The 72,089-nt window shown below is 45.9% G+C and overlaps 3 protein-coding genes across 5 annotated transcripts; 2 read left to right on the top strand and 1 right to left on the bottom strand.

Annotated features, from left to right (window-relative positions):
• Nucleotides 1-22,733: 22,733 nt before the first annotated feature.
• On the bottom strand, nucleotides 22,734-27,076 carry LOC118473209 (serine/threonine-protein phosphatase 7 long form homolog). The gene is made up of 4 exons (XM_035961978.1): nucleotides 26,976-27,076; nucleotides 26,676-26,884; nucleotides 26,462-26,593; nucleotides 22,734-22,752 (listed from the first exon to the last, which is right to left on the bottom strand). Exons 1-4 carry the CDS (start codon nucleotides 26,976-26,978, stop codon nucleotides 22,734-22,736), a joined length of 363 nt encoding a protein of 120 aa, XP_035817871.1. The 5' UTR covers nucleotides 26,979-27,076.
• A 5,052-nt stretch (nucleotides 27,077-32,128) lies between these two features.
• LOC103635604 (cell division protein FtsZ homolog 2-1, chloroplastic) lies at nucleotides 32,129-38,669 on the top strand. Of its 3 annotated transcripts, none has more exons than XM_008658017.3 (8): nucleotides 32,129-32,736; nucleotides 34,501-35,198; nucleotides 35,412-35,711; nucleotides 36,209-36,299; nucleotides 36,544-36,668; nucleotides 36,977-37,069; nucleotides 37,201-37,266; nucleotides 38,260-38,669. In XM_008658017.3, exons 2-8 carry the CDS (start codon nucleotides 34,578-34,580, stop codon nucleotides 38,383-38,385), a joined length of 1,422 nt encoding a protein of 473 aa, XP_008656239.1. In that variant the 5' UTR covers nucleotides 32,129-32,736; nucleotides 34,501-34,577; the 3' UTR covers nucleotides 38,386-38,669. The 3 variants fall into 3 exon arrangements, with proteins under 3 accessions (XP_008656239.1, XP_020398041.1, XP_035817633.1); XM_020542452.2 differs by having other exon boundaries at nucleotides 38,222-38,660; XM_035961740.1 differs by having other exon boundaries at nucleotides 32,401-32,736; nucleotides 33,902-35,198.
• Nucleotides 38,670-41,392: 2,723 nt separating this feature from the next.
• On the top strand, nucleotides 41,393-42,118 carry LOC100281226 (ferredoxin-6). Its single transcript, NM_001367190.1, has one exon. It carries the CDS (start codon nucleotides 41,546-41,548, stop codon nucleotides 42,008-42,010), a length of 465 nt encoding a protein of 154 aa, NP_001354119.1. The 5' UTR covers nucleotides 41,393-41,545; the 3' UTR covers nucleotides 42,011-42,118.
• Nucleotides 42,119-72,089: the final 29,971 nt, after the last annotated feature.

Consider the following 72,089-nt stretch of genomic DNA (forward strand, 5'->3'; position numbering starts at 1 on the left):
TACATGTGTTTGATACAAGATTAATTAAGAGATAAATTTTAATACTATTTTTATGTCAAAACAGAGAAACTATGTGATGAACAACATTATTACAAAATTATAGGAACTGGAATGGACCAATTTGGACTTAATATGAATTTTCTAGGGATTAAACAATTTCTGAATTTATTTTTGCATAAGAAAAGCCTTTTCTACTTTAATTTCCATGGTTTCTAATTTCCTCGGTATGCGTGCATGAATAATCGAAAGCACATGGGCTCCTGCGCAAAATTCCCCAGACTCAGAACCCATCTATGTGGATCGCGGGTTGTTTTCAAGATTTTAGAGGGGCTCTTTTGTTATTTTGCACCGACCGAAGGGGTACAAGCAGTCACTGGCCGACCGATCAGGATTCGGTCGTCCAGATTAGACTGGCAATGCGCTTGGACTGGTACCGAGCCCCAGCCGTGTGATCGTCGGTGAACGCACGAGATTTAAAACCCCTAGATCTAAACTCGCCTGTCCATAATCTGATCAACGCCCAGGATCAACCCCCCAGCTAACTGGTATGAAGTTCTAATCTGGGCCGTCCAATACCGAATCCACTGTCCGAAGACCCTCTTTCCCCCTCGAGGTCGACACGGAGGTCGGCACGGCGGCGACTTTGCCACGGTCGCGCACATCACCGGAGATAGTAAATCCGACGACCCGAGCTTAAAACTGTTGTCCGTCTAGTGCCGCGTGAACGGGAAAACGATGTGAATTGAACTGGGTTCCCCATACCGTGGATCGACGCGTGGTTGGTGTCGGTCGCAATGGCGCACAAGCCTGGCGGAAATCATGGCTCCGACGAGAAATTCCATGAGCACTGTGGGCCCCCGATATCCCCGACGTTGCAACTACTTCCGCCGCGCACTGGTGATGCCTCCCAACCGATACTATTGGCTCGAGCGGCGTTGGAGACAAGATCCGACCAACGGCACCACAATCCTCCCCTCCACTTCACACCGCGGAAAAGGTATGGCTTCGGGACGAGGGTTCTTCGCGCCAGAGGGCTAGGGACGCTACTTATGTGCCGAAGTGATGGCGTTCGAGGGGTTCGAGGTCTGTTGTACTGGCCAGCTGAGCCGGTCAAAATGTTGCAGAGGTTGCGCACGCGGAGAAAAAGGAGGAAGAGGAACAGGACTTCATGCCCGAGGTGACCGGTCGGTGGGTCCAGCGGGTCAGTGCCTGTGGCGATGGCACAAGCGGTTGCAGCGCGCGGAGTTCGGTCCCACGCGCCAGCGACGTATGTTGCGCACATGCGGTTAAGAAGCCAATTGCCATGGCCCACCCGTCAGCGTCGGATTACATAGATGGGTCGCGTGGGAGAGTAAGCGGAGTTGGGATGGAAGTGGTACAGCGAGCCCAGTTGGGTTCTTTTCATTTTCTTTTGCATTTTTATTTCTTTTCTTTTTTTCAAATTTAGGTTTCACATTGAATTCATAATTTTTGTGAAATTCAAATACCAGTATGAATAGGTTATATTTACTTGTATATTTTTTCTTTATTTTGTTTAGCATTTCTTTTCTTCTTTCCTCCAAACTCTAGATTGCAAATCAGGTTTTAATCCCCAAATATGGACATTAATATATGTTTTTATTGATATTGTCATTACCATTATTTATAAATTCACAATCAAATAAACTCCGTCATGATGCATAATTTATTTGTGGATTATGGGTTAATTAATCATTTAAATGTGGTTATTCCCATGCTCAATTAAATAAAGACAAGACATATAAGTAATTTTGAAAGGGAATTAGGCTTACACCTATTTCCTAATTGATTTTGGTGGTTGAATTGCCCAACACAAATATTTGGACGAACTAGTTTGCTCTAGTCTATAAGTTCTACAGGTGCCAAAGGTTCACAAAAAGCCAATGAAAAAGACCAAGAAAAGGGTTCAACAAAGAGAGCAAGGGATAACCGAAGTGTGCCCTGGTCTGGCGCACCGGACAGTGTCCGGTGCACCAGGGGACTTCAAGCAAAACTCATCACCTTTGGGAAAACTCAGAGGCGCTCCGCTATAATTCACCGAACTGTCCGGTGCTCCAGGGAGAAGCGACTCTGAACTCGCCAACTTCGGGAATCCGCTCCGCTATAATTCACCGGACCGTCCGGTGAGTCACCGGACAGTGTCTGGTGCACACCAGACTGTCCGGTGTGACAGCGGAGCAACGGCTACTTCGCGCGCAACGGTCGACTGCAACGCATTAAATGCGCGCCAGCGCGCGCAGAGGAGCAGAGCACGCGCGGGTGGCACACCGGACAGCCTACTGGGCCTGTCCGGTGCACCACCGGACAGCCAGGCGGGCCCACAAGACAGAGCTCCAACGGTCGGAACCCTTCGGCCTGGTGACGTGGCTAGCGCACCGGACAGTGTCCGGTGGCGCACCGGACTGTCTGGTGCGCCTGTCGACTGCAGCCTCCACCAACGGCTAGTTTGGTGGTTGGGGTTATAAATACCCCCAACCACCCCTCATTCAAGTCATCCAAGTTTTCCACTCTTCTACACCTTACAAGAGCTAGCATTCAATACAAGACACACCAAAGAGATCAAATCCTCTCCCAACTCCACACAAAGCTTTAGTGATTAGAGAGAGTGATTTGTCGTGTTCATTTGAGCTCTTGCGCTTGGATCGCTTCTTTTCTTTCTTCATTCTTGTGATCAATCTCAATTGTAATCAAGGCAAGAGACACCAATTGTGTGGTGGTCCTTGCGGGGAAGTTTGGTTCCCGGTTGATTGAGAAGAGAAGCTCACTCGGTCCGAGGGACCGTTTGAGAGAGGGAAAGGGTTGAAAAAGACCCGGTCTTTGTGACCACCTCAATGGGGAGTAGGTTTGCAAGAACCGAACCTCGGTAAAACAAATGATCGTGTCTCACTCTTTATTCGCTCACGATTTGTTTTGCACCCTCTCTCTCGGACTCGTTTCTATTTCTAATGCTAACCCGGCTTGTAGTTGTGATTAACTTTGTAAATTTCAGGTTCGCCCTATTCACCCCCCTCTAGGCGACTTTCAATTGGTATCAGAGCCCGGTGCTTCATTAGAGCCTAACCGCTCGAAGTGATGTCGGGAGATCACGCCAAGAGGGAGATGGAGACCGGCGACAAGCCCACTACAAGCCACAGGAAGACTTCATCGGAAGAGTCCCGCAACAAGGGGAAGGGGAAGGAGAAGAAATCTTCTTCCCACAAGTCACATCGGAGAGGCGACAAGCACAAGAAGATGAGGAAAGTGGTCTACTACGAGACCGACTCTTCATCACCATCGACCTCCGGCTCCGATGCGCCGTCCGTAACTTCTAAGCGCCATGAGCGCAAGAAGTTTAGTAAGATCCCCCTACGCTAACCTTGCATTCCTAAACATACGCCATTACTTTCCGTCCCATTAGGCAAACCACCAACTTTTGATGGTGAAGATTATGCTAGGTGGAGTGATTTGATGGAATTTCACCTAACCTCACTCCACCAAAGTTTATGGGATGTTGTTAAGTTTGGAGTGCAGGTACCATCAGTAGGGGATGAAGATTACGATGAGGACGAGGTGGCCCAAATCGAGCACTTCAACTCGCAAGCCTCCACTATACTCCTCCAAGCTCTAAGTCGAGAGGAGTATAACAAAGTACAAGGATTGAAGAACGCCAAGGAGATTTGGGACGTACTCAAGACGGCGCACGAGGGAGATGAGGTGACCAAGATCACCAAGAGGGAGACGATCGAGGGGGAACTCGGTCGCTTCATGCTTCACCAAGGGGAGGATCCTCAAGCTATGTACAACCACTTGAAGACCTTGGTGAACCAAGTGTGCAACCTCGGGAGCACAAAGTGGGATGATCATGAAATGGTCAAGGTTATTCTTAGATCCCTCGTTTTTTAATCCTACGCAAGTTCAATTAATTCGAGGTGATCCTACATATAAGCTAATGTCTCCCGAGGAGGTTATAGGAAAATTTGTGAGCTTTGAGCTAATGATTAAAGGCTCAAAGAAAATCATCGAGCAAGGCACCTCCTCCACGCCCAACGCACAACCCGTCGCATTCAAGGCAACGGAGGAAAAGAAGGAAGAGTCTATATCAAGTAGACAACCAATCGACGCCTCTAAGCTCGACAATGAGGAGATGGCGCACATCATTAAGAGCTTCCGTCAAATCCTCAAGCAAAGGAGGGGGAAGGACTACAAGCCCCGCTCCAAGAAAGTGTGCTACAAATATGGTAAGCCCGGTCATTTTATAGAAAAATGTCCACTATCTAGTGACAGTGACAGGGGCGACGACAAGAAGGGCAAGAGAAAAGACAAGAAGAGGTACCACAAGAAGAGGGGCGGCGATGCCCATGTGTGCCGCGAGTGGGACTCCGAGGAGAGTTCCTCCGACTCCTCCTCTGACGAGGATGCCGCCAACATCGCTGTCACCAAGGGACTTCTCTTCCCCAACGTTGGCCACAAGTGCCTCATGGCAAAGGACGGCAAAAAGAAGAAGGTTAAATCCAAATCCTCCACTAGATATGAGTCCTCTAGTGATGATAATGCTAGTGATAAGGAAGATAATTTACGTACCCTTTTTGCCAACCTCAACATGCAACAAAAGGAAAAACTAAATAAACTAATTAGTGTCATTCATGAAAAGGATGATCTCTTGGACTCCTAAGAGGACTTCCTAATTAAGGAGAATAAGAAGCATGTTAAGGTTAAAAATGCTTACGCTCTACAAGTAGAAAAATGTGAAAAACTATCTAGTGAGCTAAGCACATGCCATGATTTAATTGCCAACCTTAGAAATAAAAATGCTAGTTTAAATGCTAAGGTTGATTCAAATGTTTGTAATGTTTCAATTCCCAATCTTAGAAATGATAATGTTGATTTACTTGCTAAGATTGAAGAATTGAATATCTCTCTTGCTAGCCTTAAGATTGAAAATGAAAAATTGCTTGCTAAGGCTAAAGATCTTGATGTTTGCAATATTACTATTTCTAACCTTAGAAGTGAAAATGATATATTACATGCTAAGGTTGTAGAATTAAAATCTTGCAAACCCTCTACATCTACCATTGAGCATGTGTCTATTTGTACTAGATGTAGAGATGTTGATATTGATGCTATTCATGATCATATGACTTTAATTAAACAACAAAATGATCATATAGCAAAATTAGATGCTAAAATTGCCGAGTATGACTTAGAAAACGAAAAATTTAAATTTGCTAGAAGCATGCTCTATAGTGGGAGATGCCCTGGCATTAAGGATGGCATTGGCTTCCAAAAGGGGGACAATGTCAAACTTAATGCCCCTCCTAAGAAATTGTCCAACTTTGTTAAGGGCAAGGCTCCCATGCCTCAGGATAACGAGGGCTACATTTTGTACCCTGCCGGTTATTGAAAGAGAATTAGGCTTACACCTATTTCCTAAATTGATTTTGGTGGTTGAATTGCCCAACACAAATAATTGGACTAACTAGTTTGCTCTAGTATATAAAGTTCTATAGGTGCAAAAGGTTCATAATAAGCCAATAAAAAGACCAAGAAAAGGGTTCAAACAAAAGAGCAAAGGGACAACCGAAGGCACCCTAGTCTGGCACACCGGACTGTCCGGTGTGCCACCAGACAGTGTCCGGTGCACCAGGGGACTCCAAGCTAAACTTCGCACCTTCGGGAAAACTCAGAGCCACCGCGCTATAATTCACCGGACTGTCCGGTGTACACCGGACAGTGTCCGGTGCTCCAAGGAGAAGCGGCTCTAAACTCGCCAGCTTCGGGAATCCGCTCCGCTATAATTCACCGGACATGTCCAGTGCACATCGGACTGTCCGGTGTGACAGCGGAGCAACGGCTAGTCCGTGCCAACGGTCACCTGCTACAGCATTTAATGCGTGCCAGCGCGCGCAGAGGAGCAGTGCACGAGTGGGTGGCACACCGGACAGCCTACAGGACCTGCCCGGTGCACCACCGGACATCCTGGCAGGCCCACAAGACAGAGCTCAACGGTCGAACCCCAACGGTCTGCTGACGTGGCTAGCGCACCGAACAGTGTCCGGTGCGCCATGCGACTGCAGCCTTCCAACGACCATTTTTGGTGGTTAGGGCTATAAATACCCCAACCACCCCACATTCAATGGCATCCAAGTTTTCCACTCTTCCACACCTTACAAGAGCTAGCATTCAATACAAGACACACCAAAGAGATCAAATCCTCTCCCAACTCCACACAAAGCTTTAGTGATTAGAGAGAGTGATTTGTCATGTTCATTTGAGCTCTTGCGCTTGGATCGCTTCTTTTCTTTCTCATTCGTTCTTGTGTCCAAAACTCATTTGTAACCGAGGCAAGAGACACCAATTGTGTGGTGGTCCTTGCGGGGAAGTTTTGTTCCTGGTTGATTTGAGAAGAGAAGCTCACTCGGTCCGAGGGACCGTTTGAGAGAGGGAAAGGGTTGAAATAGACCCGGCCTTTGTGGCCTCCTCAACGGGGAGTAGGTTTGCAAGAACCGAACCTCGGTAAAACAAATCATCGTGTCCCACTCTTTATTTGCTCACGATTTGTTTTGCGCCCTCTCTCTCGGACTCATTTCTATTTCTAACGCTAACCCGGCTTGTAGTTGTGATTAACTTTGTAAATTTCAGATTCGCCCTATTCACCCCCCCCCCTCTAGGCGACTTTCAGTTATCCCGAGAGCAAAATTAGGAGAATTCATTCTAGAAAGTCTCACTCTAGCCCTAATCATGCTTTCATGTATAAGGGTGAGACATCTAGCTCTAGGCAACCAACCCGTGCTAAGTTGCCTAAGAAGAAAACTCCTAGTGCATCAAATGATCATAGTATTTCATTTAAAACTTTTGATGCATCATATGTTTTAACTAACAAATCCGGCAAGGTAGTTGCCAAGTTTGTTGGGGGCAGACACAAGGGATCCAAGACTTGTGTTTGGGTACCCAAAGTTCTTGTGTCTAATGCCAAAGGACCCAAAACCGTTTGGGTACCTGAGAGCACCTAGAGGGGGGGTGAATAGGTGATCCTGTAAACTTGAAACTTAAGCCAAAAAACTTGATTAAGCGTTAGCACAATAAGCGCCAAGTGGCTAGAGAGGAGTCTCAACAAAACACAATAACCACAAGAGATCAATCACAGAGTTGGCACGGTGGTTATCCTGTGGTTCGGCCAAGACCAATGCTTGCCTACTCCACGTTGTGGCGTCCCAACGGACGAGGGTTGCAATCAACCCCTCTCAAGCGGTCCAAAGACCCACTTGAATACCATGGTGTTTTGCTTGCTTTTCTTAATCTCGTTTGCGAGGAATCTCCACAACTTGGAGCCTCTCGCCCTTACACTTGAAGTTCACAAAGAAGCACGGAGCAAGGGAGGGATTAGCAACGCACATAAGACACAAAAATCAGAGTGTCAATACGCACACAAGTCGCAAAAAGAGCTCGCAACGCAACCCAATGAGTTCACAACTCCACTAGAGCTCTATATGCTATCACAAAGAAACAAATGCGCGGAATCGAGGTCTTGGTGCTTAGGAATGTTGTAAGAATACTTGGTATTCTCCTCCATGCGCCTAGGGGTCCCTTTTATAGCCCCAAGGCAGCTAGGAGCCGTTGAGAGCAATCCTGGAAGGCAGATCTTGCCTTCTGTCGACTGGCGCACCGGACAGTCCGGTGCACCACCGGACACTGTCCGGTGCAGATCTCCTTCCTTATTTGGCGAAGCCGACCGTTGGAGTCTGAGAGCCGTTGGCGCACCGGACACTGTCCGGTGCACACCGAACAGTCCGGTGCACCAATGTGACCGTTGGCTCGGCCACGCGTCACGCGCGAAATCCTCGGCCGACCGTTACCCCGGCTGACTGTTGACTCACCGGACAGTCCGGTGCACCACCGGACAGACCGGTGAATTTTAGCCGTACGCCGTTAATCATCTCCCGAGAGCGACGAGTTCGCCTGTGAACGGCTCACCGGACAGTCCGGTGCACCACCGGACAGACCAGTGAATTATAGCCGTACACCGCCGTCGAAGTCCCGAGAGCAGCCTGTTCGCCAGAGCCAGCCTAGCGCACCGGACACTGTCCGGTGCACCACCGGACAGTCCGGTGAACCCAGATTGAGCAGACTTTGGCTGAACAAAGCCATCTCATTTCCAATTCATTTTTTCCTGTTTCCAGCACTTAGACACAATACATTAGTCCATAAAACAATGTACTAAGTCTAGAAACATACCTTTTGACATGATTTGCACTTTGTCCACCACTTTGCATAGATTAGCACCAAAGCACTTGTGTTGGCACTCAATCACCAAAATACTTAGAAATGGCCCAAGGGCACATTTCCCTTTCAATCTCCCCCTTTTTGGTGATTTATGCCAACACAATATAAAGCAACTCGAACAAGTGCAATATCAATGCAAATGAAAACTCAAAGTTGTTTTGAATCAAATTTGACATATATGGATCACTCTTTGCCACCACTTGGTTTGTTTTTGCAAATCAAACTCAATTTCCTATCTCTAAGTCAAATCTACTTGTAGAGACATAAAGAGAGGTAATCCAAAGAAATTGATCAAGGATTTCAAAAACTCCCCCTTTTTCCCATAATCAACACTTCTCCCCACAAGAGGCCAACTTTTGACAAAAGAGACAATAAAGAGTTTTGACAAACCAAAAGCTCTAATCTACCATTTTCAAAATTTCTCAAGTGGTAGCTGATCCATTTATTGCTTTGGCCTTTATTTTCTCCCCCTTTGGCATCAAGCACCAAAACGGGATCAATCTTGGCCCTTTAACCCCATAGCCTCACCAAAATCTTCAAATAGGAATACAAAGGCAATAAGAGTACATGAGATGAACTTGGAATAAGTTACCCTCTCATCGGAGTGCAGTGGAAGTCTTTCATGGTCCAAGTCCATCTTTTCCCTTTCAAACCTCCTTTGAGACTAAATCAAGCAAACTCAAGCAAACAGTTAGTCTCAAAGGGTCAAGTTGTAGCACAACTCCCCCTAAATATGTGCATCACTTGCACAAGGACTTGTGAGGTCCGGGGAGTGATTGTACAACTTGAGCACCACGGTAAGCAGCAAAATGCATAAGGAATATGATCAAAGGCATAAACACATGTATGCTATAAATCAATCCAGGTTCCGCGAATCTAGGACATTTAGCTCACTACGTAGCCTGCAAAAGGTCTTCTCATCTAGAGGCTTGGTAAAGATATCGGCTAGCTGGTTCTCGGTGCTAACATGAAACACTTCGATATCTCCCTTTTGCTGGTGGTCTCTCAAAAAGTGATGCTGGATGTCAATGTGCTTTATGCGGCTGTGCTCAATAGGATTTTCCGCTATTCGGATAGCACTCCCATTGTCACATAGAAGTGGGACTTTGCTCAGATTGTAGCCAAAGTCCGGGAGGGTTTGCCTCATCCAAAGTAGTTGCGCGCAACACTGTCCTACGGCAATGTACTCAGCCTCAGCGGTGGATAGGGCAACGGAAGTTTGTTTCTTAGAATTCCACGACACCAGGGACCTTCCTAAGAATTGGCACGTCCCCGATGTACTCTTCCTATCGACCTTACATCCAGCATAGTTGGAATCTGAATAACCAATCAAGTCAAAGTTAGACCCCTTTGGATACCAGATCTCGAAGCAAGGCGTAGCGACTAAATATCAAAGAATTCGCTTCACAGCCACTAAGTGACACTCCTTAGGATCGGATTGAAATCTAGCACACATGCATACGCTAAGCATAATATCCGGTCTACTAGCACACAAATAAAGTAAAGACCCTATCATAGACCGATATGCCTTTTGATCAACGGACTTACCTCCTTTGTTGAGGTCGGTGTGTCCGTCGGTTCCCATCGGAGTCTTTGCGGGCTTGGCGTCCTTCATCCCAACCCGCTTTAGCAAGTCTTGTGTGTACTTCGTTTGGGAGATGAAGGTGCCATCCTTGAGTTGCTTCACTTGGAACCCAAGGAAGTAGTTCAACTCACCCATCATCGACATCTCGAATTTCTGCGTCATCACCCTGCTAAACTCTTCACAAGACTTTTGGTTAGTAGAACCAAATATTATGTCATCGACATAAATTTGGCACACAAAAAGATCACCATCGCAAGTCTTAGTGAAAAGAGTTGGATCGGCTTTCCCAACCTTGAAAGCATTAGCAATTAAAAAGTCTCTAAGGCATTCATACCATGCTCTTGGGGCTTGCTTAAGTCCATAGAGCGCCTTAGAGAGCTTACACACGTGGTCGGGGTACCGTTCATCCTCGAAGCCAGGGGGTTGCTCCACGTACACCTCCTCCTTGATCGGCCCGTTGAGGAAAGCACTCTTCACATCCATTTGGTACAACCTGAAAGAATGGTGAGCGGCATATGCTAGCAATATACGAATTGATTCTAGCCTAGCCACAGGAGCAAACGTCTCCTCAAAGTCCAAATCTGCGACTTGGGCATAACCTTTTGCCACAAGTCGAGCCTTGTTCCTTGTCACCACCCCGTGCTCGTCCTGTTTGTTGCGGAACACCCATTTGGTTCCCACAACATTTTGCTTGGGATGAGGCACCAGTGTCCAAACTTCATTGCGCTTGAAGTTGTTGAGTTCCTCCTGCATGGCCAACACCTAGTCCGGATCTAGCAAGGCCTCTTCTACCCTGAAAGGCTCAATAGAAGAGACAAAGGAGTAATGCTCACAAAAATTAACTAATCTAGAGCGAGTAGTTACTCCCTTGCTAATATCACCCAATATTTGGTCGACGGGATGATCCCTTTGAATCGTCGCTCGAACTTGGGTTGGAGGTGCCTGAGGTGCTTCTTTCTCTTCAACTTGAACATCCTGTGCTCCCCCTTGATCATGCGCATCAACTTGAGGTACCTGTTCGTCATCTTGGGTTGGGGGATGCACCATAGTTGAGGAAGATGGTTGATCTTGCTCCAATTTTTCCTGAGGCCGCACATCTCCAATCGCCATGGTGCGTATCGCGGCTGTTGGAACGTCTTCTTCATCTACATCATCAAGATCAACAACTTGCTCTCTTGGAGAGCCATTAGTCTCATCAAATACAACGTCGCTAGAGACTTCAACCAAACCTGATGATTTGTTGAAGACCCTATACGCCTTTGTATTTGAATCATAACCTAATAAAAACCCTTCTACAGCTTTGGGAGCAAATTTAGAGGTTCTACCTTTCTTCACAAGAATGTAACACTTGCTCCCAAATACACGAAAATAAGACACATTGGGTTTGTTACCAGTTAGCAGCTCATATGAAGTCTTCTTGAGGAGGCGGTGAAGATAGACCCTGTTGATGGCGTGGCAAGCCGTGTTCACGGCTTCCGACCAAAAACGCTCGGGGGTCTTGAACTCTCCAAGCATAGTCCTTGCCATATCAATGAGCGTCCTATTCTTCCTCTCTACCACACCATTTTGCTGTGGTGTGTAGGGAGCGGAGAACTCGTGCTTGATCCCTTCCTCCTCAAGGAACTCCACTTGAAGATTCTTGAATTCGGACCCGTTGTCGCTCCTTATCTTCTTCACTTTGAGCTCAAACTCATTTTGAGCTCTCCTGAGGAAGCGCTTGAGGGTCCATTGGGTTTCAGATTTATCCTGCAAAAAGAATACCCAAGTGAAGCGGGAAAAATCATCAACTATAACAAGACCATACTTACTTCCTCCTATACTTAGATAGGCGACGGGTCCGAAGAGGTCCATATGAAGCATCTCCAAGGGTCTTGATGTGGTCATCACATTTTTGGTGTGATGAGAGCCTCCCACCTGTTTCCCTGCTTGACAAGCTGCACAAGGTCTATCTTTTTCGAAATATACATTGGTTAGACCTATCACGTGTTCTCCCTTTAGAAGCTTGTGGAGGTTCTTCATCCCCACATGTGCTAAGCGGCAATGCCACAACCAGCCCATGCAAGTCTTAGCCATTAAGCATGCATCTAGACCGGCCTCTTCTTTTGCAAAATCAATCAAATAAAGTTTGTCGTCTAGTACACCCTTAAAAGCTAGTGAACCATCACATCTTCTAAAGACAGACACATCTACATTTGTAAATAGACAATTATATCCCATATTGCATAATTGACTAACAGATAACAAATTATATCCAAGCGACTCAACTAAAAACACATTAGAAATAGAGTGCTCAGATGAAATAGCAATTTTACCTAACCCTTTTACCTTGCCTTGGTTCCCATCACCGAATATTATTGAAGCTTGGGGATCCTTGTTCTTGACGTAGGAAGAGAACATCCTCTTTTCCCCCGTCATGTGGTTTGTGCATCCGCAGTCGATAATCCAGCTTGAGCCCCCGGATGCATAAACCTGCAAGGCAAATTTAGGCTTGGGTCTTAGGTACCCAACTCTTGTTGGGTCCTACAAGGTTAGTCACAATTGTCTTAGGGACCCAAATGCAAGATTTATCTCCCTTGCATCTTGCCCCTAATTTCCTAGCATTTACCTTCTTACCCTTTCTACAAATGGTAAATGAAGCATTGCAAGCATGATATATCGTAGAAGGTTCATTGACTTTCCTAGGAACATTAACAACATTTCTCCTAGGCATACTATGAACAACAATTCTCCTACCAACATTTCTATCATGCACATAGGAAGAACTAGAAGCAAACACGGCATGAGAATCAAAAGCATCATATGCATTATAACTCCTATAAGCATTTCTAGATTGTCTCCTATCATGGTACATAAAAGCATGGTTCTTTTTAGCACTACTAGCCATAGGGGCCTTCCCTTTCTCCTTGGTGGAGATGGGAGCCTTATGGCTTGTTAAGTCCTTGGCTTCCCTCTTGAAGCCAAGTCCATCCTTTATTGAGGGGTGTCTACCAATCGTGTAGGCATCCCTTGCAAATTTTAGCTTATCGAAATCACTTTTGCTAGTCTTAAGTTGGGCATTAAGACTAGCCAATTCATCATTTAATTTGGAAATTGACACTAGGTGTTCACTACAAGCATCAATATCAAAATCTTTACACCTAGTGCAAATCATAACATGTTCTACACAAGAATTAGATTCATTTGCTACTTCTAGTTTAGCATTTAAATCATTATTAACACCTTTTAAAGTAGCAATGGTTTTATGACACATAGATAGTTCATAAGAAAGCATTTCATTTCTCTTAACTTCTAAAGCATGAGATTTTTGTGCACTAACAAATTTTTCATGTTCTTCATATAAAAGGTCCTCTTGTTTCTCTAAAAGTCTATCCTTTTCATTCAAGGCATCAATCAATTCATTAATTTTATCTATTTTAGTTTTATCCAATCCCTTGAACAAACTAGAATAATCTATTTCATCGTCGTCACTAGAATCATTATCACTAGAAGAATCATAAGTAGTACTGTCTCGAGTACATACCTTCTTCTCCTTTGCCATGAGGCATGTGTGACGCTCGTTGGGGAAGAGGGAAGACTTGTTGAAGGCGGTGGCGGCGAGTCCTTCATTTTTGGAGTCGGAGGAGGAGCAATCCGAATCCCACTCCTTCCCGATATGTGCTTCGCCCTTGGCCTTCTTGTAGTTCTTTTTCTTCTCCCTCTTGTTTCCTTTTTCCTGGTCACTTTCATTATCGGGACAGTTAGCAATAAAATGACCAAGCTTACCACATTTGAAGCATGAGTGCTTCCCCTTTGTCTTGGTCTTGCTTGGCTGTCCTTGCGACCCTTAAGCGCCGTCTTGAAGCGCTTGATGATGAGGGCCATCTCTTCATCATTGAGCCCTGCCGCCTCAACTTGCGCCACCTTGCTAGGTAACGCCTCCTTGCTCCTTGTTGCCTTGAGAGCAATGGGTTGAGGCTCATGGATTGGGCCGTTCAACGCGTCGTCCACGTACCTCGCCTCCTTGATCATCATTCACCCGCTTACGAATTTTCCAAGAACTTCTTCGGGCGACATTTTGGTGTACCTGGGATTCTCACGAATATTATTCACCAAATGTGGATCAAGAACGGTAAATGACCTCAGCATTAGGCGGACGACGTCGTGGTCCGTCCATCGCGTGCTTCCGTAGCTCCTTATTTTGTTGATAAGGGTCTTGAGCCGGTTGTATGTTTGGGTTGGCTCCTCGCCCCTTATCATCGCGAATCTTCCAAGCTCTCCCTCTATCAACTCCATCTTGGTGAGCAAGGTGACATCATTCCCCTCATGAGAGATCTTGAGGGTGTCCCAGATTTGCTTGGCATTGTCCAAGCCGCTCACCTTATGATATTCGTCCCTGCACAGCGAGGCTAACAACACAGTAGTAGCTTGTGCATTTCTATGAATCTGTTCATTGATAGACGTAGGACTATCCGAGCTATCAAATTTCATTCCACTTTCCACAATCTCCCACATGCTCGGATGGAGAGAGAACAGGTGACTACACATTTTGTGGCTCCAAAATCCGTAGTCCTCTCCATCAAAGTGAGGAGGTTTGCTAAGTGGAATGGAGAGCAAATGAGTATTTGTACTTTGCGGAATACGAGAGTAGTCAAAAGAAAAGTTCGAATTAATCGGTTTCCTTCTCTTGTAGTCGTTGTCGTTGTTGTCCTTTTGGGAAGAAGATGACTCGTCGTTGTCGTCGTAGTAGACAATCTCCTTGATGCGCCTTGTCTTCTTCTTCTTCCCATCTTTCCGTCTATGGCCCGAGCCCGAGTCGATAGGCTTGTCATCCTTCGGTTCGTTGACGAAGGATTCCTTCTCTTTATCGTTGATCACGATACCCTTCCCCTTAGGATCCATCTCTTCGGGCGGTTAGTCCCTTTGTGAAGAGAACAGCTCTGATACCAATTGAGAGCACCTAGAGGGGGAGGGTGAATAGGTGATCCTGTAAACTTGAAACTTAAGCCACAAAAACTTGGTTAAGCGTTAGCACAATAAGCGCCAAGTGGCTAGAGAGGAGTCTCAACAAAACACAATAACCACAAGAGATCAATCACAGAGTTGGCACAGTGGTTATCCCGTGGTTCGGCCAAGACCAACGCTTGCCTACTCCACGTTGTGGCGTCCCAACGGACGAGGGTTGCAATCAACCCCTCTCAAGCGGTCCAAAGACCCACTTGAATACCACGGTGTTTTGCTTGCTTTTCTTAATCCGTTTGCGAGGAATCTCCACAACTTGGAGCCTCTCGCCCTTACACTTGAAGTTCACAAAGAAGCACGGAGCAAGGGAGGGATTAGCAACGCACACAAGACACAAAAATCAGAGTGTCAATACGCACACAAGTCGCAACAAGGGCTCGCAACGCAACCCAATGAGTTCACAACTCCACTAGAGCTCTATATGCTATCACAAAGAAACAAATGCGCGGAATCGAGGTCTTGGTGCTTAGGAATGTTGTAAGAATGCTTGGTATTCTCCTCCATGCGCCTAGGGGTCCCTTTTATAGCCCCAAGGCAGCTAGGAGCCGTTGAGAGCAATCCTGGAAGGCAGATCTTGCCTTCTATCGACTGGCGCACCGGACAGTCCGGTGCACCACCGGACACTGTCCGGTGCAGATCTCCTTCCTTATTTGGCGAAGCCGACCGTTGGAGTCTGAGAGCCGTTGGCGCACCGGACACTGTTCGGTGCACACCGGACAGTCCGGTGCACCAATGTGACCGTTGGCTCGGCCACGCGTCACGCGCGAAATCCTCGGCCGACCGTTACCCCGGCTGACTGTTGACTCACCGGACAGTCCGGTGCACCACCGGACAGACCGGTGAATTTTAGCCATACGCCGTTAATCATCTCCCGAGAGCGACGAGTTCGCCTGTGAACGACTCACCAGACAGTCCGGTGCACCACCGGACAGACCGGTGAATTATAGCCGTACATCGCCGTCGAAGTCCCGAGAGCAGCCTGTTCGCCAGAGCCAGCCTGGCGCACCGGACACTGTCTGGTGCACCACCGGACAGTCCGGTGAACCCAGACTGAGCAGACTTTGGCTGAACAAAGCCATCTCATTTCCAATTCAATTTTTCCTGTTTCCAGCACTTAGACACAATACATTAGTCCATAAAACAATGTACTAAGTCTAGAAACATACCTTTTGACATGATTTGCACTTTGTCCACCACTTTGCATAGATTAGCACCAAAGCACTTGTGTTGACACTCAATCACCAAAATACATAGAAATGGCCCAAGGGCACATTTCCCTTTCAGTACCTAAAGTCAAGAACTAAACTTGTTTTGTAGGTTTATGCATCCGGGGGTTCAAGTTGGATCATCGATAGCGGGTGCACAAACCACATGATAGGGGAGAAGAATATGTTCTCCTCATATGAGAAAAACCAAGATCCCCAACGAGCTATCACATTCGGGGATGGTAATCAAGGTTTGGTCAAAGGTTTGGGTAAAATAGCTATATCTCCTAACCATTCCATTTCCAATGTTTTTCTTGTAGATTCTTTATATTACAACTTGCTTTCCGTTTCGCAATTATGTCAAATGGGCTACAACTGTCTATTTACTGATGTAGGTGTCACTGTCTTTAGAAGAAGTGATGATTCAGTAGCATTTAAGGGAGTGTTAGAGGGTCAGCTATACTTGGTAGATTTTGATAGAGCTGAACTCGACACTTGCTTAATTGCTAAGACTAACATGGGTTGGCTCTGGCACCGCCGACTAGCCCATGTTGGGATGAAGAATCTTCATAAGCTTCTAAAGGGAGAGCACATTTTAGGATTAACAAACGTTCATTTTGAGAAAGACAGGATTTGTAGCGCATGCCAAGCAGGGAAGCAAGTTGGTGTTCATCATCCACATAAGAACATCATGACGACTGACAGGCCACTGGAGCTCCTACACATGGACCTATTCGGCCCGATTGCTTACATAAGCATCGGCGGGAGTAAGTACTGTCTAGTTATTGTGGATGATTATTCTCGCTTCACTTGGGTATTCTTTTTGCAGGAAAAATCTCAAACCCAAGAGAATTTAAAGGGATTCTTGAGACGAGCTCAAAACGAGTTCGGCTTGAGGATCAAGAAAATTAGAAGCGATAACGGGACGGAGTTCAAGAACTCTCAAATTGAAGGCTTCCTTGAGGAGGAGGGCATCAAGCATGAGTTCTCTTCTCCCTACACGCCACAACAAAATGGTGTAGTGGAGAGGAAGAATAGAACTCTATTGGACATGGCAAGAACCATGCTTGATGAGTACAAGACATCGGATCGTTTTTGGGCCGAGGCGGTCAACACCGCCTGCTACGCCATCAACCGTTTATATCTACACCGAATCCTCAAGAAGACATCATACGAACTCCTAACCGGTAAAAAGCCCAATATTTCATATTTTAGAGTCTTTGGTAGCAAATGCTTTATTCTTGTTAAAAGAGGTAGAAAATCTAAATTTGCTCCTAAGACTGTAGAAGGCTTTTTACTAGGATATGATTCAAACACAAGGGCATATAGAGTCTTTAACAAGTCCTCAGGACTAGTTGAAGTATCTTGTGACGTTGTGTTTGATGAGACTAACGGATCTCAAGTAGAGCAAGTTGATCTTGATGAGATAGATGATGAAGAGGCTCCGTACATCGCGCTAAGGAACATGTCCATTGGAGATGTGTGTCCTAAGGAATTCGAAGAGTCTCCAAATGCACAAGATCAACCATCCTCCTCCACGCAAGCATCTCCACCAACTCAAATTGAGGATGGGACTCAAGTTGATGAAGGAGAAGATCAAAAGGATGAGCTACCTCAAGATGACGGCATTGATCAAGGGGGAGATGCAAATGATCAAGACAAGGAGGATGAAGAACCAAGACCGCCACACCTAAGAGTCCACCAAGCAATCCAACGAGATCACCCCGTCGACACCATCCTCGGCGACATTCATAAGGGGGTAACCACTAGATCTCGTGTTGCACATTTTTGTGAGCATTACTCTTTTGTTTCCTCTATTGAGCCACACAGGGTAGAGGAAGCACTCCAAGATTCGGATTGGGTGGTGGCGATGCAAGAGGAGCTCAACAACTTCACTAGGAACGAGGTATGGCATTTAGTTCCACGTCCTAACCAAAATGTTGTAGGAACCAAGTGGGTCTTCCGCAACAAGCAAGACGAGCATGGTGTGGTGACAAGGAACAAAGCCCGACTTGTGGCCAAAGGATACTCCCAAGTCGAAGGTTTGGATTTTGGTGAAACCTATGCACCCGTAGCTAGGCTTGAGTCAATTCGCATATTATTAGCCTATGCTACTTACCATGGCTTCAAGCTTTACTAAATGGACATGAAAAGTGCCTTCCTCAATGGACCAATCAAGGAAGAGGTCTATGTTGAGCAACCTCCTGGCTTTGAAGACAGTGAGTACCCTAACCATGTCTATAGGCTCTCTAAGGCGCTTTACGGGCTCAAGCAAGCCCCAAGAGCATGGTATGAATGCCTAAGAGATTTCCTTATTGCTAATGGCTTCAAAGTCGGAAAAGTCGATCCTACTTTATTTACTAAAACTCTTGACAATGATTTGTTCGTATGCCAAATTTACGTTGATGATATTATATTTGGGTCTACTAACGAATCTACATGTGAGGAATTTAGTAGGATCATGACACAAAAATTCGAGATGTCAATGATGGGGGAGTTGAAGTACTTCTCGGGATTTCAAGTAAAGCAACTCCAAGAGGGCACCTTCATTAGCCAAACAAAGTATACTCAAGACATTCTAAACAAGTTTGGAATGAAGGATGCCAAGCCCATCAAGACACCCATGGGAACCAATGGGCATCTCGACCTCGACACGGAAGGTAAATCCGTCGATCAAAAGGTATACCGGTCGATGATAGGTTCATTGCTCTATTTATGTGCATCTCGACCGGACATTATGCTTTCCGTATGCATGTGTGCAAGATTCCAAGCCGACCCTAAGGAAGCTCACCTTACGGCCGTAAAACGAATCTTGAGATATTTGGCTTATACGCCTAAGTTTGGGCTTTGGTATCCTAGGGGATCCACTTTTGATTTAATTGGTTATTCGGATGCCGATTGGGCGGGGTGTAAGATTAATAGAAAGAGCACTTCGGGGACTTGCCAGTTCTTGGGAAGATCCTTGGTGTCTTGGGCTTCAAAGAAGCAAAATTCTGTTGCTCTTTCTACCGCCGAAGCCGAGTATATTGCCGCAGGCCATTGTTGCGCGCAATTGCTTTGGATGAGGCAAACCCTCAGGGACTATGGTTACAAATTAACCAAAGTTCCTCTTCTATGTGATAATGAGAGTGTAATCCGCATGGCAGATAATCCCGTTGAGCATAGCCGCACTAAACACATAGCCATTCGGTATCATTTTCTAAGGGATCACCAACAAAAGGGAGATATCGAGATTGCATATATTAACACTAAAGATCAATTAGCCGATATCTTTACTAAGCCACTAGATGAACAAACATTTACCAAACTTAGACATGAGCTAAATATTCTTGATTCTAGGAATTTCTTTTGATGTTTTGCACACATAGCTCATAAGTATACCTTTGATCATGTCTCTTTTATATGCTATGACTAATGTGTTTTCAAGTATATTTCAAACCAAGTCATAGGTATATTGAAAGGAAATTGGAGTCTTCGGTGAAGACAAAGGCTTCCACTCGACTCTATAACTCATCCTTCGGCATCGCTCCAAGCATCTCTCCGTCTTTGGTATAATCTTCACTCATCTTATTGTTTGCCAAAGGAGGAGAAAGTATTTCTAAAGGGCTTATATTTCACTCAAAAGTATCCATTTTTGGCGATTCATGCCAAAGGGGGAGAAAGTATTAGCCCAAAGCAAAAGGACCGCACCACCACCATATTTTAAAAAGAGTTTTTCAAATTGGTATCTTATTATATCCAAAAAGGGGGAGAAAGTAGCACCTTCAAAAATTGGTATCTCAAAACCCTCTTGAACTCTAAGAGGAGAATTTTATTGAAGGGGAGTTTTGTTTAGTCAAAGGAAAAGCATTTGAAACAGGGGGAGAAAATTTTCAAATCTTATAAATGCTTCACAAAAATCTTATTCATTTACCTTTGACTAGTTGCAAAATGTCTTTGAAAAGATTTTACAAAAGAATTTGCAAAAACAAAACAAGTGGTGCAAGCATGGTCCAAAATGTTAAAAATAAAAGAAACAATCCATGCATATCCTATGATAATATATATTAGCTCAAATCTAAGTAACCTTTGCACTAATAATAATGCAAACTAGTTCAATTATGCACTTCTATATTTGCTTTGGTTTGTGTTGGCATCAATCACCAAAAAGGGGGAGATTGAAAGGGAATTAGGCTTACACCTATTTCCTAATTGATTTTGGTGGTTGAATTGCCCAACACAAATATTTGGATTAACTAGTTTGCTCTAGTCTATAAGTTCTACAGGTGCCAAAGGTTCACAAAAAGCCAATGAAAAAGACCAAGAAAATGGTTCAACAAAGAGAGCAAGGGATAACCGAAGTGTGCCCTGGTCTGGCGCACCGGACTGTCCGGTGTGCCACTGGACAGTGTCCGGTGCACCAGGGGACTTGAAGCTAAACTCATCACCTTCGGGAAAACTCAGAGGCGCTCCGCTATAATTCACCGGACTGTCCGGTGCACCACCGGATAATGTCCGGTGCTTCAGGGAGAAGCGACTCTGAACTCGCCAGCTTCGGGAATCCGCTCCTCTATAATTCACCGGACCGTCCGGTGAGTCACCGGACAATGTCCGGTGCACACCGGACTGTCCGGTGTGATAGCGGAGCAACGACTACTTCGCGCGCAACGGTCGACTGCAACGCATTAAATGCGCGCCAGCGCGCGCAGAGGAGCAGAGCACGCGCGGGTGGCACACCGGACAGCCTACAGGGCCTGTCCGGTGCACCACCGGACAGCCAGGCGGGCCCACAAGACAGAGCTCCAACGGTCGGAACCCTTCGGCCTGGTGACGTGGCTGGCGCACCGGACAGTGTCCGGTGGCGCATCGGACTGTCCGGTGCGCCCGTCGACAGCAGCCTCCACCAACGGCTAGTTTGGTGGTTGGGGTTATAAATACCCCCAACCACCCCTCATTCAAGTCATCCAAGTTTTCCACTCTTCTACACCTTACAAGAGCTAGCATTCAATACAAGACACATCAAAGAGATCAAATCCTCTCTCAACTCCACACAAAGCTTTAGTGATTAAAGAGAGTGATTTGTCGTGTTCATTTGAGCTCTTGCGCTTGGATCGCTTCTTTTCTTTCTTCATTCTTGTGATCAATCTCAATTGTAATCAAGGCAAGAGACACCAATTGTGTGGTGGTCCTTGCGGGGAAGTTTGGTTCCCGGTTGATTGAGAAGAGAAGCTCACTCGGTCCGAGGGACCGTTTGAGAGAGGGAAAGGGTTGAAAGAGACCCGGTCTTTGTGACCACCTCAACGGGGAGTAGGTTTGCAAGAACCGAACCTCGGTAAAACAAATCATCGTGTCTCACTCTTTATTCGCTCATGATTTGTTTTGCACCCTCTCTCTCGGACTCGTTTCTATTTCTAACGCTAACCCGGCTTGTAGTTGTGATTAACTTTGTAAATTTCAGGTTCGCCCTATTCACCCCCCCCCCCCCCCTCTAGGCGACTTTCAAATTTCAAGTCTATTCTCATGATTAACACTTTTGGGTATTACAATGACACATCATTATTATGTTTTTAAATGAGTGGTATACATGTTACAAATGTACATCTTTATCTTGTATAACCGTTAGCATCATCTAGTAGTGATAATCTTCCCACAATTTTCATATTCATGCATGTGTGTAAGCTTAAATTTAAATTATTAAAGCACACATGTACGTGAAATTATCACTACTAAATCAAGTTTTATGGTGCTTATTCAAATCACAACGACAAAGCTTAAAAGTTGGATAAGTGACCTAAAATCCAAACCAGGTTAGCAATTTACACTATGTGAAGTGCTACCTTGGATTATGGTTAGTTTCTCTATGTTTGTAGAATTATCATCAATTACCAAGAAGGGAGAGGTTGAAAGGTCCTTACTTTATTTTGATGAATGTGTGACAATTTAGGTGGACTAATATGTTTTTATGTTGAGACATATAGGATTTAGTTCACATGTACACAAGGATGAGCAACTCTAGCCATGTAGATGAGATATTAAAATATTATCACTACTAAATGACGCTAAGATATACAAGAGAAAGATATACCTTTGTAACATGTAAACCGAATTTTGACATCATGTGCATATTAGAGGACACTAATGAAAGTTTAGGGACCCCCCAGTGACACGACATCCAAATTCGAGGACGCATGTGACACAACATGCAAGTTTAGAATCCCATGTAGCTCCGACGTGGCATTGCCAAATTGGCATTCGGTTTTGCAAACTCGACTTTGGATAGTTTTGCATGGACCGAGAAGTTCCATGACCTCTTTTCTGGGTTTTCTTAGTTGTGGGCCTAAGTGGCACAACCCCAGAGCACTTTACTCCTTGTTTTACGTATCTTAGAGTTTTCAAATTCTAAAAGTTACAACACAACAATTGGAGATCGTGGTGTTTTTTATCTTAACGTTGAAGGTTTGGTGGTTGTTTTAAGGAAAACAATTACATTGTATCCTTGCATCATATTGCATTGCCTCATATTCATGGATGTTGTCGTTTGCTGGCCATAGCTATGAATTGGCACACCCGATTTTAATGAAGAAGCGAACGAGTCCATAAGAGAAAAAACTCGATTCCTCTTAGTTGTGGTGGCACACACACCACACTATGTCGATGTGTGCTTTCGGGTTGTTTGCTTCAGATTAAAATCAGTTATTTGGATTGTAGCTATAATAGATAAAGACAAAATACTGTAAAAACAATAGAAACTGTTTAGATTAAGACAAGCGAACAGTTTGTCCGTTTTTTAACCAGATGTCTCCGAAGAGACGGTGGTGTGGGTGTGGTTTCTACGGAAGGGGAATTCATCGGAGCAGCGTTGCTGTGTCAAACTAATCGGCAACGAAGTGGGAGATGGTTCGGGCTGCTCAGTGTTCAGACATGCCGAATTTTTTGTATTTTAGCCCTTAAACAGAAGTAAAATCAAGTTTAGACCTAAAAAAATTTTAAATGCAGGTTTGGACCCTTAGCTCGGCGCCATAGGCTGTGGCGCCGAGCTAACACAGCTCGGCGCCACAGCCTATGGCGCCGAGCTGTGACGTGGCCGCAACGGCTAGTTGCGTCCAGGGCTGACCTGGCGCTGACGTGGCGGCGGCGCGGCCTCGTAGCTCGGCGCCACAGATCTTGGCGCCGAGCTACGAAATCCTATAAAAACACCCACGCGGCTGGCCGAGAGCAGCTCATTTCATCCCATTTCCAAACTTCGTAAAAATTTCCTAGATTCAAAGATTTGAGTTGGTTCACTTCGTAGACCAAGGTATGATTTCGAACTGATTCGTTTTGTATATTAGGTTGTTAGTTTATTAATTTGTATACACCTATTATATTATCATTTCGATTATTAGTTTGTGTAAACTTATTATAAAGCATAATAGGTACAAGTGATAATTATAATCGTTTATTAGATGAAAGACATGTACCGAGAGGCGTTGTGGCAGAAGAGAGGTCGTCCTCGGGAGTTATATCCGGACGTATCTAGTAAGGATGCTCCTGTTCCTCCTGAACTCCCCGTGCCTAACTGTGACTGTGGCAGACTGGCTTGGGTACATCAATCACAACATCCAGACACGGCTGCTCGCTGCTACTACCTTTGTGGCACTTTGGACGTACGTAGCTTATGACTTGTCACTTAATTTTGTTCGCATTCATTATTTTGTAGATATGTAATAGTGCATCTTTCCATTATTTTAGGGACATCAGAGGTGTTTCTTTTTCCAGTGGATCGATGGTCCTGATAAATTCGACCCTCGATATCTTCTTTTCGTTAATTGGTTGAGTGGAAGGACCAGTCATGAGCGTTTTAAGCGTTGGGTACCTCCTCCCCCGAATCCTCCACCAATGACGGATGCGGAGAAGGAGGTAGCAACAGAAAGACGGATGGACTCACCGCCTCGATGCGATTGTGGAGACCGTGCTGTCATCGACGAAGACTATGACAAGCAGTTCTGTTGTCCGAACATTGATTATGTGAGCCCATTCCTACGCTAAATGTATGAACTAGTTTTTATTTACAATTAATTACTAATTTTTTCTCCTGCAGCCATACGGGTGGTGTAAGTGTCGTTTCAGAGAGTGGTTGTATGGTCCTTTGTCCCATTGGCCAGAGCCAGAGGTAAAGGAAAAGAGATACATGGGGTGGGCGGCAGAAGAGGTCAAATTTGATCCAGTACTCTGCAAATGTGGTATTGAAGCTAAGTATGGATTAGTTCCTTCGGAGCTTGGTGTTGGATATTTTTGTGGACATATGGTCGATTACGATGAGGTTGGTATTTTTTTGCACCAGATGTAATGTTATAGCGGTACTTACTATTTTTTTGTAGGAGACGAGGAAATGCAGTTGGGAGAGTTACGACGACAAAGGAGAGGTGATGCGCACAATAGAGTCCAAGAGAATAATGGGACAGAAGATGCGTTGTGGATCTCGGCTCGTCGATTCGTACATTAACGATCGCATACGCGACATGCGTAGGGAAGCAAAATCTGCCTTTTATGATAGCCCGAAGCGTGCAGAGTATAGGAGGTTGAAGGCGGCAGATGAGAAGAGAGCACAAGATGCAAGGGAATGGGAAGCGGCTCAAGCCGAGAAACAGATGTTGGATAATCTTGCTGATCGCCTCAAGGGAAGTAAGTGAGATAAATGATATTATAATTATGTTAGTACAATTTATTTATCCTGACTTTGCTAACTTAATTTTCTCATTATATTTGTAGAGATTGGAAGCGGCGTAAACTATTTGGCCGATGAGGCGCATGCGAGATATGTTCAGGATAAAATGGCAACGGTTGAGCTGATGGAGGAGGAGGACGATGACACATCTAGATTGAGTGAGCTTATCGCCCTCGCAGAGGCAGGATTACATGAAGAAGAGGAGGACGACACGTCAAGGTTGAGTGAGCTCATCGCACTAGCTGAGGCAGGATTACGTGCTCAAGAGGAAGAGGATGAGTTTATGTCTCAGGCCGCCGCAGAGGTAGAGGCAGCTTATTACAAGAAGAAGTCTGATGAGGCTGAGGCTGAGGATGAGCTATTATCCCAAGCTGCAGATGAAGCAGAAGCTAATTATTACAAAAGAACTGGTGACAAGTGTGATGCAGGACAATGCAGCAAGTGGAATGAGGTTGTTGTTGAGGATTGCGCGACGGATGACTCCGAAGATGAGTTACTCATAGATTGTGATTCAGACTGAAGAATTGTAGCCTATTATGTAGTATTTACGTATCAAAAATAATTTAGAACTCTAAAGATGCGTTACTTATTGGTTATTATGTTTTTTACAGTTCACAAAAATTTTTTGCAAGAGTTCCCCTTGTTTTATTAACAACCACAGTTCAAATAATCACATATTATAAGACATATAAGCATTTCAACATATAATACATCACAAAATAACATCGAATATAAAAACATCCACAGAGAATAGTTCTTCATACAATGTCCACAAACAAAGTCCAAAATACAAGTTCTACAACACATAGTCCAAAACACATAACATAGTTCATATTACAACGTCTCCAGCAAGAGTCCAAATCACACAGTTTTCAGGATAGAGACCAACATCACAACAGTATTCATTTCCTCCTAGTCTTACCCTTGCCCTTGGCCCCAAGAGCGTCGGTGCCTGGAGTGTAAGGGTCTCGTGGACGCCTTCTACGTGGTGTCAGCTGTGATGGCTGAGTTGTAGGAGCATCCTGCAACTGAGATGGTCCAATCTCCACCTGACCTGCGGCGCCAGCGCCAGCGTCGTCGTCGTCGTCGTCGTCATCGTCCTCGTCGTCCTGGGCCACGTTCTCAAACGTGTCCCGCGTCGATCGCGACGAGCTGAGTCCTGCTGTAGATGGTCCAACTGCAGAAATGGGAGGCTGAACATCCTGCTGCATACGAGGCACAGGCAGCTGCACGTCAACGCCCGCTAGAGACCGGCATCCACACCGAGCTGCTGCTCGACGAAGACGACGTGATACCCTCTGTAATCGAAATGTACAGTTAAAGACATATGTTACAACATACAAATAAACAAGTTTTCTGTTAGACATTGATACTCACTGATAGTAACGATAGTGTAGTAGTATCTGAAGTTCTCTGTGAGATACGCTTGAGTTCAACAACAGATACGAGCATAGAGTTTCCCTATCACAAGTTAAGACATTAGGATGCTCAAAACTAGACATAAAACATTGAATTGAAATCTCTAATTTTAGTAAAGAAATAGTTACCACTCTATCAAGGATTGGAGCAGCCTCAATTTGGGTCCCGTGCCGAGCAGCTATGTCGAAAGCTGTGTCTTCGTCGTCTGACGATTCTTGCTCGGCGTAGTCTGCAGCTGTCCACTGTCCCTTCAGCTTGCACCTAGTCACACCAGAATACCAAATCAAATACCTCTGAAAGTTGTAGTTTGTGTGCGCCTGGTCATTCTCATAGTTAAGATCCCCCTGCTGGTCCCATTCATCAATGTAATCACGATGGTGCGTCTCGAAGTCCGTGACCTTCTTTTGTCTCTGTCTGTCGAACCTGCAAAAGTTAGAACCATATATTAGCGACTAACTGATATTTCAATTATTAGTTAGAATAACAAGTGCATGTAGTAACTCACTTATGAAGTTGTATTGAAGTCGAGAATGGCTCCACCGGAAACTCCTGGCGCAATCCGAACTGTCGAGCAACTCTGTGGGGCAAGTGGTACTCAACAGCATAAAAACAGATGAGTGGACACCTCATGAGGTAGAGGTTCTCGTCTATTGAGCACATGCTGCTCAACTGTATGCTGGCGAAATATGGATCAAGATACGGTTGCCAAGTCACCTGCAAAAGTTTTAGAAAGCCCACGTAAGCACGCTGGTGTCGTGCGATAAAAGTAGAAAGGACATGTAAAAAGATAAAGGAGACAACTCACCATCGAAGGAGTAAGTGCGTCGAGCTCGTTTGAGTACTCCACGTAAGCACGCTGGTGTCGTGCGAATGGCTCCTCGACCTGGTCCCAGCGGTAAGCAGCCGTGGGCTTAAGCCGATGTCCGGCTACCACGAACCACTCACGAGGAGGAAACTCTCTGGGTCGTCCGACGGGTATGTGTGCCCACATCCACAGCTGTAGTAGGTAGACACATCCACCTAAGCTGGCGGTCCTCGACGAACGACGACAAGCCTCGCAAAGTTGCCTGTATAGGAAGGCCAACACTGCTGAAGCCCAGCTGTAACCTCCGGTCGTATCCCAGTCAGTCAGGCAGGGCAGAAACATCCATGACGCGCTGTCGCCTGTCGCGTCTGGAAAAAGAACTGAACCAAAGAGATGGAGGATCCAAGCTCGACAATGGTATCCAACCGTCTGCTCATCTGCACCAGGTGGACACTGCCCAAAGGTCTGCCTAAGCCAGGTCAGTGGGACTCCGGTGTTGTGGCTACCTCGTAGCTCATCCGGAAGCAGTCTCCCAAGAAAGGCCTCCACCCTCTGCCTCCAACCGCCTGGTGATGCCTGACCGGTCACTGGACGACCCATAATGCTGAGACCAAGAATCTTCTGGCAATCTTCAAGCGTCACGGTCATCTCACCGCAGGGAAGGTGGAAAGTGTGAGTCTCTGGCCGCCACCTATTGGAAGACAAATGAATACAAAATCATTAGTATGCAAAGTAGATTTGATAATTGTAAATATTAAACAACTAGAGAAGTCTTTACCTGTCGACCAGAGCCGTCAACGCCGCTGGGTTGAAAGTGGGCAGCCCACGGCGGACCTGGTACGATAAGACGTCCAAGCCAGCCCTCTGTAGGAGAGGAGTGTACCTCTCATCGTACCTCATCTCCTCCAGAAACCGGTCGTGGGTCCGGACCCGCAGAACGGGCAACACCTATCAATCAAAAGAATTTTCGTTAGTCAAATATAGGTCGCATATATTAATTCGAAAATTTAATTTATGTACAAAATATTACCTCTCCCTCTGCGGTGAGACGGCCCCTGTGGTGCTCGTCGTAGTGAGGGTCCAGCAAGTGGAACTGCGCCATCCTGCAAATTAAGATATCAACATATTAGAATATAACTTGTGTACAAAGTGTAACAAAAACATCGACATATTAGAATAAAATTTGTGTATAAACAAATATATCACACCTGACTAAGTGTCCAAATGCATGTACGTGAGTTGTGGCCAAGTCTACCGCATTTTCCGCATTCATTCTGCTCTGGGTCCACGAGAAAGGGGGACGCTCGACCTCTCTTACTGCGACCGGAAACCTGATCCATAACCATGTTGCACCGGCTCCTTTTCCTACTACCACGTTTGTCCCATCGATGCGCTGGATCAGCAACGTATACTGGACCGGTGTACGTTGGCCATTGTGACTCATCAAGAAATGGCTCAAAACGAGGGCTCCAGGTACGTACTAAGCTCTCTACACTGAACTCAGAAGGTATTCTGCTCTCAAATGCAAAGTTACGATGACGTGCGGCCGCAACATAATGAGAACATGGAAAATGGTATTGTCTAGGTTTACCACATCCGCACCAGAATGCATCAAGTAACACGACATGTGTCCTCGAAGGTCGCACCTCACCGTCGGAAGTTATGCCGCCTAGTGTTGTTACCTCGTATTTACCCAACTCCTCATCAAAGCATTGTACCTCATGTCTATGGGCACGTTCCTTTGCATTATTAAGGTGTGATGTTGGTTTAGGTGCCCATCTCTGCCCTCGGGTCTGCATTGCCTTGGCCTGCGCGTGTCTCTCATTAAACCAAGCCACAAGCCTATAAAAAGTGAATGTTACTATAACATTGACTGGCATGCCCCGTATACCCTTGAGCACACTGTTAAATGACTCGGCCATGTTGCTAGTCTGAAACTCGAACCGCCAGCCACCTTCGTCGTAGGCCCTTGTCCATTTCTGCGGTTCCCTCAGCAATCCAGTTCTTACCTTCAACATTTGTTGCATCTTTTAGTTCCTTCAACTTATCCTCGAAAAACGAAACCTCCAACTGTCGACATACCTCCTCAAAAAGGGGGAAGTTAGCCTTGCTATGATCTTTTCGAAGAAGATTTTCTGCTAGATGTCGAGTGCACCATCTGTGGTGCATGGGTGCGTAGCCAGGAATCTGCTCTTGCACTGCATTAAGAATACCTTGGTGTCTGTCAGATATGACACCAACCTCGCGTCCAGGGCCTACGACATGGATGCGTACAAGCCGCAAGAACCAAGACCAACTATCTCTGTTCTCTCTCTCCACCAGAGCAAATGCCAAAGGAACCAGTGCGTTGTCTGCGTCGCATGATATGGCAACCAACAATGTGCCCTTATACTTCCCAAGCAGAAAAGTACCATCAATAGAGAGCACGGGACGACAATGCCTGAAGGCCTCTACGCACTGCGAGAAACACCAGAAAGCACGAAAAAATATCTCTCTGCCGTTCCTCCATTCATTAGGTTTGGGGATGTACTCGTAATGCATGCCTGGGTTTTTTGCTTTCATTGCATTGAACAATGCTGGTAACTTCTCATAACCCTCCTCCCAATCCCCGTATATCATCTTCCATGCTCGCTGCTTTGCCCTCCATGCTTTCCCATATTTGATCTTGTAACCAAACAGCTCCGAAGTCATGGTCATAATTGACTTCACCTTCAAGTTTGGCTGACCCTTCAATATCCCCAATATCCTTTTCGCAATCAGGGTAGATGTCAACTGACGATGCTTAGTGCTCAGCTCTGTCTGGGCACAAGTGTGTGGACCTACAATTTTGGTGATCTTAAACTTTCTGGTGTCCTTCTGCCTTCGGGCACATACCCTCCAATTACATTCCGACACCTCGCACACAACAGTGTAACGACGCTGTGCATACGAATGTCTCACCTTGAACGGCCTCTTCCGGTTCACTGAATATTCCTGTAGCCATCGTCTCAGTGTAGGCAGGTCCTTGAAAAGTAAGCCTACCTTAATCTCAATGCTGTCGGCGTTATCCGGAGCCTCTAGCAGTTCATCGTCACGTCCTTCAGCATAAGCACGGGTGGAATGACTTAAACTGCTAAATTCATGTACTGCAGGGTCTCGCTCCGGACACAAACGTCTTATGAGTTCAATTTCTTGCTCCGTCATTTCTTGAACCGGACGGTCATCATCAGAATCTAAGGCCCGTGCAGCCTCATATGGCTCCTCCTCATCCTCAATCTGAACATCAACACTATTGGATGCCCTGCATATGTTGTCCATATTATATGACACAGGCACATCAAGATAAGCAACATTATCCATATGTGGAGATCCTGCATCGTGTCGGAGCAAGAAAAACCACATTAAAAAGTCTAATCAAACGAAATAACGATGGATACGAACAATGTGTCGAAGACACTTACTAGGATGATCGTGAACTGGATCCTGGGTCAATGGGATCTCTTGGGGGGGTACCACCGCATTAGAAGCCCCACAAACGCCGGGAATAGGACGAGAAATCCCATACTCGTGCGGACCCGATTGAGCATCGGGCACAACAACGACTTCTTCATGAAGCTCTACCAAAGGAGCTTCAATACGAGATGCATTTGGCATTTGTGGAGACAACCCGACTGGACCTCCGCAATGACTAACAGGTAACTTTTGAACAACCACATCCAAACATGGTGGAACCATCGTCTTCACAATTCTTAAATATATCACCCAATCATCTTCTGAGGTAATGGAGATCAACCGTCGGACAACTGTTCCATATGTAATATGGGACAACAAACCCTGAATTGATATTCTAGGGTCGTTTATGTCACAACTAATCTCCTCACAAGCTCGAGCCAAAAGCTGGTCAAAAGTTGGTCTTTCAACGAACAACATGGTCACGATCTTCGTACCATCAAAAGTAACACTCCCATAAGCATCTATCTCCACCCTTCCTCCATGGTATAGTGTTACTAGGCTGTCCATCTATTGCAAAAATGGATTACTAACTCAATAATGGCTACATACTTAAGCCTACTAACTTACTAAGTAATAAATATATATTAACTAATAACTATACAGTAAATATTAAATGAACACATCAAACGAAATTACATAATCTATAAATAATGTACGAAAACTATGTATACCTGAGAACGCGTACGACTCCAGCTAACGGTGGAGAAGGTCAAGTCGGACGAACACCTACGTAAAAAAATACCAATTGTCAGTAAAAAATTTGGCAGCACCTCCCTTGTAAAGTGATGTTTATAGAACCTGCGAATAAACGACAACACGATGGTTGCCAACACAGAAAACATGTAATATCAATGCTCTAAACAAAATGGTAACTATATAATCACTAAGAATTTACTAAACACTAACAATATACTACGCAACAAACTAGCTAACTATTTTAATAAACACTAACAATAAAATATCTAACTATTTACTAAACAATAAATAAGTGTATACCTAACTAATTACTACTAGTTTACAAACTAAGAAATTAAAAAAAAATACTAGACAGCAGTGTTTGCGGGAGCTACCGGGGCCGGAGCGGGCGGTGGCCGATCGTTGGGAGCGAGCTCGGGGCGGCAGTGGGCGGGGACTAGGCGGCGTGGGGAGCGAGCTCGGGGCGGCAGTGGGCGGGCGGCGGCTAGCGAGCTCGGGTGGAGCTCGAGCGGCCGGAGCGTGGCGGGGGCGGGCGGAGCTCGAGCTCGGGCGGACCTCGGGCGGCGAGCGAGCTCGGGCGAACTCGGGCGGGGCTCGCGGCGGCGAGCCGGAGCGTGGCCGGGGCGGGCGGGCGCCGGCGAGCCGGACCTGGGGAAGGCGGCGGCGGTGATTTCGAATGGGTAGAAAGAGAAGAAACGCGCGCAGAGAGAAGGCAGTTTTCGGTTTTTTCCTAGCTCGGCGCCAAGATCTGTGGCGCCGAGCTAGGTGCCACGCGGGACTGCCACGTCACGAAGCTCGGCGCCACAAGCTGTGGCGCCGAGCTGTGTTACCTCGGCGCCACAGGCTGTGGCGCCGAGCTTCGGGTCCAAACGTGCAAATAAAATTTTCGGGGGTCCAAACGTAAATTTTTGACTCGAAAGGGGCTAAAAAACAAAAAATTCGGTCAGACATGTGGAGTTGTGGACAATGGTGGGTGCTTGCGGTTCCCCAGTGTGAGGCGAGGCGAGGTTGGTGTGACATACCAGTCCATCATGTCGTGCCAACGTGACTCGCACAGTCGCCCGCCCTAGGTGAGGCCCAGCCAAGCACGGCCTATCAGAGCGTTGGACTGTGCTCACTCGGCCGCTCTATGGCCCATGAGCTCCAGGCATCTAGTCGCAACTTTTTTCCTTTTTTTCCCTTTAAACCTTTCCTTTTTCTTTTTTAAGAAAAGACAAAATTGGAATCCTCGTGTCGCCGTTCAGCCGTTGGGCTTTGGCCACTCAGCCAGCGCTCACCAACTCACCGAGTGTCCGAGTCGTTGGCTTGGCTTGGCTTGGCTCCGCCCGTTGGCATCGTCTACTCGCCGAAAACCTCGCCGAGTCCCTGCCCTCCCTGGGCGGTGGGCGCGGAAACCCTTCGTCTGTTCGCTAAACCTTGGCGGCCGGATCTCCCACCTTCAGAATCCATCTGGTCTCCTCTATAAAAGCGCTGGGAGGATCTGCCGACTTTGCCGTCCATAGGCGGCGTCTCTCCGGTGTCCTGCGTCTGCGCCGCACACATCCCCCACTCTTCTTCCAGTGAAACAGTTCAGGTAAAATAAGCGACTTTTTACCAGTAATAAATCCATTTTGACCCGTTCCCAAATACTGGCCTTACCTCTATGTCTACAATTTTTTGGTGGAGATTGGGGTTATTCTTGAAATATTTGATTGCCTGCTGTAGTTCCCCTATCGAGCCTCTCTAAATAGAATAATGTACGACCCCACTGTGTTTTAGTGTAAGGTTCGGTGGCCATCATAACGCCCTCACAACATGCGGATTTTTCCGGATCCATTTATGTGTATTTTACCCTCGATTCGACTCTGTCATGTGTTGTTAGTTCAATTCCATTTTGTTGTAATGTATTATTAGTTCATTCGTTTGGTCCGTTCCGTTCAAATTATTTCATTTCAAAGTATGCAGTATGAACTATAACCACACCAAACACTTGCTAAAGAGAGATTCTGATATTTGCCATCAGCAAGAAACAGGTTTGTAAAATTGCCATTAGACCCACATTTTATAGACCCAGCTGGACCCACAATTCATAGACACAGTGTTAATTATAACAAGGAGACAACATTGTGAGTGGCAAAAATCCAATTATCTCCCTTGCTTAAATGATAGCGCCACCAAGTTAGGAAAGGAGACAATTGCATATTTAGGACTTCAAACATAATGCTTCACAATAATACCATTTATAACATTTGTTTTGCAAAATGGGACTATAGACATCACCTAATTGATTATACTGCCATTTACCGCACGCTCTTTCTTTTCTAATATATTCTCATGTATTTTAATGTATTTTATGTTTGAGGAGACACATTTATCATTCGTCGAACGGGAGAGAATCGGCCATGAACCGCGGCCAAGCTTCCCTGTGTCTTTACATAATTATTATTCCTGCCATGGCCACGCCCAACGAGGTCAGCGCGTCCGCCCGTTCTCCGGCCACGAGCAGACGACGCCGCATCCCATGCCTTGGCCGCATATTTCTCTCGAATTGGCTGTGTGAAGTTTTTCTTCCAGATATGTGTTTCCTTTCTAATCCTTGTAGGGCATCATTGTTAAGAACTTCAGCTGCAACATCCACATCGTGCAAAAATGCCAGCAGTGAGCGCATGAAACCATGTTCCAAGACAGAAGAATGCAAATTCAGAATCAACTTATTCAACTACCTGCCAATGTTAAAGTATTTTTTGTTTCTAACGCAGGATAGCAAGCAAAAATGTTAAAGTATCTCACTGAACAGTAAGGCGGAAGGCGCGGCCGTGTGCCCGTGCCCAGCGCGGCGAGGGCTAGCCCAATGGCCTGCACGTCTCTGGCCAGCATGGGCGTAGGGGCAACGGTCCGGCGACGGGCAGTTCTTGAGAGATCGAGTGATCCTTTCTCTCCTCGTCCTTGGCGGCGCATAGCAGATTAGCAGGTGACGAAGAGATGTAAGGGTAAATGTGAGTATAAAATACGTGGAAATAAATTAGAAAAGTGAAAAAATACGATAAATGGTAGTATAATCAATTGGAAGATGTTTATTGTCCCGTTTTTACAAAATAAATGTTTTGGATGGTATTATTGCGAAACGTCATATTTGAAGTCCCAAAAAATTGTCTCGTTAGGAAAGTCAGTTGGCTTGGAAGTTGAAACCATATGGAGGCTTGATTGTTTTTCCCAAGATTTTGGAACTAATGTGTCTGCTACCCAAACACCTGCAATCGTGCCTGTATTTCTTTTGTGCTTTCCTACATGTAATGCCATTTTGTGGCCATCGACGAAGCACAGCTAATGTTTTTTTTTGCCAAATGCCAATTTAAAGGCAAAAACTCTCCTGGAATTGATTGTTGAGGCATCACAGATTGCATTTGCCAGTGCAAGCAAATTTCAGAGATAAGGATGGCAGCACAACTACTTTTCTCCAATGCTTCCAGTTGCCACTGCCCATTAGGCATTTCAAGGATAAACGTTGGGAAGACACTTCTTGGTGAAAGTGCAAGTTTTCAGAGAAAGAAGTCGTTTTCTGGTGGTTCCTATCGCTTTTCTCGATTTGATTGCTCTGCGAACTCCCGCCGAGCTGGGCCAAGGCGCACCAAGGATACTTTATATGACCTTCACCCTGAGATCTCCTTGCTTTATGGAGAAGATAATGGTGCAGCTACCTTATCCAGCAAAGAGCAGGGTATTGACACTACAGCTGAAAGATTGGTGGACACTTCTCCCTCTTACCGCTATAATGAGCCCAGGATTAAAGTCATAGGGGTTGGAGGTGGTGGCTCCAATGCTGTGAACAGGATGATTGAAAGCTCCATGAAGGGTGTGGAATTCTGGATTGTGAACACTGATTTTCAGGCTATGCGGATGTCACCCATTGAACCAGAAAATAGGTTACAGATTGGCCAAGAATTGACACGTGGTCTTGGTGCTGGTGGGAACCCAGAAATTGGCATGAATGCAGCCAAGGAAAGCCAGGAGTTGGTAGAACAGGCAGTTGCTGGTGCCGATATGGTTTTTGTGACGGTAAGTACATATTGCTCAAGCTGTCAAGCATTACACATTTCAGTTTGATCTAGAATGGTCTGCGTTTCTAGTCATCATGGTAGTTATATAATATATAGGGATTATAGAATCAAACCATGTTTTTCTTTCGATTGAATAACTGATAAATGGTATCTATCCATTCTTTAGAAGAATATGATAACCTCTATTTTGATCCTCAAAATCATTTTGCAGGCTGGAATGGGAGGTGGGACAGGCACTGGTGGAGCACCTATTATTGCAGGGATTGCAAAGTCCATGGGTATATTGACTGTTGGAATTGTCACAACCCCATTTTCATTTGAGGGAAGAAGGCGGGCTCTTCAGGCACAAGAAGGAATTGCATCGTTGAGAAGCAATGTTGATACACTGATTGTAATTCCAAATGACAAGTTACTGACTGCTGTGTCCCCAAATACTCCTGTGACAGAAGCATTCAATTTAGCAGATGATATTCTTCGGCAAGGTGTTCGTGGGATATCAGATATAATCACTGTAAGAGAAAATGCTATATGTTGCATCAATCTTACTCCTTTCGTGGATAAATTATATCATGTCCTGTCAAACTCTCCTGCTGTTGAAATATTGTGCATGGTAGACAAGCATGCAATAAAGGATAAACAAACCCTACTGAATTGCTGACGTTATATAAGTTGTGCTAAAGATATGACCTTTTCCTTCTTGATCATTCACTGCCCTGCTAACAGGTTTGAATTAGTGGTTTTACTGTCTAGTTTTCTTTTTACATTAATGCAGAACCAACAAGAAAGTAAAAGTTGAATAACATTGATCTGCATTTGGTTTCTTCCAGAGACATCCTTTTTGCAGAATTTGGTTTCTTGACACTCCATTTGGAAATTGGAAAACCCACGTGCCTGAAAATTCAAACATTTTTAACACATGCTTTCTCATAATGTTCACCTAGATGACAATTGCATGCTATCTACTTGGCTAGAGTGATCATTTCTATGTTTCTTTTTTTTTGCTCGCAGGTGCCAGGTCTGGTGAATGTGGACTTTGCTGATGTTCGATCAGTTATGTCAGATGCTGGCTCATCATTAATGGGCATTGGAACAGCAACAGGTTAGATTTCAGAATTCAGAGAACCATGTTTATTTAGAATCAAATACATACATGGATAACTTCTGTCATATCAAGTTCTCTGTGGAGACCTGAGCATATTATGTTATTGAAAAAAATCAATATGTAGTTTGAACATCTAAATAATAATTATTAATAATGTTGAGTTTGAATTTCTATGCTTCTGGAACATGTCCCCACCAAATCAACAACTAAACCACACATGCCAATACTGTCCTCTTTGTAGGCAAGACACGAGCAAGAGATGCCGCACTCAATGCCATACAGTCTCCTCTACTTGATATTGGTATTGAAAGAGCAACTGGAATTGTATGGAATATCACTGGAGGGAATGATCTAACCTTGACAGAGGTAATGTACTTTCATGTATATCATTTGTGGTGTTTGCCAAGGGCTTCAGCTTTTCAGGAGTTTGAGTTCGCAGCAGGTCGTGGTCGCGTTCTGGTCTGTGGTGGTGCTTCTTTTCTTTTCTTGTCTATTAGCGTGTGTGGGGTATGTTGGAAGGGCATGTTCTAGCCTCTCCCATTCTCTTGTTCATTTTGTACTGCCTCTTTTTTTTTTTGATGAGATAACATGCAGTTCTCTTGCGTTATTACGGATGACTTCTTGAATAGTCAGTTACATTCTAACTGAATCCCACTTGCCGTCGTTTTCTACAGGTGAATGCTGCAGCTGAAGTAATCTATGATCTTGTTGACCCTGGTGCAAATCTGATTTTTGGCTCTGTTATAGATCCGTCATACACTGGTCAAGTATGTCATGGAATAACATTGTTTACTTTGTGGTTAAAATTGTTCTATTCATCAAAACTTACAGGCCCGTAAATTTCACAACTGGTAACTTGATCCTATTGCCATGCCAATAACATTATACATCTGTTCAGGTGAGCATAACTCTAATTGCAACTGGTTTCAAACGCCAGGAGGAAAGTGAGAGCCGGTCTTCACAGGTATCTATTGCAACTTCATTTGTCTGCTTTCCCTTAGAGTATCTCCAGTAGTTTGGGCTAGTTTACCTGCCAAACTAATAAATCTAGTAAGTTAACAGAAGAAATACCAATCTTCAATTTTGTCCTTCTCCAACAGTCTCCTATAGTAGCTTCCTAAATGATTTTACATTCAGATCCCCGAACTATTTCTAACCAATAAAAAATAGTTTATTTGTCTCTTGCTGTTTTCTCGTATGAAACCCTTCATTTTCTTATTTTACTTATACGTCAGTTTACTCCAATCTCCTGAGAAAAGCATCAGACAGGGAACAAGAATACTGAGTTACTCTTGACTGCAGAAACTTACAAGTTGGAGAGGATATTTGTCAACCTTTTATTTTTAGAGCAACTCCCACAATAGCCCTCAAAACAGGGTCAACAAGGCCCTTACTTTTTATTTGAGGGCTCCCTCGCTTTTGAGGGCCGGTTTTCTGGGCCACACTCTAGCATAGCAATGGCCCTCAAAATAGAGCTCTCAAACTCATTCTAGCAGAGAATCTGAGAATGACACATCACACACGAGACCTTGTTATCATTGTCTTTTTCTTGGGTAAAACACTCTGGGACCTGGGCTCATGGTTGTGGTCGGGCACGTCATAATGGAGGGACCCTGGACTCATGGTTGTGGCTGGGCGCGCCATCATGGAGAGTCACAGTCACAACTGCCAAAGAGTTGCGGCTGGGCGCGCCATCGTGGGGAGTCACGGTTGCGCCGCCAGGGGAGTTGCAGTCACCAGTCAGGCGCGCCGAAGTTGTGTTTTTGACCTGGGCACCTATATTTAATTTAGCTACGAGGGCACAAATAGGAGCCCTGCTTGATTTGCTCTTAAATACAGTAGCTTTCCCCCCACCCCAAATTGTTGGAATACACTTTTCTCTTTTGCTAAAAAAATCAATATACCGCGTTGTTTTACAGATGTATTTTCATGAGTAGTAACAGCACTCTTTGCCCAGGCTGGAGAAGACAGCAACCGCGGTCGCTCGGGCTGGTTTTCTCCCACTTCCCAGGAGGAAGGTCATGCATTGCAGATCCCGGAGTTCCTACAGAGGAAAGGGCGTCCAGGGTTTCCACGAGTCTGAACACACTTTGGTTCAATGTTTTTCTTGTCATAGTTTGGTACGATGTAGGTTTGGTTTCTGGGTCTCTTAGTTAGCAAGGTAGAGCAGATGTTCCTGAACCGCATACTAATCTGTGTGCAAACTTCGTCGCCTGAGTACATTGGCTGGGCTGCTTTGCTTCTCAGGAACCTGCAGTAGGTCTCAATTTGCTAGTTATTATGATTAAAAGACATCGCTGAGACCAAATTATAACGTTCCGTGTGAAGAATTACTGGCTCACTGCCAATTTCCTTTCCTTTGCGGCATACATTGTTTCATTAGTCGTTATTTTGGTTTCGTTCAATGTTATGACACCAAAATAGGATTATAAGGGTTAGTTTGGAAACCATTTTCTCAATAAATTTCTATTTTTCGAGGGAAATTAGTTCATTTTCCTTTGAAAAATAGGAACTACTTGAAAAAATGGAGTTTCCAAACTAGCTCTTAGATGGATCATATTATATACCCCATGTCCTAAAATAAAATTTGTTTTAGAAAAATAACAATATTCATACAATAATTAATGTATTGTGTTTTATATATATGTCATTTATTTGAATATAGATAGAAAAATCAATAGCTAAAACGACTGCTATTTTGGAATATTTTGGAATGGAGGGAGTAGTATCAAATCTATTTAGAGATTCAAATGCTAATGCTGGTTGTTATAAATAGGAATGGCTCAGCTCGTTAAGGAACCGAGTCAGCTCGTTTAGCTCGCGATCTACAATAAAAAAGCAATATACATATATATACAACAATATAATCAATTGCTAATTAATTCTAAACCAATTTAGCACTAGAAAAGAGTAATAATACTCACAATTTTACATACCGTATTAATTCAGTACCAAATTAACATAGTTCATCACTTTTAAATTCATCCAACATAAGTGGAGGTTTTGTTTTGTTGACAAATGCTAGCTCGTTCGAGTTAACAAGCTGGGTCGAGCTCGGCTCGAGTTGGCTCGTTAACGAATCGAGCTGAGATACTAGCTCAGCCCATGACAAAATTAAACAAACCAAGTCGAACTGAGTTGACCATGAGCTGAATAAGCTGACAAGCCACGAGTATTATAAATCCACGGATCAAATAGGATCCGCTAATAATTCCAAGTACGAGATAAACATTACTCGACCGGTTCTAAAATATTATCAGATTAATCATACATTCATTAAGTATTTTAGATTAATCATACATTCATTAACATATGAATATAGTTTGCATAGATGTCTATATTCATTATTATTTAAATGAATGTGAACTATGAGCTAGAAAAAACTATATTTTAAGATAGAATGAGTATTATTTTTAGAAGGTTGGTGTACTCGTATTGTTGTTCAGTTTACATTGCATGATGTAGCATTCATGTTTGGGCTTGGTTCGCATTTGTCTTCGCCCTATTGGAGTTCGATCTCGTTCGCTTGCTGCGCTGGTGCGCCCAATCATACAGCCATACAGGCATACAGCAACATGTACAAGGAGAACAAGTGCAAGTTTTTATGTTACCATGGAATCCAAGATGAACTTTTCTTTGTCAACCTTTGTACCTATTTCCTTTTTTTTTTGAAAAAAAATTCTTATGATCCCTTGATTGAGATAGAAAGAATTTTGACCCTATGAAAGAACTGACAGAAAGAAGTGCTAAACAGTTTTTAACTATTCAAAAAATTTCGTTACAAAGTTATGTAAACTGTGACCATTGTCGAGGATGGTGACATCTTCTCTATCTAAATTTGTATCAGAGTCCAAGCCTTATTCAAATACTACCTCCGTTCATAACAGGCCCGTCTACTGCCCCGTGCATATGAGACGACGGCACACGGCCTCCAACTTTTTGGGGCCCAATTTTTTGAGTTTTCTGAATATAATTAATTTAAGAAGGTAAATATTGTTTGATATTTTGTAAAATGATCGGCAAATTCTTAACCTCAAAATAGATAATACGAGAGGATAAAAATATGACAATATATCAAATATTAAGAGCCTATTTTAGACTACTTATATCACTATGTACTATAGGTCATAGCGTCTATTTTTATGTTTTACACCAGGACAAAAAAAAACTCAGAGACGGCCCTGATTCATAAATATATGTCACGTTGATTTTTTTAAAGCTTTGACCACTCGTCGTCTTATTTAAATATTTATGTTAAAATGTAAAATTTTGAGTCAAGCACAAACTAGATTAAATGATAAAATAAATCACAAAAAATGATAACTCGTTATTTTTTAAATAAAACAAGTGTTTAAAGTTTTTTTAAAAAAACAGCGGTGTTATATATTTATGAATGGAGGGAGGAAAATTCGGACTAATAAGGTTCCACAAAAGAGAACATGGCCACAGATGGTCTTCACGCCCACATTCTAGAAACATTCTGTGAACAAGTTCGAATGTGAAATTGAAATCCGACGAAGCTATACAACATTTTTTTTTGCAAGGAAACTATGTACAACATGTGAATAAACACGTGTATGGAATGTACGGCAAAGCAATGTTTCTTGAACTTAAAATTTAATATTTTTTATATTTACAGAAAGAAATGCTAGTCTCGACTCGGACCGAAATTCGCACATCTGGTTCGTATTTACATCCAAGCAGATCTGAAAATTTGTGCGTGTGTGGGTGGCTTATTGAAGGGTCGGCTGCGCTGATCCCGGCATCCCGCCCCCTGATCCCCACGAAGGGACGGACTGTCCTGTCGACGAAACCCGACCATCAACACCGTAAAATAAGGACACAGGTCCACGTGATCGGCTCTCGGCAGTCACCACGGCCTTTGCCTTTCGCTCAAGGAGCCAGCCGTGTGCCGACCCACACTGTCCACAGTTCCTTTCGCTTTTGCGCGGGCAGTGACACAGTTGGGTTGGGCCGTTGGGGTCGGAGCCAGCCAGCCAGCTGCCGAGCCCAACGGGAGGAGGGCCAGAGGACGCTCGCTGGCGCTGCCCTTTATAAATCCGCCGTGCGCGTGCCCCGCCCCCGCAGTAGTAGTACACAGCATCATCAATCGACGCAAGCGCAACCACCTCCTCCCCTCGTGATCCAGCCCTGCCCCGCTTCGTCTAGTTGACATCATTTCCCTTGCGCCTTCTTGCCAGCAATCCATCCAATCCATCCATCGTGATCACCTGGCAACCAAAATGTCAACCGCCACCGCCCCAAGATTGTCCGTCCCCAAATCCTCCGGGGCAAGCTACCGGACCGCCGCTCCGGCGCCCAAGACGGCCCTCTCCTTCGTCGCCGGCCACAAGAGGCAGCAGGCGCTGCCCCGCGCGCGTCTGTCCAGCAGGAGGTTCGTCGTGGCGCCCGCGGCCGTGCACAGGGTGAGGCTGGTCGGGCCGGACGGGGCGGAGCACGAGTTCGAGGCCCCCGAGGACACCTACATCCTGGAGGCGGCCGAGAGCGCCGGCGTGGAGCTGCCCTTCTCCTGCCGCGCCGGGTCCTGCTCCACCTGCGCCGGGAAGATGTCGGCCGGCGAGGTCGACCAGTCGGAGGGCTCGTTCCTCGACGACGGCCAGACGGCCGAGGGCTACCTCCTCACCTGCATCTCCTACCCCAGGGCGGACTGCGTCATCCACACCCACAAGGAGGAGGAGCTGTACTAGTAGAGTTTTGGGTCGCTTATATATGCGACAGTCAGTGTTTGTGGCGAATGCAGTGAACTGATTTGTATACCATACGAGGAATAATTGATTCCAACAATTCCATACAAATCATTGGATCCAACTATAGATGCTAAAAAGGGCGGCACCGCCCCGTCCAGCCCGAGCACGTTTTGGCTCGACCTGTTTGAGCCCGGCACGGATAAGTCCGAACCATTAACTGTGCCGGGCTGTGCCGCCCGACGGGCTGATAGAGTCAGCCGAGCACGCCACTGTTCAGGCCCAATCGTGTCGGGCTGGCCTGGAAAGCACGACCTATGAAGGAGCCTGTGACAGCTCGAGCACAACAAATACTAGAAATATATACAAATTAGAAATATGCATAGAAATATATATATAAATATACATATCAGAAATATACACAGAAATATACAGATCAGAAGTATTCGCAGATTCACACTTGCACATTCACACAGTTGAGATAAATAGTAGATCCTAAATAAAGGATTAGAGCTGTTCGTGCAATAGCTGCCTCATTAAAAACCTTTTTAGGTAAAAACTCACTTCTCGTGAGAAACCCCTAGAAAGTAAAAAAAGAGTACAACTCAGCTCTAATTTAATAGTTCATGTCAAGGTTTTTCAGTTACATATTACAACTTACATCACCAGATTTCCAAATCAACAGAATGGAGTAGGAACTAGGAAGATAAAAGTCCTAAGGGTCATCAAGATAAAGTCCTTCAAAGGCATCTTCAAGTTCTTGGTCCTGTGTAAATGCTGCCCTCTAGCTTCACCAAGTTCTCAGTCTTTCATGCAAAAAAGCAGCTCTACCATTTCTGGTGCTAGGCGCCTTCGTCATTCCTCGATTATCCCGCCACAGAGACTAAATGCAGATTCTGAGGATATAGTTGAAACAAGAACAGAAATAACATCCCTAGCTAAGATGGAGAGAACAGGATAGGACAACTTATGTTCATGCCACCAGCTTAGGATATTGAAGTCCTCATCAAACTTCTGCAAAGTGTCACTATCTAAGTAGGAGGATAGCTCTGTGTCAAGTGAACTAAGGCCAGCACTAGAGTGTGCTTGTTGAAGCAAAGCAAATGCTGATGTTCCACTACCAAGGTTAGGTGTGGTAGAACCAGGATATGAGAACTCAGAGGTACAATCAGATGCATAAATCAATCCTCACTTTTGTTTTCTTTTACCTGTGACAATTGGAGGAGGCACTTGCTGCCTAACTGCACCAAACTTCAGATCATATTTATTAAACATTGTAGACAATTCACTTTTCACACAAGTATAGTAAAGTGAGTAGTTAGTACCAGATAGCCCAGATAATAATCTCAAGATATTGTTGAAACCCCTTAGTTTGGCTCTAGGATCTAATATAAAAGCAAATGCATAGAGCATAGGAATATCCCTACAGTACTTAAGAAACTTAGACTTCATAGGAGCAATAGCATGTCTAAGCAATGCATCATTCTCATACTGATTTAAATGCTGGACAATGTCAAGGATGTTATGCATTATAAGTGGAGATGTAGGATAGTAAACCCTAGAAAGAGTCACAGTAGCATCATAAAACAGTTCAAGAAACTCAAGCAACTTTTCAACCACATACCAATGTGAATTTGTCAACAGATTAGGCTCACCTGGTTTTCTAGGATAGTTAGTGTCCATGAAGACACCAAAGGTTTTCTTGTAAGGAACTAAAGGTTTAAGCATAAGATATGTAGAATTCCATCTCACAGCCATGTCAATGCCAAACTTACGAGGGCACACATTCACAACAACACAGTAGCCCTTAAATGCAGCAATGTGTTGATTAGAAGCATTCAAGAAAACTATTGCAGTTCTAAATGAATCAAGGTAAGGGTTTAGCCTTTTCAAGCCACACTTCACAATCAGGTTTATAATATGACAAGCACAACGTTGATGCAAGAATAAAGTACCAACATAACCGGACAATAATGGACTAAGCTTCTCCATTGCCTTAGAATTGGAAGAGGCATTGTCCAAAGTGATAGAAAAAACTTTATTAACCACTCCATAATCCTCAAGCATAGTCATAACCCTCTCAGTAATGTTCTCACTAGTGTGAGATGTTTCAATTAGTCTAAGCCCAATTACTCTTTTTTCTAATAGCCAGTCCTTAGAAACATAATGAGCAACCACACTAAGATAGTCCTCCTTAGCATTACCACTCCAAATATTAGACGTAATTGCAATAGAAGTAATAGATTGCAAGCATTCAACAACTTTCATACGCTGATCAGTAAAGAACTTAACAAAGTCTCTAGATGTGGTTTGTCTAGATACTTTTTTAAATACAGGATTATGAGATAGTCTAATATACTCTTCAAAAACAGGTGACTCAGCAAAATTAAGAGGAAGATCAAGGATAGCAATCAACCTACACATCTGAGTTCTAGCACGATCAGGACAGTAATCCCAGTTACACACAGAACCATCAAGGTTAAACTTAAGGATTGACTGCTTGCCCTGCTTAGCAAGCTTAACTTTGCAATCACATTGATGCCTAAGCAAATGACCAGTACCACTAGTAGACACAACACTCAATGTACATTTGCACCAGTGACACTAAAAGGGAAATGTGCCCTTGGGCCATTTCTATAAATGTTTTGGTGATTAGATGCCCAACACATAATATTTTGGTTCATATGTGCTAAGTGCTAAAGAGATGAAAAACAAATAATCAAGGTATGACTCTGGCCTTAGTGAATTGTATTTGGTATTAACATATTTCTCTAAGTGCTAGGATGCTTGTCAAATCAAATGAAATTGGATTGGAGAAGTTTGGCTAAGTTCAGCCAAACTTGCACCAGCCTGGGGTGCACCGGACTGTCCGGTGCCCAAGCTGGCCCAGCGACGAACTCGTCGCTCTCGGGAAAAAGTCGAGGGCGCTACAACTAAAATCACTGGACTGTCCAGTGAGCAGTGCCAACGGTCGGCTGCGATCAGCGGGAGAAACGTGGCCGAGCCAACGGTCACTAGGCCACACCGGACTGTTCGGTGTGCACCGGACAGTGTCCGGTGCGCCAAGGATACCAAAGGACCAATGGTCGGCTTTGCAAGAAAAGGAAAGGAATTGGGCACTGTTCATGTCCGGTGGTGCACCGGATTGCCCGGTGCGCCAACCGGCAGAAGGCAAGAATTGCCTACCAAATGGAGTTCCAACGGCTCATAGCTATCTTGGGGCTATAAAAGGGACTCCTAGGCGCATGGAGTAGACACGCAAGCATCTATTGAACATCCTAAGACGCATAGACTCTGCAAACACGCATCCGGATCATCGTGATTGAGAATTGATCACTTCATGAGCTGTAGACTTGTTGTGTTGTTTTGTGTGCTCTCTTCTTGACTTGTGTGCGTGGGATTGCTGCGATTCTAGCTCTTGCGTGTGTTTCTTTCCCTCCCTTACTCTTGTGCTTTTTGTTGTGATCAACATTGTAAGGGTGAGAGGCTCCAACTTGTGGAGATTCCTCACAAACGGGAAATAACTATAAGGAAGAAAACCGTGGTATTCAAGTGGATCATCGGATCACTTGAAAGGGGTTTAGTGCAACCCTCGTCCATTGGGATGCCACAACGTGAAAGTAGGCAAGTGTTCTACTTGGCCAAACCACGGGATAAAATCACAGTGTCTTTTGTGTCTCTTGTCATTATATCTTGGTTTGAATTCACTAACATTTCATAAACCAAGTTTGCGGTATTTAGTGTTGAATTTTACAGGATCACCTATTTACCCCTCTCTAGGTGCTCTCAATTGGTATCAGAGCCGTACTCTTCATTCAGGGACTAACCGTCCGAAGAGATGGATCCTAAGGGTAAGGGGATGGTGATTAACAATAAGGAGAAGGAGACTCTCTTCGTCAACGAGCCAAGAGATGATAAGCCCACTGACTCAGGCTCGAGTCACAAGAAGAGGGATGGAAAGAAGCAGAGGCGCATAAAGAAGATCATCTACTACGATAGCGACGCCTCCTCTTCTTTACCAAGGGATGACGACGACGAAGACTCTTTGTCGAAAAAGAAAATGGTTAATCAAAACTATTCTTTGGATTATTCTCGCCTCCCTTGTAATTCGAATGCCCATTTACTATCTATTCCACTTGGAAAACCCCCACACTTCGACGGAGAGGACTATTCATTTTGTAGTCATAAAATGTGTAGTCACTTATTTTCTCTCCATCCTAGTATTTGGGAAATTATTGAAAATGTAATGCATTTCGATAGCATTGATAATCCTGTATTCATAAATGAGCAAATACATAAGAATGCCCAAGCCACTACTGTTTTGCTAGCATCTCTATGCAGAGATGAATATAACAAAGTGAGCAGCTTGGACAATGCCAAGCAAATATGGGATACCCTCAAGATCTCTCACGAGGGTAATGATGCTACCATGATCACCAAGATGGAACTGGTGGAAGGCGAGCTGAGGAGGTTCGCCATGATAAGGGGAGAGGAGCCAACACAAACGTACAATAGGCTCAAGGCCCTTGTCAACAAAATTCAAAGCTACGGGAGCACAAGATGGATGGATCATGACGTCGTTCCGACTCATGCTAAGGTCATTTATTGTTATTGATCCTCATCTTGTAAACCTTATTCGTGAGAACCCCAGGTACAACAAGATGACGTTCGAGGAAATCCTTGGAAAATTCGTAAGCGGGCGCATGATGGTGAAGGAAGCAAGGTATGTGGACGATGCCTTAAACGGACCACTTCCTGTCTACGAGCCACAGCCTGTAGCTCTCAAAGCAACTAGCAGCAAGGAGGTGCTACTTAGCAAGGTACCGCAAGTGGAGGCTGCCGGGCTAAACGAGGACGAGATGGCGCTCATCATGAAGCGTTTCAAGACCGCCTTGAAGGGACACAAGGAGTATCCCAACAAGAACAAATCAAGGGAAAAGCACTCCTGCTTCAAGTGTGGTAAGTCTGGTCATTTTATAGCACAATGTCCCGATAATGACAATGACCAGGCACAAGAAAAGAAAGGGAAGAAGGAAAGAAAGAAGAACTATAGGAAGGCAAAGGGCGAGGCACACATTGGAAAGGAATGGGACTTCGACTGTTCTTCATCCGACTTCGATGATGAAGGACTAGCTGCCTCGGCCTTCGACAAGTCCTCCCTCTTCCCCAACGAACGCCACACGTGCCTTATGGCTAAGAAGAAAAAGGTACGTATTCGAGATACCCCTAAGTATTCTTCTTCTAAAGATGAGGAATTTTCTGATGATGATGAAATATATTATAGTGATCTTTTTAAAGGATTAGATAGATCTAAGGTAGACAAAATAAATGAATTGATTGATGCACTTAATGAAAAAACAAGCTACTAGAAAAACAAGAAGATATTCTCTATTAGGAACATGATAAGTTTATTAGTGTTCAAAAATCTCTTGCACTAGAAGTTAAGAAAAATGAACTATGGTCTTCTGAGTTGTCTACCTGTCATGACTCTATTTTTAGTCTAAAGAATTTAAATATTAAGCTAGAAAAAGTTAATGTGGCTAGTTCATGTGTAGAGCATGTTGTGATTTGCAATAGGTGTAAAGATTTTAATATTGATGCTTGTAATGAACATGCCTCTACTATTCTTAAATTAAACAATGATGTTGCAAGTCTTAATGCTCAACTTAAGATTTGCAAGGATAACTATGAGAAACTAAAATTTGCTAGGATGCCTACACCATTGGTAGACACCTCTCAATTAAGGATGGACTTGGTTCCCAAAAGGAAACCAAGAACTTTACAGGCCATATGACTTCCAATCTCAACAAGGAGAAAGGGAAGGCTCCTATGGCTAGTAGTTCTCAAAAGAACCATGCCTATTTTATAAAAAAATTTCTAGTGTTACTCATCATGATAAGTGTAATAATCATTCTGTTTTTCCTGTATATCATGATGATGTATTTAGTTCTCATGCCATGTTTGCAACTAGGTCCTCTTATGCTCATGGTAGAAATAGGCCTAGGCATAATCATGTTGTTTCTCATGTGCCTAGGAAATGCTAAAGTAGTTGAGACTATTTACCAAACATGTGATGCTTCATTTGTACTGTCATGTTGAAATGCTAAAGTAGTTGCTAGAAAGTTGGGATCTAAATGCAAGAGAGACAAAACTTGCATTTGGGTTCCAAAATCTATTGTAACTAACCTTATAGGACCCAAATGAGTTGGGTACCTAAAACCCAAGCTTAATTATCTTGCAGGTTTATGCATCTGGGGGCTCAAGCTAGATTATTGATAGCGGATGCACAAACCACATGACAGGGGAGAAGAAAATGTTCACCTCCTACGTCAAGAACAGGGATTCCCAAGACACTATCATTTTTAAAGGATTAGGCAAGATTGCCATCACAACCGAGCACTCGATCTCTAATGTGTTTTTAGTAGAATCGCTCGGGTACAATTTGTTGTCTATAAGCCAATTATGTCATATGAGCTATAATTGTTTATTTACAAATATTGATGTATCTGTCTTTAGAAGAAGTGATGGTTCATTAGCTTTTAAGGGTGTATTAGACGACAAGCTCTACTTAGTTGATTTCTCAAAAGAGAATGCCGATCTAGATGCATGCTTAATTGCTAAGAGTAACATGGGCTAGCTCTGGCACCGCCATCTAGCACATGTTGGAATGAAGAACCTTCATAAGCTTCTAAAGGGAGAACATGTGTTAGGACTAACCGATGTCTGATTTGGGAAAGACAGACCTTGTGCAGCGTGCCAAGTAGGGAAGTAGGTGGGAAGTACTCATCAAAGCAAGAATGTAATGACAACATCAAGACCACTGGAACTCCTACACATGGATCTCTTTAGGCCCGTTGCCTATCTCAGCATCGGGGGAAGCAAGTATGGTCTTGTTATTGTAGATGATTTTTCCCGCTTCACTTGGGTTTTCTTTTTGCAGGATAAATCTGAGACCCAAGGAACCCTAAAGCGCTTCTTAAGGAGAGCTCAAAATGAATTTGAGCTAAAGGTGAAAAGATAAGGAGAGACAATGGATCGGAATTCAAGAACCTTCAAGTCAAAGATTATCTTGAGAAGGAAGGCATCAAGCACGAGTTCTCCGCTCCCTACACACCACAACAAAATAGTGTAGTAGAGAGGAAGAACAAGATGCTAATTGACATGGCAAGGACTATGCTTGGAGAATACAAGACGCCTGAGCGGTTTTGGTCGAAAGCTGTGAATACAGCCTGCCATGCCATAAACCGGCTCTATCTGCATCGCCTCCTCAAGAAGACTTCTTATGTACTACTAACCGGTAACAAACCTAATGTTTCATATTTTCATGTATTTGGGAGCAAATGTTACATATTGGTGAAGAAAGGTAGTGTTGGGGGCCTTCGTCTTCCGAAGGTCCTCAAAAACATGATTAACAATGTTTCCCAAGTATTATGTATGTACAGGAACCTTCGGACATGTAATGAAGACATACACAATATGAAAAGCATGGTTGGCGTCCTGCTTCGTCACCGAAGGTCCTTTAAGAAGAAGGACCTTTGAAAGATCAGTGTATAATCAAGCACGGTGCGAAGGTATACGCCGAAGCTACGATCCAGGGAGCTTCGGCATAACAACATGCCTTGAGACGAAGGGCTGCATCGACTTAAAGAGGAAAAGACCGATCAGTCCATGATGATTTGTGTCATGATTGTAACTAGTCATCAAGGGCATACATGTAATTCTGATTCGGGTTGCATCCCGAGCCTATAAATAGGTCACGTACTGTTCACGCTGACTTGTATTCGTTCGTGCGTCACGCTTGGACTTTTACCTTCTGTCAAGCCGAAGGTATTAATGTAATTCAATATTGTTTCTATTTATCCATGATAACTAAAAAGAAGATATATTAATAATGTCATATGACTATTCATGTTGTCTTTTACATTTCATATGCTTCTCCTTTCACTAACATATATTGCAATGATGAAGTTATGTCCTTCATGGCCTTCGTCTGAAGATCATTATATCCTAAGAGAAATAATGCTTTGAAGGATGAAGGGCATTAACCTTTAACATTTTATATTGCCTTGTTCTTAACTCATAGCACTTGAGAACAAGTCTCCAACATTGGCTCCCACCTCCGGCGAACTCATTCGACCACCTTTGGCAAGCTGTGACCTTCGTGATACCGCCAAAGAAAGCTTTAGGGCTAGGGGCTGCACTGCAGCCACTAGACGTCAACCAGGATACGCTGCGTGAAGCCTGAACTCAAAAGAGGAAGGCTACAAGTCCAACCCCCCAAGAGGAGGAGCTGGACCAGGAGATAAGGGATCTCGAAGCTATCCATCAGCAGGTCGAAAGGAAGAGGGAGAAGATGCTTTGTCTTTCCGATCTTCAGAAGAAGATCGATGAAGCTACTAAAGAAATACGTCATCTTACTCAAGATGACCAGGACCGAAGACCTCCACAGAGAGAGCTTCGTCAGGACAATCCCTACAATGATGATGATTGGTATGACGATTTCCATCATAGAAATTTTTCTTTTGATGATGCTTCTCCTCTATCAGTAGAACTGTAGGCTACCCCATGGCCCTCATCATACAAGTCACCTTAGCTCCCCATGTATGATGGGCACTCAGATCCGAAGTAGTTCCTGATGAGCTACGAAGCAACTATACCTTCGTACGGGGGCAATATTGCAGTCATGGCGAAGTCCTTCGTCATGGCAGTTCGGAGTGTGGCCCAGACATGGTACTCCTCTCTCCGGCCAGGGACAATCACATCATGGCACAAGCTTAAGGACATGCTGGTCACCAGTTTTTAAGGGTTTCAGACGAAGCCAGTCACTGCTCAGGTCTTGTTCCAGTGCACTCAAGACCATGAGGAGTACCTTCAGGCATATGTCCGAAGGTTCCTGCGCCTGAGAGCACAAGCGCCTACAGTGCCCAATGAAATCGTCATTGAAGCCATGATAAAAGGTCTTCGGCCAGGGCCTATGGCTCAATACTTTGCCAGGAAGCCCCCCAGACTTTGGAGAAGCTGCTTCAGAAAATGGATGAGTACATCTGGGCTGACAATGACTTCCGCCAAAGAAGGGAGGAAGCTTACAGATTCTCTGAGATGACTAGGGGCTTCGGAGGAAGAATCCACCCTAGGCATGTCAGATCAATCCACAGCTCTAGTCAGAATGATGACAAAGGAAGCCAGTCTCAGAGGCCACAGTCTTCGGGACAGCAGCAAAGCTCCTTCATGCCACCAGCTCCAAGGGGCAGAAGCGGTAGGGGCTTCAGAGGTAGATTTGGGGATCAACCCAGGAAAATTTATTGTTTATTCTGTGGTGAGAATAAGGGCCATACTACAAGAACGTGCCAAATCACGATTCTAAAGCAAAAGGAGATTGCCGAAGCAGAAGCTCGACAGAATCAACCGAAGCAGGTCTTACACACTGCTTCGTGCCACTCTCCTTACATACCAGAATATGTGGGCAATAAACCTGCAGCCTCTGTCGCTTCGGCAAGCCATTCACAGGCTTCTTGGCCTCAGCTTCCACCACCACCTCCACTACAACCTACTTATTCCCAAAGCCAGCAGCCAGAAGGGTGCCAACAACAACAACGTGACTTCAGGGAGGAGTCCGAAGCTCGTACAGTCAACAGTACTGTATCTGAATCAAAGCACATATACTGACCAATATCCTGCTTCCTAAATACTTCTATCTTCTAGCTCATTTTTTTACTTTTTTGAATAAGGAACAAGCAATGAAAACTTAGATTTAATTTCTTGTAATGATTTTGTTTCTATCAGAATGAAATATATCTTCTTCACAGATTTACGAAGTTACAAAAGTCGTTCCTAAGGGAACGCAGAGCCAAAATTGATGAAGCTACAAAAGTCGTTCCTAAGGGAGCACAGCGTAAGTTTTGTGCTCAAAAGTCGTTCCTAAGGGAATGCAGAGCTAAAATTGCCGAAGCTACAAAAGTCGTTCCTAAGGGAACGCAACGTAAGTTTTCTGCTCAAAAGTCGTTCCAAAGGGAATGTAGAGCCAAATACCGCCGAAATATAAGGCGAAGAAGTTCAAAAGACGTTCCTAAGGGGATGCAGAACTTATACCGCCGAAATAGAAGGCGAAGAAGTTCAAAAGACGTTCCTAAGGGGATGCAGAACTTATATCACCGAAATAGAAGGTGAAGAAGCTCAAAAGACGTTCCTAAGGGGATGCAGAGCTTGTGTGTTCCAGTGGGAGTGTGTGGCTGTATATCTTCGACATCCTCATCATTTTGCATCATATCATCACATCATTTCGCATAGCATTACATCATACATCATATTGCATTACCGACACAAGAATTGAATACGAAGCCAATCTTCAGCAAACGCTTCGTCAAATTGAAAATGTGCTAAGGCACAAAGTAAGCTTCGGGAAATACAGTTTCAAGAGCCTTGTCATAAGAAGGGATCTTTTTCTTTACGAAGCATGAAAAGAAGGGAAGGTGTTTTTTCACCAAAGGGTCAAAAATGGTATGTGCGTAAATTTCATGCATCGCAAAGAAATAAATTACAATAATTTACATATTTGTTTCAATATTACATGCTTCAGATATTACATAGTTTTGTTACCAAAGAGATCTAATCTTCCTTCAATTGTTTTACACATCAGGCTTCTCAAAATGAATATTACAATAAAATTTATTCCTCTTTAAGGACTTTTTCAGCAATTTCGTTTAGTAATTTGTTGATGACTTCGTCAACGATGGATTCAGCCGTGCTTATGATATCCAATGATTTCTTCATCTCTGGATCAGCTAGGGGATCATACGGCTCCGGTGGCGGGGATAGTTCAGCTGAAATAGGTAAACACGTAAGTTTGAAGCCTTAAAGAAAGTAACGAAGCTAGATAATCAAGATATAATACCTATACGCCTTTTGTGTTCTGCAGCTTCTTCAGCTCGCTTTGCTTCTGCCCGGGCATCGTGGGTGTCTTTTTCACTCTTTTTTATAATTTCATGGGCCATCTCTCGGCCACCATTCACCCAGACATCATTGTAGAATTTTCCGCGCCATCAAGGTTGCTTCAGCTGAAGGATCATTCGTGTCGTCCACGGAAAAGGCGGCTTCGGCCTGAGCTATGGATTTAATATGATCACATCCGGTCTTCTCCAAGATGGATGAAATCCCCCACACACCGGAAAACGCGCAGACATCCCCACGATCACTCAAAATTTCTTCGAAGGTCTCCACTTCTCCACTTCTCCACTTAACCATTCAGTAACGCCTTTGGGGTCGCCTCGCACGAAGTTTTCTTTGGCAGAGTACGCACCCACTTTGGCGAAGCTAGTCTTCAATTTCTTCACACAATCCAAGGATTTCTCGAAGCAACTTTCCTTGGATTGGAAAAGTTCTTCAACATTTTTCTCTAGATAATTTGTCCAGTACTCGCTGGTTTCTCGGTTGGCCTGTGCGAGTGCGCAATTCTCTTTAGCTTCGGCCAGCTGTTTGCGAAGATCTTCAATTTCTGTTTTCTGGGCTTCGACCTGAGCTTTATAGTTAGCTTGGTCCTCTTTTACTCTATTTACCAAAGAAATCAAAATTTTATCCTTTTCTAAACCTTCGTTTCTTAGTTCAATCACTTCTAAACAAAGGTTATTAAGGGCCATCGTATAGCCTTCGTCTTCAATATTTTTTTGCGCCCTAAGGGCATTGCTAAGAATTAAGCCCTGCAAGAGGAAGAAAGAATTGAGTATGACAAATAAAATACTTCATTATCAAATTCAAAGTTAACTTCTTGTCGGGTACCATAATTAGGGGTACCCCCAACACTCCTAATCATGGATGGTAAACACCCTCAGACCAACTGACGGGTGCGGTTCAAGTCAAGGCTTCGTCTACCCAAGGGACGCGACCTCGCCCGAGCCCAGCCTCGGGCTGGAGCAGTAGTCCCAGACGAGTTCACGCCTCGCCCGAGGGCCTCCTCAGGCAGCGGGCACCCCCTCGGCTCTCCTAAAGCCCGGCTCGGGTAGGCTTCGTTGTGAAGCAACCTTGGCCAGACCGCCTCACCAACCGACCGCTTCGCAGGCGCATTCAATGCAGGGGACGCCTGACGCCATATCCTGACACACGCGCCTCAGTCGGCCAGGCCGAAGTGACCGCAGTCACTTCACCCCTCTCTTTTACTGTCCAATATGACGAGAAAACAACGCCGCTCGCCCCGCTTCGACTACCGTGCCAACCACCCAGGCGAAGACTGACAACAAGTCACGATCAACCACCGAGTTCGGCCTTGGGCGCAACAGGAAGCTCCGCCTCGCCCGACCTCAGGCTCCAGCCTCGGGAGGAGGTCTCCGCCTCGCTCGACCTCAGGCTCCGGCCTCGGAAGGAAATCTCCGCCTCGCCCGACCCCCGGGCTCGGCCTCGACCTCGGTCTCGGGAGGAATCGCGTCCTCGCCTGACCCCGGCCTCGGCCTCAAGAGAAGTCTCCGCCTCGCCCGACCTTGGGCTAGGACCGACCGCGCCAACAGGGGATACATCATTACCCTATCCCTAGCCAGCTTAGGCTACAAGAAACAAGACCGGCGTCCCATCTGGCTTACCCCGACGATGGGTAATGATGGTGCCCCGCGTGCAACCATGACGCTGGTGGCTCTCAGCCCCTTACGACAGCAAGGAGACGTCAGCAGGATCCTTGCCGCACTGCCAGCTGTGCTCCTATAGGGCTCAGGCGCCTCTCCGACGGCCACGCTATCACGTGTATGGGGCTCAAGCTCTCTCCCGACAACCACGTTAGCATGTACATAGGGCTTAGGCATCTCTCTGCCGGACACGTTAGCGCATAGCTACAACCCCCATTGTACGTCTGGACCCTCTCCTTGCGTCTATAAAAGGGAGGTCTAGGGCCATCCTGGAGGGGGGTTCACGCGGGGAAGGAGCGAACGAACAGGCTCCCTCTCTCTCTCTCTCTCCCTCTCGCGACGTGCTTGTAACCCCTACTACGAGCGGCACCCCCGGTGCAGGATAATACAAGGCTTGTTCCACCTCTTGTGTTCCATCCCGCGCCAACCCATCTAGGCAGGGGCACACTGCGACAATTTCACTCGTCGGTCCAGGGACCCCCCCAGGTCCGAAACGCCGACAGTTGGCGCGCCAGGTAGGGGCCTACTACGTGTTAACGAACGCCTTCCCGTTGAGTTCCAGATGGGGAGTCTTCAGCAACCTCTTCAGCCCGGGACGGTGCTCCGCTTCGGGAGTCTCGAGTTCATGTCCCTCGACGGCAGCTACGACATGGTACTCCTCTCCTCGCGGCGCGATGACAACTACGGACTTCGACTCGCCCGGCGGCGGCGAGCTCGGTGACAGCATCTCCCCGCGGCAGAAGAGGAGCACTCCGGTCGTCCCCGCCACCCTCCTCGCCGGAGGAGGCGGAGATGGGGCAACCATGGCCACGCAGGAGGTGGCACCCTATCGGCTGTCGCACCAGAGCGAGTCGACGACACCGGCACTCTCCCGGGGGACATGTCTGGCAATGTCCTCACACCTGAGATGACGGTGGGTGTCACTTCCCCGCAACGTGTCAACCCCAAGCGGACTGATGACGCCAGCGCCCTCTGTAAAGCCCTAAAATATGTATAAGATAAAAAAATACATATATTTATATAAAAGTGTTTTTGGGATCATGAAACCTTTAGAGACTATCTAGTTTTCTTTTCTATGTACACACTCAACTAAGAGAATCAAAGAAGTCAAGTAGCAAACAAATAGTTCTATAAAAAAATGGTGTAGTTCAAAACTCAGATATAAGTCTTGAAAATAAAAGAGTAAAGTTGAAAACAATAATTAGAAGGAAGATATTTTTTGTAAACTATATCACTCCTCAAGAGTATTTTCAAGTAAGATGATGCCTAGTAAATAAATAAATATATATATATTACTCTCCCCTAAAAGTAATATAATAGTAAAATAATGGATATTTGTTTTTGAGTTGAATTAAAACAAAAAAATTGATCACAAACTCAAAAGGATATTTATTTTCCAAATAAAATGAAATAATTGTGTGCAGTACACATTTAAAGCCTTCACCTAAATGGATAAGACTAATTGATAAATATATAATCTCATGTACAAATTTTAATTATGTTTTCTTATTATTTTGAAGTTTCAAACCCAGGATACAATTTGAATTTGGAAGGGTTTAAAATAAATAGAAGTAGAAATAAAACAGGAAAATAATAAATAGAAAAGGCTCCCTCTCGGCTATTTGGGCCGAAACTGAGCAGGCCCATGGCTACCGCGCTTGCTCAGCCCGCCTACTACCTCTGGTCTTCACTGCCATGTGGGCCCATTGGCTCAGATTCGGCAACAAACTCGCGTCGGGCGCGGCCAAGCTCCCCGCGCCGCGCGATTCCGGCGGACTCCGCACGCGATATCCTCGGACCGGCTCTAGCTGGCGCCGCGAAACTCCAGGGTGCGGACTCGGACATCTCCCAGGGTACAAATAGATGCTCGACGCCCCTGGACAACCCAGGACACCCTAACCAAGAACCAGTGAGCGCCACCGCCGTGGTAGAACTCAGTCCGCCGCGTGCCAAGCGTCGCTCGCCGTCGATTTGCCCTCCGTTGAGCGTGCGGGTTCACCTCCGTGATCCCTTGAAGCCGTCGCAAGTGTCTCCCGGGCTTGCCTTCGTCCCTTGAACACTGAATTGCTCGTCGGTGTCGAACTGGACCAGGGAGCCGCGCCATCACGTCGTCGGACTCGTCCTCGCGACGAAGGGCTGGTATGACCGATCTGGCGAGTTCGCCTCCCTCTCCCCTTTCCCTCGGTGTAGTTTCGCTCGGTTTAGGTTGGTAGGCCACCGATTCGACCGACTCCGGCTGTTCGCCGCCGTGTCTCGCGGGCGCCCCGCCTCGCTCGATAGCTGGAGGTTGGGGATGATCTTGTGGCCGTCTGATCGGCTGTTTGTGGCTGAGATCGGCTTGCGGTGATTTGCCCAGCCAGAAACGTGAGGAGCCGTCCAATCGGTTTTGGGCGATCTGGATTAGATGTGGTGTACCCATTCGGTAGGTTAAATCTGAGCCGTTGATTAGATATCGGATGAACTAGATCTGATCGCACCCTAATAAAATTCTGATCATAGATCTTGGATCCAACGGCTCTGCCGCGATGATACCCCTTCGCGGTGCGGGTTTTGCAAAAGGACCCTTACGGTTTTGGAGATTAGAACCCGCCGTCCACTCGGGTTGTTCACTGAGTCTCGGGAACTTTAGTAGATTAGCCCCTGTGCTTCCCAGTATTTGGGGCGCCGTCCAGGTATTAAATAAAACAGGAAAAATAGATTTAGAAATTGATTTTGTGTATAAAAATAATTGTAAAACTTGTATAATTCATAGAAAAATTATATGAACTCTAAATTGATCCATTTCAGTTCCTATAATTTTGTAATAATGTTGTTTATCACCCTGTGTCTCTGTTTTAACATGAAAATGGTATTAAAATTTATTTCTTAATTAACCTCGTATCAAATACATAAAACCTTAGGAAATTCGTATCTCCTCCGTTTTAACTCCGATTGGATCCGTTCAAATTGCGTTAGTCTCGTAGCAGCGCGTAGATTATTATTACGCAGTTTATTTTTATGTTTGGTGTGATGTTAATTTTGTATATACATTGTTCGTTTGTATTGCTACGACTAGCGTGAGGTCACGAGGATCTGAAGATCATCCTGGTATCTGGAATCTCAAGTCCCAGGCAAGTTGTGCCCTTGATCACTTCTTTTTACCCAGCCATGTTCTGATTAATCATAATGATCTGCATAGGTTAATTTTGATGGGACCTAATAGGTTACCCTAGTTTGATTATCTTTATACCTTGTTTACCACTGAACTTTTTGGGTAGTACTTGCTAGTGCTTTATGTGGTTTTGGGTATGAAGATACATTATTCATGATCACACTTTTATTATCTGTTTATTATTATTGTTCATGATAAGATCATTATGTTAATTGGAACATGGAGCGACCACCCGGGAAAACAGTGCTACCACAAGGGTATAATGGGACGCCCTTGGCTGATTAATTAGGAAAGCTAGTGGAAGACTACCTTACCCGAAAGGGGCAAGGGCAGTAGGGGAGTGGTCAGTGTAGGGAGGCCTTCGGGAGGATTTTGCTGCGATGGCGGTCCTGCAAGGGAATTCCTGCATTGGAGCTTCCTATAAACTGTAGCGGGTTTTCTGAAGCTAGTGGAACTTTGTAAAGGCCTCGTAGTGTTACCCTGCCTCGCCTCCTCGGTAGAGGTGTATGGGAAGTCGCGATCTCTTGGCAGATGGGTAACATGACTTGTGGGTAAAGATGCGCCACCTCTGCAGAGTGTAAAACTGGTATACTAGCCGTGCTCACGGTCATGAGCAGCTCGGACCCTCACATGATTAATTTATGGAACTAAATTCAATTTGTCATATGCATTGCATCGCAGGTGATGTTGTTACTTCTGTTCTACTATTTAATTGGGTTGGTATTTACTTATACTTAGTAATTGCTAATAAAATTTTGACCAACTTTAAAAGCAATGCTCAGCTCTAACCATCCTCTTTGGTAAGCCTTACACTTCACGTGAGCTCCCACCTTTGGCGAGTTCATACACATTATTCCCCACAACTTGTTGAGCGATGAACGTATGTGAGCTCACTCTTGCTGTCTCACACCCCCCACAGGTCAAGAACAGGTACCACAGGATGAGACGCTTGGAGGATGCTGTGTCGAGTTCGTGAGAGGTCTAGGCCGTCGTCTCCCAGTCAACTTTGGGTTGCTGGATCGTTTCCTCATATGATGTAATTATTTAATTATTTTTGTATAGAACTCATGTTATATAGTAAAGATGTGACATTCGATCCTGTGCCACTATGCATCATATGTGTGAGACTTGGTCCCAGCACACCTGGTGTTTATGTTCGCGCCCGGGCTTTGGACCCCTAAAACCCGGGTGTGACAGAAGTGGTATCAGAGGAATGTTGACTGTAGGACGAAACCTAGATAGAACTGGACAACCATTGTCTACTTACCTTTGCTACTCTGATTCTTTTCTAAACTTTTCTTAATCCTTTCTCATCTAATTCCGCTTACTCTGATTATTCTTACCTTTTTCATTCTAAAGACAAATGTGGATTTCACACTTTGAAGTCCTGTGCCTAAAAGTGACCTTTAGGAATAGGAAACCTACTCTTAGGAAAAAAAAACAAAACTATTTTTTTGTAGCTATATGCTTGAAATGCTTGTTCTTATGATACTTGTTTGATTTGGATCTTTGATTGAGTGTGATGAGTTGTGGAGTAATGTCCACAATTACATCTGCATATACATATAAAAAAAATGTTTATAAAAATAACTAGATAAACTAGATTATTCCCCTAAAAAAAATAATATCTAGTATTCCGTATCTATCTCATCTTATCAGATTCTATCTTACCTTTGGACATTCACCTCATACAACTAGTTACCCTAGTCTTGACATAAAATATCTGGTCAAGCCCTACCAAAGAATCTTCAGTACATAACCAACTATCAGCCTATTCATTCTGCCTACCAAATGATTCCCTTGCAAAACTATCTTACGATATGCTTCTAACTTAGATGGTCAATACCAGGAGGGGTGGTGGAATTGATTTACCTCCTAACCGACACACTCGGCGGATATATAGACAACCCCAGCCACAGCCAGCAGAGATGAATCCTCCTAATCCTCCACCAGGCGGAGTTGACCCACTGATTGCAGCTCAAATGAGGATGATGCAGCAAATGGCTGACACTATGGCAGATATGCGCGCCCAAATGCAGCAAGAACGCCAGGAAATGCGCCAGGAAAGAGAGGATGCACGTCGGGAGATGCACCAAGAGCGGGAAGAGATACGCCAGGAGAGAAGGGTGCAACAACAGCAGCTGCAACAACAACTTCAACAGCAACAGGTGCCATCGCCTCCACCTCCACCACCAGTTCCACCCCGAGATAAGCATCGGGAATTCATGAGCCACAAACCACCAACCTTCTCCAACTCCACGGATCCACTACAAGCTGATGACTGGCTAAAGTCTATAGAGAAGATGCTCAACATAGCTCAGTGCTCGGACCGAGAGAAAGTACTCTATGCATCAGGTCGTCTCGCTGGTCCTGCTGCAGATTGGTGGGATGCGTACTGCGCTGCTCATGCTGCTGTCGATACAATCACCTGGGCAGAATTCTCCACACAATTCAGGAATTACCATATTCCTGCTGGACTCATGAAGATTAAGAGAAAGGAGTTTCTCTCCCTCAAGCAAGGAAGTATGTCTGTGAGTGAATATAGGGACAAATTCATCCAGTTATCTCGATATGCTCCTAGAGATGTTGAGGATGATGAGCAAAAGCAGGAGCTTTTTCTGGACGGTTTGATTGGACCCTTGCAATATCAACTGGTATCGCACACATTCCCATCCTTCCAAAGGCTACTTGACAAAGCTATTGCTGTAGAAAACAAGAGGAGTATATTTGGAGAGAAAAGAAAGGCTGCTAACCAAGGGCAGGCTGGAAGTAGTTCCCGTCCTCGCTATACTACCACTCCAAGTACACCAGCTAGTGGGAGTACCGGACAACAAACTCAACAGGCACCAACTGCTCCCCCGAAAGCAAGCACCCCAGCAGGACCCGTTGCTCCTAACACAACCACCAACAGGGCATGCTTCAAGTGTGGACAACCGGGACACTACGCCAACTACTGTCCCAACAGAGCTGCCTACACTACACCGGCTCCGATGAAGCAAGGACAAGCTTCGGCAGGAAAGAGTCAGCCCCTATCTATCAACCGGGGACATGCCCATCATGCAGAAGTAGAGGTTGAACCAGGTGAACTGGAAATTCAAGAAGAGGAGCTAGTTGAAGATGAAGTAGTCGGTGAAGAAGTCAACGAACAACAAGAATAGAGATAAACATAAATATAGATACATATATATATATATTACTATTTGTAAGACCTAAATATTAGTTTGGCCAGTGGTTCGTACTTTACTATTTTAGGAATAATAATAAGGTCGATTTGACCCCATATGTTGCTAATAAATTCTGCATCATGCTGAGATCTTTGTTCGTGCATATGTGTTGAGACAATATGGGTATACACCCTTTCCTTACAAATCTCGAGGACGAGATTTCTGTTAAGGGGGGTAGGATTTGTAAAGCCCTAAAATATGTATAAGATAAAAAAATACATATATTTATATAAAAGTGTTTTTGGGATCATGAAACCTTTAGAGACTATCTAGTTTTCTTTTCTATGTACACACTCAACTAAGAGAATCAAAGAAGTCAAGTAGCAAACAAATAGTTCTATAAAAAAATGGTGTAGTTCAAAACTCAGATATAAGTCTTGAAAATAAAAGAGTAAAGTTGAAAACAATAATTAGAAGGAAGATATTTTTTGTAAACTATATCACTCCTCAAGAGTATTTTCAAGTAAGATGATGCCTAGTAAATAAATAAATATATATATATTACTCTCCCCTAAAAGTAATATAATAGTAAAATAATGGATATTTGTTTTTGAGTTGAATTAAAACAAAAAATTGATCACAAACTCAAAAGGATATTTATTTTCCAAATAAAATGAAATAATTGTGTGCAGTACACATTTAAAGCCTTCACCTAAATGGATAAGACTAATTGATAAATATATAATCTCATGTACAAATTTTAATTATGTTTTCTTATTATTTTGAAGTTTCAAACCCAGGATACAATTTGAATTTGGAAGGGTTTAAAATAAATAGAAGTAGAAATAAAACAGGAAAATAATAAATAGAAAAGGCTCCCTCTCGGCTATTTGGGCCGAAACTGAGCAGGCCCATGGCTACCGCGCTTGCTCAGCCCGCCTACTACCTCTGGTCTTCACTGCCATGTGGGCCCATTGGCTCAGATTCGGCAACAAACTCGCGTCGGGCGCGGCCAAGCTCCCCGCGCCGCGCGATTCCGGCGGACTCCGCACGCGATATCCTCGGACCGGCTCTAGCTGGCGCCGCGAAACTCCAGGGTGCGGACTCGGACATCTCCCAGGGTACAAATAGATGCTCGACGCCCCTGGACAACCCAGGACACCCTAACCAAGAACCGGTGAGCGCCACCGCCGTGGTAGAACTCAGTCCGCCGCGCGCCAAGCGTCGCTCGCCGTCGATTTGCCCTCCGTTGAGCGTGCGGGTTCACCTCCGTGATCCCTTGAAGCCGTCGCAAGTGTCTCCCGGGCTTGCCTTCGTCCCTTGAACACTGAATTGCTCGTCGGTGTCGAACTGGACCAGGGAGCCGCGCCATCACGTCGTCGGACTCGTCCTCGCGACGAAGGGCTGGTATGACCGATCTGGCGAGTTCGCCTCCCTCTCCCCTTTCCCTCGGTGTAGTTTCGCTCGGTTTAGGTTGGTAGGCCACCGATTCGACCGACTCCGGCTGTTCGCCGCCGTGTCTCGCGGGCGCCCCGCCTCGCTCGATAGCTGGAGGTTGGGGATGATCTTGTGGCCGTCTGATCGGCTGTTTGTGGCTGAGATCGGCTTGCGGTGATTTGCCCAGCCAGAAACGTGAGGAGCCGTCCAATCGGTTTTGGGCGATCTGGATTAGATGTGGTGTACCCATTCGGTAGGTTAAATCTGAGCCGTTGATTAGATATCGGATGAACTAGATCTGATCGCACCCTAATAAAATTCTGATCATAGATCTTGGATCCAACGGCTCTGCCGCGATGATACCCCTTCGCGGTGCGGGTTTTGCAAAAGGACCCTTACGGTTTTGGAGATTAGAACCCGCCGTCCACTCGGGTTGTTCACTGAGTCTCAGGAACTTTAGTAGATTAGCCCCTGTGCTTCCCAGTATTTGGGGCGCCGTCCAGGTATTAAATAAAACAGGAAAAATAGATTTAGAAATTGATTTTGTGTATAAAAATAATTGTAAAACTTGTATAATTCATAGAAAAATTATATGAACTCTAAATTGATCCATTTCAGTTCCTATAATTTTGTAATAATGTTGTTTATCACCCTGTGTCTCTGTTTTAACATGAAAATGGTATTAAAATTTATTTCTTAATTAACCTCGTATCAAATACATAAAACCTTAGGAAATTCGTATCTCCTCCGTTTTAACTCCGATTGGATCCGTTCAAATTGCGTTAGTCTCGTAGCAGCGCGTAGATTATTATTACGCAGTTTATTTTTATGTTTGGTGTGATGTTAATTTTGTATATACATTGTTCGTTTGTATTGCTACGACTAGCGTGAGGTCACGAGGATCTGAAGATCATCCTGGTATCTGGAATCTCAAGTCCCAGGCAAGTTGTGCCCTTGATCACTTCTTTTTACCCAGCCATGTTCTGATTAATCATAATGATCTGCATAGGTTAATTTTGATGGGACCTAATAGGTTACCCTAGTTTGATTATCTTTATACCTTGTTTACCACTGAACTTTTTGGGTAGTACTTGCTAGTGCTTTATGTGGTTTTGGGTATGAAGATACATTATTCATGATCACACTTTTATTATCTGTTTATTATTATTGTTCATGATAAGATCATTATGTTAATTGGAACATGGAGCGACCACCCGGGAAAACAGTGCTACCACAAGGGTATAATGGGACGCCCTTGGCTGATTAATTAGGAAAGCTAGTGGAAGACTACCTTACCCGAAAGGGGCAAGGGCAGTAGGGGAGTGGTCAGTGTAGGGAGGCCCTCGGGAGGATTTTGCTGCGATGGCGGTCCTGCAAGGGAATTCCTGCATTGGAGCTTCCTATAAACTGTAGCGGGTTTTCTGAAGCTAGTGGAACTTTGTAAAGGCCTCGTAGTGTTACCCTGCCTCGCCTCCTCGGTAGAGGTGTATGGGAAGTCGCGATCCCTTGGCAGATGGGTAACATGACTTGTGGGTAAAGATGCGCCACCTCTGCAGAGTGTAAAACTGGTATACTAGCCGTGCTCACGGTCATGAGCAGCTCGGACCCTCACATGATTAATTTATGGAACTAAATTCAATTTGTCATATGCATTGCATCGCAGGTGATGTTGTTACTTCTGTTCTACTATTTAATTGGGTTGGTATTTACTTATACTTAGTAATTGCTAATAAAATTTTGACCAACTTTAAAAGCAATGCTCAGCTCTAACCATCCTCTTTGGTAAGCCTTACACTTCACGTGAGCTCCCACCTTTGGCGAGTTCATACACATTATTCCCCACAACTTGTTGAGCGATGAACGTATGTGAGCTCACTCTTGCTGTCTCACACCCCCCACAGGTCAAGAACAGGTACCACAGGATGAGACGCTTGGAGGATGCTGTGTCGAGTTCGTGAGAGGTCTAGGCCGTCGTCTCCCAGTCAACTTTGGGTTGCTGGATCGTTTCCTCATATGATGTAATTATTTAATTATTTTTGTATAGAACTCCTGTTATATAGTAAAGATGTGACATTCGATCCTGTGCCACTATGCATCATATGTGTGAGACTTGGTCCCAGCACACCTGGTGTTTATGTTCGCGCCCGGGCTTTGGACCCCTAAAACCCGGGTGTGACACCCTCGCAAAGGATCTGCTGGACGTTACCCTCGTACCTAAGATGACGGTGTGCTCCGCCCCTGACGCGACTTGACCACCGTCCATTGACCAAGAGGTATCGTCCGTTTTCTGTCCCGTACCCTTTCGATTCAGCTTCGATCCACCTAGCGACCCTGCTACGGTGAGCGCCTTCATAAAGGCGTATCCAAACCTTCCGGAGTACCATATGTGGTCAACCTGGGACCGACTGACAGCCGTCTCAACCTTCGGACCGGCGGGTTCCGAGGAAGAGGACGACCCCGACTCCGGTTGGGATTTCTCTGGCCTCGATGATCCCGGTGCCATGCGGGACTTCATGTCCGCATGTGACCACTGCCTCTCCGGTTGTTCTGACGATGGCCATGGCCTTGACAACGAGGGTTACGGCCCAAGTCATGAATATTTCCACGTCGATCAGGGAGATCACAACGAAGGCAACCACCTCGGTATGCCGGAGGTTGACAATCCCCTGGGCCCGCATCTCGCGTTGACATCCCGCGGGAGCTAGCTGTGGTCCCAGTCCCTGCGGGGGGTCGGGACACACAGCTCGAGCAAATCCGTGAGATGTAGGCCCGGGTCGACGGGGAAGCAGGCCGGCTTGTGTAGCTCTGACAGAGCATCGAACAGGAGTGGGTAGGCCGGACACTCGCCGGAGGAGCCTGTCATCGTGCCCAAGACGTCCAGCGCCGCATCGTCGACAATGCCAGGGCAGCGCTGCCCCCGGCCGTCAGCGGGTCCGGCCAGGACCTAGCTGCAGTGGCGATGCTACTTCGAGCCATGCTGGAGCCATCCACCACCGAGGGACGACGTATCTAGGGCGAACTCAAGGATCTCTTGGAAGGCGTCGCGGTTCGACGAGCCGAGAGCTCCGCCTCCCGGAGGCGAGCTGACCCCTCGGAGCATCACACGACGTCCTCCCGACGCATGCGGGAGGCCTCGGTCCATCCCGAGCGCACACGGGACAAGACACCCGCCGCCCGGGATCGCCTCGACAATGAGCACCACCATCTCGACTGTCGAGCCCGCCTCGATGAGAAGGTGCGCCTAGGCTACCAACCCAGGCACGGGGGACACTGCGACAGCGAGGAGGATCGGAGTCCTTTGCCCGAACCACCCGGTCTGCGAGTCTTTAGCCGGGCCATACGACGAGCGCCGTTCCCCGCCCGTTTCCGAGCCTCGACTACCATCACCAAGTACTCGGGGGAGATGAGGCCGGAGCTGTGGCTCGCGGACTACCGACTGGCATGCCAGTTGGGAGGGGCGGATGATGACAACCTCATCATCCGTAATCTACCCCTTTTCCTCTCCGACGCCGCCCGAGCCTGGCTAGAGCATCTGCCTCCTGCACAGATCTCCGACTGGGACGATCTGGTCAAGGCTTTCGTGGGAAACTTCCAAGGCACGTACGTGCGCCCTGGGAACTCGTGGGATCTCCGAAGCTGCCGCCAGCAGCCAGGGGAGTCCCTCCGAGAGTACATCCGGCGGTTTTCGAAGCAGCGCACCGAGCTTTCCAACGTTACTGACTCGGATGTCATCGGGGCTTTCCTTGCCGGCACCACTTGCCGAGACCTGGTGAGCAAACTGGGGCGCAAGACTCCCACCCGTGCGAGCGAACTGATGGACGTCGCCACCAAGTTCGCCTCGAGTCAAGAGGCGGTCGAAGCCATCTTCCGAAAAGACAAGCAGCCTCAGGGAGAGCCGAAGAAAGACGCCCTCGAGGCATCTGCCCAGCGGGGCATGAAGAAGAAGGCCAAGAACAAGTCGCAAGCGAAGCGCGACGCCGCTGACGTGAATCTCGTCGCTGCGGCCGAGCACAGGAACCCTCAGAAACCTCATGAAGGGGCCGGCACATTTGACAAGATGCTCAAAGAGCCATGCCCCTATCACCAGGGTCCCATCAAGCACACCCTCAAAGAATGTGTCATGCTCCGGCGCTACTTCCATAGGGCCGGGCCCCCGACGGAAGATAGCAAAGGCCATGACAACAATAAGAAGGGGGGCGACAAGGAAGAAGAGTTCCCGGAGGTCCACAACTGCTTCATGATCTTCGGCGGGCAGGCGGCGAACGCCTCGGCTCGGCACCGCAAGCAGGAGCGCCGAGAGGTCTGCTTGGTGAAGGTGGCAGCGCCAGTCTACCTAGACTGGTCCGACAGGCCTATCACCTTCGACCGAGGCGACCACCCCAACTTCGTGCCAAGCCCAGGAAGGTACCCGCTCGTCGTCGATCCGATCATCGGCAACGTTAGGCTCTCCAAAGTCCTCATGGACGGAGGCAGCAGCCTTAACATCGTCTACGCCGAGACCCTGAAACTCTTGGGGGTTGATCGGTCCGAGGTCCGGGTCGGTGCGGCACCCTTCCACGGGATCGCGCCCGGAAAGCGAATCCTGCCCCTCGGATGGATCGACTTACCCGTCTGCTTCGGGACTCCCTCCAACTTCCGAAAGGAATCTCTCACCTTCGAGGTCGTCGGGTTCCGAGGGACCTACCACGCGGTGTTGGGAAGACCATGCTACGCCAAGTTCATGGCCGTCCCCAACTACACCTGCCTCAAGCTCAAGATGCTGGGCCCGAACGGGATCATCACCATCGGATCCACGTACTACCACGCGTACGAATGCGACGTGGAATGCATGGAGTACGCTGAGGCCCTCACCGAGTCCGAGGCCCTCATCGCCGACCTGGAACGCCTCTCCAAGGAGGCGCCCGACGCGAAGCGGCACGCCGACAACTTTGAACCAATTGAGGCGGTCAAGTCCGTGTCTCTCGACCCTAGCAACGATGCCAACAAGAAAGTCCGGATCGGCTCCGAGTTCGACCCCAAATAGGAAGCAGTGCTCGTCGACTTTCTCCGCGCGAACGCCGAAGTTTTTGCATGGAGTCCCTCGGACATGCCAGGCATACCAAGGGATGTCGCCGAGCACTCACTGGACATCAGAGCTGGAGCCCGACCCGTGAAGCAAACCCTGCGCCGTTTTGATGAAGAAAAGCGCAGGGCCATAGGTGAGGAGATCCACAAGCTACTCATGGCAGGGTTCATCAAAGAGGTATTCCATCCCGAATGGTTAGCTAACCTTGTTCTTGTAAGGAAGAAGGATGGGAAATGGAGGATGTGCGTAGACTACACTAGTCTAAATAAAGCATGTCCGAAGGTTCCCTACCCTCTACCTCGCATCGATCAAATTGTGGACTCCACTGCTGGGTGTGAAACCCTGTCATTCCTCGATGCCTACTCAGGCTATCACCAAATCAAGATGAAAGAGTCCGACCAGCTCGCGACTTCTTTTATCACACCTTTTGGCATGTACTGCTACACTACAATGCCATTTGGTTTGAGGAATGCAGGCGCCACCTACCAGAGGTGCATGAACCATGTGTTCGGAGAACACATCGGTAGAATGGTCGAGGCTTACGTCGATGACATCGTTGTCAAGACGAAGAAAGTCTCCGACCTCCTCTCTGACCTTGAAACGACATTCAAGTGTCTGAGAGCGAAAGGCGTGAAACTCAACCCTGAGAAGTGTGTCTTCGGAGTTCCCTGAGGCATGCTCCTAGGGTTCATCGTCTCCAAGCGGGGTATCGAGGCCAATCCAGAGAAAATCGCGGCCATCACCAACATGGGACCGATCAAGGATTTGAAAGGAGTACAGAGGGTCATGGGATGCCTTGCGTCTCTGAGCCGCTTCATCTCACGCCTTGGCGAGAAAGGCTTGCCTCCGTACCGCCTCTTAAGGAAGGCCGAGCACTTCACTTGGACCCCTGAGGTCGAGGAAGCCCTCGGAAACCTTAAGGCGCTCCTTACAAATGCACCCATCCTGGTGCCCCCCGCTGTAGGAGAAGCCCTCTTGATCTATGTAGCCGCGACCACTCAGGTGGTCAGCGCCACGATCGTAGTCGAGAGACGGGAAGAAGGGCACGCACTGCTCGTCCAGAGGCCGGTCTACTTCATCAGCGAAGTGCTATCCGAGACCAAAGTCCGCTACCCACAGATCCAGAAGCTGCTCTACGCAGTGATTCTGACACGACGAAAGTTGAGACACTACTTCGAGTCTCATCCGGTGACTGTGGTGTCATCCTTCTCCCTGGGGGCGATCATCCAGTGCTGTGAGGCCTCAGGTAGGATAGCGAAGTGGGCGGTGGAGCTCATGGGCAAGACGCTATCATTCGCCCCTTGGAAGGCCATAAAATCCCAGGTCCTGGCAGACTTCTTGGCTGAGTGGACTGACACCCAGTTACCAACAACTCCAATCCAACCCGAGCTTTGGACCATGTACTTCAATGGGTCACTCATGAAAACAGGAGCAGGCACTGGCTTGCTCTTTGTTTCACCCCTCGGAAAGCATCTTCGCTATGTCATACGCCTCCATTTCCCGGCATCAAACAACGTGGCCGAGTACGAGGCTCTGGTTAACGGGCTGCGCATCACCGCCGAGCTAGGGGTCCGGTGCCTCTATGCTCGTGGCGACTCGCAGCTTGTCATCTGAAAGGGAATTAGGCTTACACCTAGTTCCTAAATAATTTTGGTGATTGAATTGCCCAACACAAATCTTTGGACTAACTAGTTTGCCCAAGTGTATAGATTATACAGGTGTAAAAGGTTCACACTCAGCCAATAAAAAGACCAAGTTTTGGATTCAATAAAGGAGCAAAGGGGCAACCGAGGGCACCCCTGGTCTGGCGCACCGGACTGTCCGGTGTGCCACCGGACAGTGAACAGTACCTGTCCGGTGCACCAGGGGACTCAGACTCAAACTCTTCACCCTCGGGATTTCTCGGAAGCCGGCGCGCTATAATTCACCGGACTGTCCGGTGTGCACCGGACATGTCCGGTGCTCCAAGGAAGCGCGGTCTCCGGAACTCGCCAGCCTCGGGTTCGGGTGGCAGCCGCTCCGCTAAAATTCACCGGACTGTCCGGTGTGCACCGGACGGTCCGGTGTACCAGCGGAGCAACGGCTCCCTTCGGCGCCAACGGCTCCCTGCGGTGCATTTAATGCGCGCGCAGTGAGCGCAGACGTCAGACTTGCCCATGCTGGCACACCGGACATCAAACAGTACCTGTCCGGTGTGCACCGGACACCCAGGAGGGCCCACAAGTCAGAAGCTCCAACGGCTAGAATCCAACGGCAGTGATGACGTGGCAGGGGGCACCGGACTGTCCGGTGTGCACCGGACTGTCCGGTGCGCCATCGAACAGACAGGTTCCCAACGGCCACATTTGGTGGTTGGGGCTATAAATACCCCAACCACCCCACCATTCATTGCATCCAAGTTTTCCACTTCTCAACCACTTACAAGAGCTAGGCATTCAATTCTAGACACATTCAAAGAGATCAAATCCTCTCCAATTCCACACAAAACCCTAGTGACTAGTGAGAGTGATTTGCCGTGTTCATTTGAGCTCTTGCGCTTGGATTGCTTCTTTTCTTTCTCACTTGTTCTTGTGATCAAAACTCCATTGTAATCAAGGCAAGAGGCACCAATTGTGTGGTGGCCCTTGCGGGGAAGTTTTGTTCCCGGCTTTGATTTGAGAAGAGAAGCTCACTCGGTCCGAGGGACCGTTTGAGAGAGGGAAGGGTTGAAAGAGACCCGGCCTTTGTGGCCTCCTCAACGGGGAGTAGGTTTGAGAGAACCGAACCTCGGTAAAACAAATCCGTGTGTCACACTTCATTATTTGCTTGCGATTTGTTTTGCGCCCTCTCTCGCGGACTCGTTTATATTTCTAACGCTAACCCGGCTTGTAGTTGTGTTTATATTTGTAAATTTCAGTTTCGCCCTATTCACCCCCCCTCTAGGCGACTATCAATTGGTATCAGAGCCCGGTGCTTCATTAGAGCCTAACCGCTCGAAGTGATGTCGGGAGATCACGCCAAGAAGGAGGTGGAGACCGGCGAAAAGCCTACTACAAGCCATGGGAGCACTTCATCGGAAGAGTCCCGCACTAAAAGGAGGGAGAAGAAGAAGAGCTCCTCCAACAAAGGGAAGGAGAAGAAATCTTCTTCTCACCACAAAGAGAAGAAGGAAAAATCTTCTTCCCACAAGCCGCACCGGAAAGGCGACAAGCACAAGAGGATGAGGAAGGTGGTCTACTACGAGACCGACACTTCATCAACATCGACCTCCGACTCCGATGCGCCCTCCGTCACTTCTAAGCGCCAAGAGCGCAAGAAGTATAGTAAGATCCCCCTACGCTACCCTCGCATTTCCAAACATACACCTTTACTTTCCGTCCCATTAGGCAAACCACCAACTTTTGATGGTGAAGATTACGCTAGGTGGAGCGATTTAATGCGATTTCATCTAACCTCGCTCCACAAAAGCATATGGGATGTTGTTGAGTTTGGCGCGCAGGTACCATCCGTAGGGGATGAGGACTATGATGAGGATGAGGTGGCCCAAATCGAGCACTTCAACTCTCAAGCAACAACAATACTCCTCGCCTCTCTAAGTAAAGAGGAGTACAACAAAGTACAAGGGTTGAAGAGCGCCAAGGAGATTTGGGATGTACTCAAAACCGCGCACGAGGGAGACGAGCTCACCAAGATCACCAAGCGGGAAACGATCGAGGGGGAGCTCGGTCGGTTCCGGCTTCACAAAGGAGAGGAGCCACAACACATGTACAACCGGCTCAAGACTTTGGTAAACCAAGTGCGCAACCTCGGGAGCAAGAAGTGGGACGATCACGAAGTGGTAAATGTTATTTTAAGATCTCTCATTTTTCTTAATCCCACTCAAGTTCAATTGATTCGTGGTAATCCTAGATATACTAAAATGACCCCCGAGGAAGTTATCGGGCATTTTGTAAGTTTTGAGTGCATGATAGAAGGCTCGAGGAAAATCAACGAGCTTGGCGACTCATCCGAAGCCCAACCCGTTGCATTCAAGGCAACAGAGGAGAAGAAGGAGGAGGCTACACCAAGTCGACAACCAATCGACGCCTCCAAACTCGACAATGAGGAAATGGCGCTCGTCATCAAGAGCTTCCGCCAAATCCTCAAACAAAGGAGGGGGAAAGACTACAAGTCCCGCTCCAAGAAGGTTTGCTACAAGTGTGGTAAGCCCGGTCATTTTATTGCTAAATGTCCTATATCTAGTGACAGTGACCGAGGTGACGACAAGAAGGGGAGACGAAAGGAAAAGAAGAGGTATTACAAGAAGAAGGGCGGCGATGCCCATATTTGTCGCGAGTGGGACTCCGACGAGAGCTCAAGCGACTCCTCCGACGACGAGGACGCCGCCAACATCGCCGTCACCAAGGGACTCCTCTTCCCCAACGTCGGCCACAAGTGCCTCATGGCAAAGGACGGCAAAAAGAAGGTTAAATCTAAATCCTCCACTAAATATGAATCCTCTAGTGATGACAATGCTAGTGATGAGGAAGATAATTTGCGTTCCCTTTTTGCCAACCTTAACATAGCTCAAAAAGAAAAATTGAATGAATTGGTTAGTGCTATTCATGAAAAGGACGACCTTTTGGATTCCCAAGAGGATTGTCTAATTAAAGAAAACAAAAAACATGTTAAGGTTAAAAAG

The sequence above is a fragment of the Zea mays genome, chromosome 8, assembly GCF_902167145.1.
Source record: "Zea mays cultivar B73 chromosome 8, Zm-B73-REFERENCE-NAM-5.0, whole genome shotgun sequence".
In the NCBI taxonomy this organism is placed as follows: domain Eukaryota; kingdom Viridiplantae; phylum Streptophyta; class Magnoliopsida; order Poales; family Poaceae; genus Zea; species Zea mays.

Coding starts and splice junctions, on each gene's coding strand:
- LOC118473209 (XM_035961978.1), bottom strand. Junction 26,594..26,675: donor ACTTCAATACAACTTCATAA/GTGAGTTACTAC, acceptor TAACTTTTGCAG/GTTCGACAGACAGAGACAAA.
- LOC103635604 (XM_008658017.3), top strand. CDS start 34,578: ATGGCAGCACAACTACTTTTCTCCAATGCTTCCAGTTGCCACTGCCCA. Junction 36,300..36,543: donor GGGCATTGGAACAGCAACAG/GTTAGATTTCAG, acceptor TCCTCTTTGTAG/GCAAGACACGAGCAAGAGAT. Junction 37,267..38,259: donor GTGAGAGCCGGTCTTCACAG/GTATCTATTGCA, acceptor CTCTTTGCCCAG/GCTGGAGAAGACAGCAACCG.
- LOC100281226 (NM_001367190.1), top strand. CDS start 41,546: ATGTCAACCGCCACCGCCCCAAGATTGTCCGTCCCCAAATCCTCCGGG.